Source organism: Prionailurus viverrinus, unplaced genomic scaffold, assembly GCF_022837055.1.
Source record: "Prionailurus viverrinus isolate Anna unplaced genomic scaffold, UM_Priviv_1.0 scaffold_73, whole genome shotgun sequence".
Classification (NCBI taxonomy): domain Eukaryota; kingdom Metazoa; phylum Chordata; class Mammalia; order Carnivora; family Felidae; genus Prionailurus; species Prionailurus viverrinus.
Genome location: NW_025927635.1, coordinates 104,606 through 175,798, shown reverse-complemented (window position 1 = coordinate 175,798; position 71,193 = coordinate 104,606). Strand labels below are relative to the sequence as shown.

The window sequence follows — 71,193 nt, the reverse complement described above, 5'->3', positions numbered from 1 at the left end:
AAGGAACAGTCCCTGAGGTATACTTGAGCAGCACCAACATGGTACTGACAGGTGTTGTGGTCTTTCTAGGTGTCCCCGAGGAGGAAAGACGGCGGCCCCGTCCTGTGCCCAGTCACCAGGCTGTTGCTGAGGTGAGCTTCCTGTCTTTCCTTGAGGAACACAAGTGCTTCCGTAGAGTCTTTGCAATCAACATCTGTTGTAAATGTGACAATGTACCGTTGAGGTGATAATGTTATTTTCCCTGTGGGGAGAAACATGTTGTCAATTTCCATGGTTGTTTCTTGCCAACTGTCCCCTTGGTCAGGGGGACATTTTCCACTGGCAGTGCCAAACCTGCTAGTAAACAGCGTCCTAGGATCTTTTTCGGCAGCCGCACTTTTTCCTTCTGGGGGAACCAGTTTGTAGTCTGCATCCTCGGTGTTCTTTAGAGACACATCTCCAGGCAAAACGACTTCTGACAGGCATATTATCTTTGCTTTTGTGGCCTTTGACTCAAACACTGTGTCCCATCCTGAATCCCAAAGTCACCAAGCGAACCGAAGGATGGTACACATACTGTACATCATGATCTCACCCTGATGGTGTTTTCTTTTCTAACATTCAGGTGGCCGTAGGAGCACGAGAAGAAGGTATGTGTCCTGGAAACTGTTTCTTGCTGAGGAAAATGTTTCGGGTGAGGTGTAGGTGGGGCATTCTTGCTGTCTTCAGTCTGGAGAGTACCCGGATATCAGGGTCCTGGGGGGACAGGTGCTTGAGTGTGGGGGGGGAAAGACCGACATCCCCGGTGAAATCTATGTCCATGTTTCTGTAGTATGAGAAAGACAAGGGATTCCATCTGTGCGGTGTGATTGTGTGTGCATGAGTCTTGGGGTTGTTCTGTATCTCTGTATGTCGCATGATGGTGAGTGTGTATGCGTGCGTGCGTGCGTGCGTGCGTGCGCTTTCTTGAGAGGCTCAGAGACAGAGAGACAGAGCCACACACAGGAAGAGACAGACACAGTGAAAGAGAGGGAGAGAGAGAGGAGAGAGAGAGATGTGGGTTTGCCCAGAGATATGGGCCACTGACATTCGACAATGACCGATATCTACAATGCAGAGTCCTGGGAGGACTGGTGCTCGAGGGTGGGGGCGAAAGACCGACGTCCCAGGTGACAAACTAGGTGATGTTTCTACAGTATAAGAAAGATGCTGTATATCTTTTGTGCGGAGTAATTTTGTGTGTTGAGTCTGGGGGTTGTTCTGTATGTGGGTGTATGTCGCGGGATCGTGACAGTGTATGTCTGCGTGTGTGTGTGTTTTCTTGAGAGACACAGAGAAAAAGCCACACAGAGAAAGAGACAGACACATTTCAAGAGAGGGAGAGCGAGAGCGAGCGACAGAGAGAGAGACAGACGTGGGCTTGCCCACGAGATATGTGCCACTGACACTGAAAACTGACCAAAGTCTACATTCTCAAAAATCTCTGCGTACTGCACACTTCCAGGAATACTGCTGAGCGTGGCTCAGCAGTAACATTCCGTCCATGCAGTTGGCAAAAGCCTCCGTACGCTCTCGCCCATGTTCCTATAAGGAACAGTCCCGGAGGTATTCTTGAGCAGCACCAAGAAGATAGTGACATGTATTCTGTGTCCTCCTAGGTGTCGCTAAGGTGAAAAAGCGGCGGCCCCTTCCTGAAAGGAGGCAGCAGGCTGGTGCTGAGGTGAGCTTTCCTGTCTTTCCCTGAAGGAGCACAATTGCTTTCTTAGAGGCTTTCCAATCCACCTCTGTTGTACCTATGACAGTCTACATTTTCGAGGATACTGTTGCTTTCCCGGATGGGGACAGTGGTGAGTGGTTGCCTCTTGCCAACGGTCACCTTGGCCAGGGGGACATTGACCACTGGCAGTGCCAAACCTGGTAACAAACAGTGTCCTAGGATCTTTTCCGTCAGCAGCCATCTGTCCTGCTTGGGTGAAGAATTTTGTAGTAGGCATCCTCAGTGGTCCTGAGAGACACATCCCCAGGAGAAACAACTTCTGACAGGCATCCTATTCATTGGCTTTTGTGGCCTTCGACTCAACCGCTGAGTCCCATCTTGTATCGTAAAGACGCAAAGGGAACTGAAGAGTGGTGCCAATAGTGTATGTCATGATCTCACCCTGATGGTGTTTTCTTTCCTAACATTCAGGTGGCCGAAGGAGCACAGGACACGGGTATGTATCCCGGAAACTGTCTCTTGCTGAGAAAAATGTTTAGCTGGTGATGCAGGTGGGGCATTGTTGTTGACTTCAGTCTGGAGAGCTACCCTAATTCCAGAGGCCAGGGAGGACTGGTGCTTGTGAGTGGGGGGGAAGGACCTACGTCCCAGGTGACAAAACTATGGGATGCTTCTACACTAGGAGAAAGATAATGAATTCCTCGAGTGGGGTGTGTTTTTGTGGGCATGAGTCCCGGGGTGGTTCTGTGTGTGTGTGTGTGTGTGTGTGTGTGTGTCTGTGTGTCTGTGTGTCACGTGATTGTGACTGTGAATGTGTGTTGAGTGTGTTTTCTTGGGAGACACACAGACTAAGCCACACAAAATGAGACAGACACACTGCAAGAGAGACAGAGACAGAAAGATACATGTGGGTTTGCCCAGAGAACAGGTGTCACTGACACTGCACAATGATTAATGTCTACATTCTCACACACTCCTCCTACTGCACACCTCAAGGAATACTGCTGTGCACGGCTCAGCAGTAACATTTAGTCCATGCAGGTCACCGAAGCCTCAATATGCTCTGGCCCATGTTCATCTCAAGGAACAGTCCCTGAGGTATACTTGAGCAGCACCAACATGGTACTGACAGGTGTTGTGGTCTTTCTAGGTGTCCCCGAGGAGGAAAGACGGCGGCCCCGTCCTGTGCCCAGTCACCAGGCTGTTGCTGAGGTGAGCTTCCTGTCTTTCCTTGAGGAACACAAGTGCTTCCGTAGAGTCTTTGCAATCAACATCTGTTGTAAATGTGACAATGTACCGTTGAGGTGATAATGTTATTTTCCCTGTGGGGAGAAACATGTTGTCAATTTCCATGGTTGTTTCTTGCCAACTGTCCCCTTGGTCAGGGGGACATTTTCCACTGGCAGTGCCAAACCTGCTAGTAAACAGCGTCCTAGGATCTTTTTCGGCAGCCGCACTTTTTCCTTCTGGGGGAACCATTTTGTAGTCTGCATCCTCGGTGTTCTTTAGAGACACATCTCCAGGCAAAACGACTTCTGACAGGCATATTATCTTTGCTTTTGTGGCCTTTGACTCAAACACTGTGTCCCATCCTGAATCCCAAAGTCACCAAGCGAACCGAAGGATGGTACACATACTGTACATCATGATCTCACCCTGATGGTGTTTTCTTTTCTAACATTCAGGTGGCCGTAGGAGCACGAGAAGAAGGTATGTGTCCTGGAAACTGTTTCTTGCTGAGGAAAATGTTTCGGGTGAGGTGTAGGTGGGGCATTCTTGCTGTCTTCAGTCTGGAGAGTACCCGCATATCAGGGTCCTGGGGGGACAGGTGCTTGAGTGTGGGGGGGGAAAGACCGACATCCCCGGTGAAATCTATGTCCATGTTTCTGTAGTATGAGAAAGACAAGGGATTCCATCTGTGCGGTGTGATTGTGTGTGCATGAGTCTTGGGGTTGTTCTGTATCTCTGTATGTCGCATGATGGTGAGTGTGTATGCGTGCGTGCGTGCGTGCGTGCGTGCGCTTTCTTCAGAGACTCAGAGACAGAGAGACAGAGCCACACACAGGAAGAGACAGACACAGTGAAAGAGAGGGAGAGGGAGAGTAGAGAGAGAGATGTGGGTTTGCCCAGAGATATGGGCCACTGACATTCGACAATGACCGATATCTACAATGCAGAGTCCTGGGAGGACTGGTGCTCGAGGGTGGGGGCGAAAGACCGACGTCCCAGGTGACAAACTAGGTGATGTTTCTACAGTATAAGAAAGATGCTGTATATCTTTTGTGCGGAGTAATTTTGTGTGTTGAGTCTGGGGGTTGTTCTGTATGTGGGTGTATGTCGCGGGATCGTGACAGTGTATGTCTGCGTGTGTGTGTGTTTTCTTGAGAGACACAGAGAAAAAGCCACACAGAGAAAGAGACAGACACATTTCAAGAGAGGGAGAGCGAGAGCGAGCGACAGAGAGAGAGACAGACGTGGGCTTGCCCACGAGATATGTGCCACTGACACTGAAAACTGACCAAAGTCTACATTCTCAAAAATCTCTGCGTACTGCACACTTCCAGGAATACTGCTGAGCGTGGCTCAGCAGTAACATTCCGTCCATGCAGTTGGCAAAAGCCTCCGTACGCTCTCGCCCATGTTCCTATAAGGAACAGTCCCGGAGGTATTCTTGAGCAGCACCAAGAAGATAGTGACATGTATTCTGTGTCCTCCTAGGTGTCGCTAAGGTGAAAAAGCGGCGGCCCCTTCCTGAAAGGAGGCAGCAGGCTGGTGCTGAGGTGAGCTTTCCTGTCTTTCCCTGAAGGAGCACAATTGCTTTCTTAGAGGCTTTCCAATCCACCTCTGTTGTACCTATGACAGTCTACATTTTCGAGGATACTGTTGCTTTCCCGGATGGGGACAGTGGTGAGTGGTTGCCTCTTGCCAACGGTCACCTTGGCCAGGGGGACATTGACCACTGGCAGTGCCAAACCTGGTAACAAACAGTGTCCTAGGATCTTTTCCGTCAGCAGCCATCTGTCCTGCTTGGGTGAAGAATTTTGTAGTAGGCATCCTCAGTGGTCCTGAGAGACACATCCCCAGGAGAAACAACTTCTGACAGGCATCCTATTCATTGGCTTTTGTGGCCTTCGACTCAACCGCTGAGTCCCATCTTGTATCGTAAAGACGCAAAGGGAACTGAAGAGTGGTGCCAATAGTGCATGTCATGATCTCACCCTGATGGTGTTTTCTTTCCTAACATTCAGGTGGCCGAAGGAGCACAGGACACGGGTATGTATCCCGGAAACTGTCTCTTGCTGAGAAAAATGTTTAGCTGGTGATGCAGGTGGGGCATTGTTGTTGACTTCAGTCTGGAGAGCTACCCTAATTCCAGAGGCCAGGGAGGACTGGTGCTTGTGAGTGGGGGGGAAGGACCTACGTCCCAGGTGACAAAACTATGGGATGCTTCTACACTAGGAGAAAGATAATGAATTCCTCGAGTGGGGTGTGTTTTTGTGGGCATGAGTCCCGGGGTGGTTCTCTGTGTGTGTGTGTGTGTGTGTGTCTGTGTGTGTGTGTGTGTGTGTGTGTGTCTGTGTGTCACGTGATTGTGACTGTGAATGTGTGTTGAGTGTGTTTTCTTGGGAGACACACAGACTAAGCCACACAAAATGAGACAGACACACTGCAAGAGAGACAGAGACAGAAAGATACATGTGGGTTTGCCCAGAGAACAGGTGTCACTGACACTGCACAATGATTAATGTCTACATTCTCACACACTCCTCCTACTGCACACCTCAAGGAATACTGCTGTGCACGGCTCAGCAGTAACATTTAGTCCATGCAGGTCACCGAAGCCTCAATATGCTCTGGCCCATGTTCATCTCAAGGAACAGTCCCTGAGGTATACTTGAGCAGCACCAACATGGTACTGACAGGTGTTGTGGTCTTTCTAGGTGTCCCCGAGGAGGAAAGACGGCGGCCCCGTCCTGTGCCCAGTCACCAGGCTGTTGCTGAGGTGAGCTTCCTGTCTTTCCTTGAGGAACACAAGTGCTTCCGTAGAGTCTTTGCAATCAACATCTGTTGTAAATGTGACAATGTACCGTTGAGGTGATAATGTTATTTTCCCTGTGGGGAGAAACATGTTGTCAATTTCCATGGTTGTTTCTTGCCAACTGTCCCCTTGGTCAGGGGGACATTTTCCACTGGCAGTGCCAAACCTGCTAGTAAACAGCGTCCTAGGATCTTTTTCGGCAGCCGCACTTTTTCCTTCTGGGGGAACCATTTTGTAGTCTGCATCCTCGGTGTTCTTTAGAGACACATCTCCAGGCAAAACGACTTCTGACAGGCATATTATCTTTGCTTTTGTGGCCTTTGACTCAAACACTGTGTCCCATCCTGAATCCCAAAGTCACCAAGCGAACCGAAGGATGGTACACATACTGTACATCATGATCTCACCCTGATGGTGTTTTCTTTTCTAACATTCAGGTGGCCGTAGGAGCACGAGAAGAAGGTATGTGTCCTGGAAACTGTTTCTTGCTGAGGAAAATGTTTCGGGTGAGGTGTAGGTGGGGCATTCTTGCTGTCTTCAGTCTGGAGAGTACCCGGATATCAGGGTCCTGGGGGGACAGGTGCTTGAGTGTGGGGGGGGAAAGACCGACATCCCCGGTGAAATCTATGTCCATGTTTCTGTAGTATGAGAAAGACAAGGGATTCCATCTGTGCGGTGTGATTGTGTGTGCATGAGTCTTGGGGTTGTTCTGTATCTCTGTATGTCGCATGATGGTGAGTGTGTATGCGTGCGTGCGTGCGTGCGTGCGTGCGCTTTCTTGAGAGGCTCAGAGACAGAGAGACAGAGCCACACACAGGAAGAGACAGACACAGTGAAAGAGAGGGAGAGAGAGAGGAGAGAGAGAGATGTGGGTTTGCCCAGAGATATGGGCCACTGACATTCGACAATGACCGATATCTACAATGCAGAGTCCTGGGAGGACTGGTGCTCGAGGGTGGGGGCGAAAGACCGACGTCCCAGGTGACAAACTAGGTGATGTTTCTACAGTATAAGAAAGATGCTGTATATCTTTTGTGCGGAGTAATTTTGTGTGTTGAGTCTGGGGGTTGTTCTGTATGTGGGTGTATGTCGCGGGATCGTGACAGTGTATGTCTGCGTGTGTGTGTGTTTTCTTGAGAGACACAGAGAAAAAGCCACACAGAGAAAGAGACAGACACATTTCAAGAGAGGGAGAGCGAGAGCGAGCGACAGAGAGAGAGACAGACGTGGGCTTGCCCACGAGATATGTGCCACTGACACTGAAAACTGACCAAAGTCTACATTCTCAAAAATCTCTGCGTACTGCACACTTCCAGGAATACTGCTGAGCGTGGCTCAGCAGTAACATTCCGTCCATGCAGTTGGCAAAAGCCTCCGTACGCTCTCGCCCATGTTCCTATAAGGAACAGTCCCGGAGGTATTCTTGAGCAGCACCAAGAAGATAGTGACATGTATTCTGTGTCCTCCTAGGTGTCGCTAAGGTGAAAAAGCGGCGGCCCCTTCCTGAAAGGAGGCAGCAGGCTGGTGCTGAGGTGAGCTTTCCTGTCTTTCCCTGAAGGAGCACAATTGCTTTCTTAGAGGCTTTCCAATCCACCTCTGTTGTACCTATGACAGTCTACATTTTCGAGGATACTGTTGCTTTCCCGGATGGGGACAGTGGTGAGTGGTTGCCTCTTGCCAACGGTCACCTTGGCCAGGGGGACATTGACCACTGGCAGTGCCAAACCTGGTAACAAACAGTGTCCTAGGATCTTTTCCGTCAGCAGCCATCTGTCCTGCTTGGGTGAAGAATTTTGTAGTAGGCATCCTCAGTGGTCCTGAGAGACACATCCCCAGGAGAAACAACTTCTGACAGGCATCCTATTCATTGGCTTTTGTGGCCTTCGACTCAACCGCTGAGTCCCATCTTGTATCGTAAAGACGCAAAGGGAACTGAAGAGTGGTGCCAATAGTGCATGTCATGATCTCACCCTGATGGTGTTTTCTTTCCTAACATTCAGGTGGCCGAAGGAGCACAGGACACGGGTATGTATCCCGGAAACTGTCTCTTGCTGAGAAAAATGTTTAGCTGGTGATGCAGGTGGGGCATTGTTGTTGACTTCAGTCTGGAGAGCTACCCTAATTCCAGAGGCCAGGGAGGACTGGTGCTTGTGAGTGGGGGGGAAGGACCTACGTCCCAGGTGACAAAACTATGGGATGCTTCTACACTAGGAGAAAGATAATGAATTCCTCGAGTGGGGTGTGTTTTTGTGGGCATGAGTCCCGGGGTGGTTCTCTGTGTGTGTGTGTGTGTGTGTGTCTGTGTGTGTGTGTGTGTGTGTGTGTGTCTGTGTGTCACGTGATTGTGACTGTGAATGTGTGTTGAGTGTGTTTTCTTGGGAGACACACAGACTAAGCCACACAAAATGAGACAGACACACTGCAAGAGAGACAGAGACAGAAAGATACATGTGGGTTTGCCCAGAGAACAGGTGTCACTGACACTGCACAATGATTAATGTCTACATTCTCACACACTCCTCCTACTGCACACCTCAAGGAATACTGCTGTGCACGGCTCAGCAGTAACATTTAGTCCATGCAGGTCACCGAAGCCTCAATATGCTCTGGCCCATGTTCATCTCAAGGAACAGTCCCTGAGGTATACTTGAGCAGCACCAACATGGTACTGACAGGTGTTGTGGTCTTTCTAGGTGTCCCCGAGGAGGAAAGACGGCGGCCCCGTCCTGTGCCCAGTCACCAGGCTGTTGCTGAGGTGAGCTTCCTGTCTTTCCTTGAGGAACACAAGTGCTTCCGTAGAGTCTTTGCAATCAACATCTGTTGTAAATGTGACAATGTACCGTTGAGGTGATAATGTTATTTTCCCTGTGGGGAGAAACATGTTGTCAATTTCCATGGTTGTTTCTTGCCAACTGTCCCCTTGGTCAGGGGGACATTTTCCACTGGCAGTGCCAAACCTGCTAGTAAACAGCGTCCTAGGATCTTTTTCGGCAGCCGCACTTTTTCCTTCTGGGGGAACCAGTTTGTAGTCTGCATCCTCGGTGTTCTTTAGAGACACATCTCCAGGCAAAACGACTTCTGACAGGCATATTATCTTTGCTTTTGTGGCCTTTGACTCAAACACTGTGTCCCATCCTGAATCCCAAAGTCACCAAGCGAACCGAAGGATGGTACACATACTGTACATCATGATCTCACCCTGATGGTGTTTTCTTTTCTAACATTCAGGTGGCCGTAGGAGCACGAGAAGAAGGTATGTGTCCTGGAAACTGTTTCTTGCTGAGGAAAATGTTTCGGGTGAGGTGTAGGTGGGGCATTCTTGCTGTCTTCAGTCTGGAGAGTACCCGGATATCAGGGTCCTGGGGGGACAGGTGCTTGAGTGTGGGGGGGGAAAGACCGACATCCCCGGTGAAATCTATGTCCATGTTTCTGTAGTATGAGAAAGACAAGGGATTCCATCTGTGCGGTGTGATTGTGTGTGCATGAGTCTTGGGGTTGTTCTGTATCTCTGTATGTCGCATGATGGTGAGTGTGTATGCGTGCGTGCGTGCGTGCGTGCGTGCGCTTTCTTGAGAGGCTCAGAGACAGAGAGACAGAGCCACACACAGGAAGAGACAGACACAGTGAAAGAGAGGGAGAGAGAGAGGAGAGAGAGAGATGTGGGTTTGCCCAGAGATATGGGCCACTGACATTCGACAATGACCGATATCTACAATGCAGAGTCCTGGGAGGACTGGTGCTCGAGGGTGGGGGCGAAAGACCGACGTCCCAGGTGACAAACTAGGTGATGTTTCTACAGTATAAGAAAGATGCTGTATATCTTTTGTGCGGAGTAATTTTGTGTGTTGAGTCTGGGGGTTGTTCTGTATGTGGGTGTATGTCGCGGGATCGTGACAGTGTATGTCTGCGTGTGTGTGTGTTTTCTTGAGAGACACAGAGAAAAAGCCACACAGAGAAAGAGACAGACACATTTCAAGAGAGGGAGAGCGAGAGCGAGCGACAGAGAGAGAGACAGACGTGGGCTTGCCCACGAGATATGTGCCACTGACACTGAAAACTGACCAAAGTCTACATTCTCAAAAATCTCTGCGTACTGCACACTTCCAGGAATACTGCTGAGCGTGGCTCAGCAGTAACATTCCGTCCATGCAGTTGGCAAAAGCCTCCGTACGCTCTCGCCCATGTTCCTATAAGGAACAGTCCCGGAGGTATTCTTGAGCAGCACCAAGAAGATAGTGACATGTATTCTGTGTCCTCCTAGGTGTCGCTAAGGTGAAAAAGCGGCGGCCCCTTCCTGAAAGGAGGCAGCAGGCTGGTGCTGAGGTGAGCTTTCCTGTCTTTCCCTGAAGGAGCACAATTGCTTTCTTAGAGGCTTTCCAATCCACCTCTGTTGTACCTATGACAGTCTACATTTTCGAGGATACTGTTGCTTTCCCGGATGGGGACAGTGGTGAGTGGTTGCCTCTTGCCAACGGTCACCTTGGCCAGGGGGACATTGACCACTGGCAGTGCCAAACCTGGTAACAAACAGTGTCCTAGGATCTTTTCCGTCAGCAGCCATCTGTCCTGCTTGGGTGAAGAATTTTGTAGTAGGCATCCTCAGTGGTCCTGAGAGACACATCCCCAGGAGAAACAACTTCTGACAGGCATCCTATTCATTGGCTTTTGTGGCCTTCGACTCAACCGCTGAGTCCCATCTTGTATCGTAAAGACGCAAAGGGAACTGAAGAGTGGTGCCAATAGTGTATGTCATGATCTCACCCTGATGGTGTTTTCTTTCCTAACATTCAGGTGGCCGAAGGAGCACAGGACACGGGTATGTATCCCGGAAACTGTCTCTTGCTGAGAAAAATGTTTAGCTGGTGATGCAGGTGGGGCATTGTTGTTGACTTCAGTCTGGAGAGCTACCCTAATTCCAGAGGCCAGGGAGGACTGGTGCTTGTGAGTGGGGGGGAAGGACCTACGTCCCAGGTGACAAAACTATGGGATGCTTCTACACTAGGAGAAAGATAATGAATTCCTCGAGTGGGGTGTGTTTTTGTGGGCATGAGTCCCGGGGTGGTTCTGTGTGTGTGTGTGTGTGTGTGTGTGTGTGTCTGTGTGTCTGTGTGTCACGTGATTGTGACTGTGAATGTGTGTTGAGTGTGTTTTCTTGGGAGACACACAGACTAAGCCACACAAAATGAGACAGACACACTGCAAGAGAGACAGAGACAGAAAGATACATGTGGGTTTGCCCAGAGAACAGGTGTCACTGACACTGCACAATGATTAATGTCTACATTCTCACACACTCCTCCTACTGCACACCTCAAGGAATACTGCTGTGCACGGCTCAGCAGTAACATTTAGTCCATGCAGGTCACCGAAGCCTCAATATGCTCTGGCCCATGTTCATCTCAAGGAACAGTCCCTGAGGTATACTTGAGCAGCACCAACATGGTACTGACAGGTGTTGTGGTCTTTCTAGGTGTCCCCGAGGAGGAAAGACGGCGGCCCCGTCCTGTGCCCAGTCACCAGGCTGTTGCTGAGGTGAGCTTCCTGTCTTTCCTTGAGGAACACAAGTGCTTCCGTAGAGTCTTTGCAATCAACATCTGTTGTAAATGTGACAATGTACCGTTGAGGTGATAATGTTATTTTCCCTGTGGGGAGAAACATGTTGTCAATTTCCATGGTTGTTTCTTGCCAACTGTCCCCTTGGTCAGGGGGACATTTTCCACTGGCAGTGCCAAACCTGCTAGTAAACAGCGTCCTAGGATCTTTTTCGGCAGCCGCACTTTTTCCTTCTGGGGGAACCATTTTGTAGTCTGCATCCTCGGTGTTCTTTAGAGACACATCTCCAGGCAAAACGACTTCTGACAGGCATATTATCTTTGCTTTTGTGGCCTTTGACTCAAACACTGTGTCCCATCCTGAATCCCAAAGTCACCAAGCGAACCGAAGGATGGTACACATACTGTACATCATGATCTCACCCTGATGGTGTTTTCTTTTCTAACATTCAGGTGGCCGTAGGAGCACGAGAAGAAGGTATGTGTCCTGGAAACTGTTTCTTGCTGAGGAAAATGTTTCGGGTGAGGTGTAGGTGGGGCATTCTTGCTGTCTTCAGTCTGGAGAGTACCCGCATATCAGGGTCCTGGGGGGACAGGTGCTTGAGTGTGGGGGGGGAAAGACCGACATCCCCGGTGAAATCTATGTCCATGTTTCTGTAGTATGAGAAAGACAAGGGATTCCATCTGTGCGGTGTGATTGTGTGTGCATGAGTCTTGGGGTTGTTCTGTATCTCTGTATGTCGCATGATGGTGAGTGTGTATGCGTGCGTGCGTGCGTGCGTGCGTGCGCTTTCTTCAGAGACTCAGAGACAGAGAGACAGAGCCACACACAGGAAGAGACAGACACAGTGAAAGAGAGGGAGAGGGAGAGTAGAGAGAGAGATGTGGGTTTGCCCAGAGATATGGGCCACTGACATTCGACAATGACCGATATCTACAATGCAGAGTCCTGGGAGGACTGGTGCTCGAGGGTGGGGGCGAAAGACCGACGTCCCAGGTGACAAACTAGGTGATGTTTCTACAGTATAAGAAAGATGCTGTATATCTTTTGTGCGGAGTAATTTTGTGTGTTGAGTCTGGGGGTTGTTCTGTATGTGGGTGTATGTCGCGGGATCGTGACAGTGTATGTCTGCGTGTGTGTGTGTTTTCTTGAGAGACACAGAGAAAAAGCCACACAGAGAAAGAGACAGACACATTTCAAGAGAGGGAGAGCGAGAGCGAGCGACAGAGAGAGAGACAGACGTGGGCTTGCCCACGAGATATGTGCCACTGACACTGAAAACTGACCAAAGTCTACATTCTCAAAAATCTCTGCGTACTGCACACTTCCAGGAATACTGCTGAGCGTGGCTCAGCAGTAACATTCCGTCCATGCAGTTGGCAAAAGCCTCCGTACGCTCTCGCCCATGTTCCTATAAGGAACAGTCCCGGAGGTATTCTTGAGCAGCACCAAGAAGATAGTGACATGTATTCTGTGTCCTCCTAGGTGTCGCTAAGGTGAAAAAGCGGCGGCCCCTTCCTGAAAGGAGGCAGCAGGCTGGTGCTGAGGTGAGCTTTCCTGTCTTTCCCTGAAGGAGCACAATTGCTTTCTTAGAGGCTTTCCAATCCACCTCTGTTGTACCTATGACAGTCTACATTTTCGAGGATACTGTTGCTTTCCCGGATGGGGACAGTGGTGAGTGGTTGCCTCTTGCCAACGGTCACCTTGGCCAGGGGGACATTGACCACTGGCAGTGCCAAACCTGGTAACAAACAGTGTCCTAGGATCTTTTCCGTCAGCAGCCATCTGTCCTGCTTGGGTGAAGAATTTTGTAGTAGGCATCCTCAGTGGTCCTGAGAGACACATCCCCAGGAGAAACAACTTCTGACAGGCATCCTATTCATTGGCTTTTGTGGCCTTCGACTCAACCGCTGAGTCCCATCTTGTATCGTAAAGACGCAAAGGGAACTGAAGAGTGGTGCCAATAGTGCATGTCATGATCTCACCCTGATGGTGTTTTCTTTCCTAACATTCAGGTGGCCGAAGGAGCACAGGACACGGGTATGTATCCCGGAAACTGTCTCTTGCTGAGAAAAATGTTTAGCTGGTGATGCAGGTGGGGCATTGTTGTTGACTTCAGTCTGGAGAGCTACCCTAATTCCAGAGGCCAGGGAGGACTGGTGCTTGTGAGTGGGGGGGAAGGACCTACGTCCCAGGTGACAAAACTATGGGATGCTTCTACACTAGGAGAAAGATAATGAATTCCTCGAGTGGGGTGTGTTTTTGTGGGCATGAGTCCCGGGGTGGTTCTCTGTGTGTGTGTGTGTGTGTGTGTCTGTGTGTGTGTGTGTGTGTGTGTCTGTGTGTCACGTGATTGTGACTGTGAATGTGTGTTGAGTGTGTTTTCTTGGGAGACACACAGACTAAGCCACACAAAATGAGACAGACACACTGCAAGAGAGACAGAGACAGAAAGATACATGTGGGTTTGCCCAGAGAACAGGTGTCACTGACACTGCACAATGATTAATGTCTACATTCTCACACACTCCTCCTACTGCACACCTCAAGGAATACTGCTGTGCACGGCTCAGCAGTAACATTTAGTCCATGCAGGTCACCGAAGCCTCAATATGCTCTGGCCCATGTTCATATCAAGGAACAGTCCCTGAGGTATACTTGAGCAGCACCAACATGGTACTGACAGGTGTTGTGGTCTTTCTAGGTGTCCCCGAGGAGGAAAGACGGCGGCCCCGTCCTGTGCCCAGTCACCAGGCTGTTGCTGAGGTGAGCTTCCTGTCTTTCCTTGAGGAACACAAGTGCTTCCGTAGAGTCTTTGCAATCAACATCTGTTGTAAATGTGACAATGTACCGTTGAGGTGATAATGTTATTTTCCCTGTGGGGAGAAACATGTTGTCAATTTCCATGGTTGTTTCTTGCCAACTGTCCCCTTGGTCAGGGGGACATTTTCCACTGGCAGTGCCAAACCTGCTAGTAAACAGCGTCCTAGGATCTTTTTCGGCAGCCGCACTTTTTCCTTCTGGGGGAACCATTTTGTAGTCTGCATCCTCGGTGTTCTTTAGAGACACATCTCCAGGCAAAACGACTTCTGACAGGCATATTATCTTTGCTTTTGTGGCCTTTGACTCAAACACTGTGTCCCATCCTGAATCCCAAAGTCACCAAGCGAACCGAAGGATGGTACACATACTGTACATCATGATCTCACCCTGATGGTGTTTTCTTTTCTAACATTCAGGTGGCCGTAGGAGCACGAGAAGAAGGTATGTGTCCTGGAAACTGTTTCTTGCTGAGGAAAATGTTTCGGGTGAGGTGTAGGTGGGGCATTCTTGCTGTCTTCAGTCTGGAGAGTACCCGGATATCAGGGTCCTGGGGGGACAGGTGCTTGAGTGTGGGGGGGGAAAGACCGACATCCCCGGTGAAATCTATGTCCATGTTTCTGTAGTATGAGAAAGACAAGGGATTCCATCTGTGCGGTGTGATTGTGTGTGCATGAGTCTTGGGGTTGTTCTGTATCTCTGTATGTCGCATGATGGTGAGTGTGTATGCGTGCGTGCGTGCGTGCGTGCGTGCGCTTTCTTGAGAGGCTCAGAGACAGAGAGACAGAGCCACACACAGGAAGAGACAGACACAGTGAAAGAGAGGGAGAGGGAGAGGAGAGAGAGAGATGTGGGTTTGCCCAGAGATATGGGCCACTGACATTCGACAATGACCGATATCTACAATGCAGAGTCCTGGGAGGACTGGTGCTCGAGGGTGGGGGCGAAAGACCGACGTCCCAGGTGACAAACTAGGTGATGTTTCTACAGTATAAGAAAGATGCTGTATATCTTTTGTGCGGAGTAATTTTGTGTGTTGAGTCTGGGGGTTGTTCTGTATGTGGGTGTATGTCGCGGGATCGTGACAGTGTATGTCTGCGTGTGTGTGTGTTTTCTTGAGAGACACAGAGAAAAAGCCACACAGAGAAAGAGACAGACACATTTCAAGAGAGGGAGAGCGAGAGCGAGCGACAGAGAGAGAGACAGACGTGGGCTTGCCCACGAGATATGTGCCACTGACACTGAAAACTGACCAAAGTCTACATTCTCAAAAATCTCTGCGTACTGCACACTTCCAGGAATACTGCTGAGCGTGGCTCAGCAGTAACATTCCGTCCATGCAGTTGGCAAAAGCCTCCGTACGCTCTCGCCCATGTTCCTATAAGGAACAGTCCCGGAGGTATTCTTGAGCAGCACCAAGAAGATAGTGACATGTATTCTGTGTCCTCCTAGGTGTCGCTAAGGTGAAAAAGCGGCGGCCCCTTCCTGAAAGGAGGCAGCAGGCTGGTGCTGAGGTGAGCTTTCCTGTCTTTCCCTGAAGGAGCACAATTGCTTTCTTAGAGGCTTTCCAATCCACCTCTGTTGTACCTATGACAGTCTACATTTTCGAGGATACTGTTGCTTTCCCGGATGGGGACAGTGGTGAGTGGTTGCCTCTTGCCAACGGTCACCTTGGCCAGGGGGACATTGACCACTGGCAGTGCCAAACCTGGTAACAAACAGTGTCCTAGGATCTTTTCCGTCAGCAGCCATCTGTCCTGCTTGGGTGAAGAATTTTGTAGTAGGCATCCTCAGTGGTCCTGAGAGACACATCCCCAGGAGAAACAACTTCTGACAGGCATCCTATTCATTGGCTTTTGTGGCCTTCGACTCAACCGCTGAGTCCCATCTTGTATCGTAAAGACGCAAAGGGAACTGAAGAGTGGTGCCAATAGTGCATGTCATGATCTCACCCTGATGGTGTTTTCTTTCCTAACATTCAGGTGGCCGAAGGAGCACAGGACACGGGTATGTATCCCGGAAACTGTCTCTTGCTGAGAAAAATGTTTAGCTGGTGATGCAGGTGGGGCATTGTTGTTGACTTCAGTCTGGAGAGCTACCCTAATTCCAGAGGCCAGGGAGGACTGGTGCTTGTGAGTGGGGGGGAAGGACCTACGTCCCAGGTGACAAAACTATGGGATGCTTCTACACTAGGAGAAAGATAATGAATTCCTCGAGTGGGGTGTGTTTTTGTGGGCATGAGTCCCGGGGTGGTTCTCTGTGTGTGTGTGTGTGTGTGTGTCTGTGTGTGTGTGTGTGTGTGTGTGTCTGTGTGTCACGTGATTGTGACTGTGAATGTGTGTTGAGTGTGTTTTCTTGGGAGACACACAGACTAAGCCACACAAAATGAGACAGACACACTGCAAGAGAGACAGAGACAGAAAGATACATGTGGGTTTGCCCAGAGAACAGGTGTCACTGACACTGCACAATGATTAATGTCTACATTCTCACACACTCCTCCTACTGCACACCTCAAGGAATACTGCTGTGCACGGCTCAGCAGTAACATTTAGTCCATGCAGGTCACCGAAGCCTCAATATGCTCTGGCCCATGTTCATATCAAGGAACAGTCCCTGAGGTATACTTGAGCAGCACCAACATGGTACTGACAGGTGTTGTGGTCTTTCTAGGTGTCCCCGAGGAGGAAAGACGGCGGCCCCGTCCTGTGCCCAGTCACCAGGCTGTTGCTGAGGTGAGCTTCCTGTCTTTCCTTGAGGAACACAAGTGCTTCCGTAGAGTCTTTGCAATCAACATCTGTTGTAAATGTGACAATGTACCGTTGAGGTGATAATGTTATTTTCCCTGTGGGGAGAAACATGTTGTCAATTTCCATGGTTGTTTCTTGCCAACTGTCCCCTTGGTCAGGGGGACATTTTCCACTGGCAGTGCCAAACCTGCTAGTAAACAGCGTCCTAGGATCTTTTTCGGCAGCCGCACTTTTTCCTTCTGGGGGAACCATTTTGTAGTCTGCATCCTCGGTGTTCTTTAGAGACACATCTCCAGGCAAAACGACTTCTGACAGGCATATTATCTTTGCTTTTGTGGCCTTTGACTCAAACACTGTGTCCCATCCTGAATCCCAAAGTCACCAAGCGAACCGAAGGATGGTACACATACTGTACATCATGATCTCACCCTGATGGTGTTTTCTTTTCTAACATTCAGGTGGCCGTAGGAGCACGAGAAGAAGGTATGTGTCCTGGAAACTGTTTCTTGCTGAGGAAAATGTTTCGGGTGAGGTGTAGGTGGGGCATTCTTGCTGTCTTCAGTCTGGAGAGTACCCGGATATCAGGGTCCTGGGGGGACAGGTGCTTGAGTGTGGGGGGGGAAAGACCGACATCCCCGGTGAAATCTATGTCCATGTTTCTGTAGTATGAGAAAGACAAGGGATTCCATCTGTGCGGTGTGATTGTGTGTGCATGAGTCTTGGGGTTGTTCTGTATCTCTGTATGTCGCATGATGGTGAGTGTGTATGCGTGCGTGCGTGCGTGCGTGCGTGCGCTTTCTTGAGAGGCTCAGAGACAGAGAGACAGAGCCACACACAGGAAGAGACAGACACAGTGAAAGAGAGGGAGAGGGAGAGGAGAGAGAGAGATGTGGGTTTGCCCAGAGATATGGGCCACTGACATTCGACAATGACCGATATCTACAATGCAGAGTCCTGGGAGGACTGGTGCTCGAGGGTGGGGGCGAAAGACCGACGTCCCAGGTGACAAACTAGGTGATGTTTCTACAGTATAAGAAAGATGCTGTATATCTTTTGTGCGGAGTAATTTTGTGTGTTGAGTCTGGGGGTTGTTCTGTATGTGGGTGTATGTCGCGGGATCGTGACAGTGTATGTCTGCGTGTGTGTGTGTTTTCTTGAGAGACACAGAGAAAAAGCCACACAGAGAAAGAGACAGACACATTTCAAGAGAGGGAGAGCGAGAGCGAGCGACAGAGAGAGAGACAGACGTGGGCTTGCCCACGAGATATGTGCCACTGACACTGAAAACTGACCAAAGTCTACATTCTCAAAAATCTCTGCGTACTGCACACTTCCAGGAATACTGCTGAGCGTGGCTCAGCAGTAACATTCCGTCCATGCAGTTGGCAAAAGCCTCCGTACGCTCTCGCCCATGTTCCTATAAGGAACAGTCCCGGAGGTATTCTTGAGCAGCACCAAGAAGATAGTGACATGTATTCTGTGTCCTCCTAGGTGTCGCTAAGGTGAAAAAGCGGCGGCCCCTTCCTGAAAGGAGGCAGCAGGCTGGTGCTGAGGTGAGCTTTCCTGTCTTTCCCTGAAGGAGCACAATTGCTTTCTTAGAGGCTTTCCAATCCACCTCTGTTGTACCTATGACAGTCTACATTTTCGAGGATACTGTTGCTTTCCCGGATGGGGACAGTGGTGAGTGGTTGCCTCTTGCCAACGGTCACCTTGGCCAGGGGGACATTGACCACTGGCAGTGCCAAACCTGGTAACAAACAGTGTCCTAGGATCTTTTCCGTCAGCAGCCATCTGTCCTGCTTGGGTGAAGAATTTTGTAGTAGGCATCCTCAGTGGTCCTGAGAGACACATCCCCAGGAGAAACAACTTCTGACAGGCATCCTATTCATTGGCTTTTGTGGCCTTCGACTCAACCGCTGAGTCCCATCTTGTATCGTAAAGACGCAAAGGGAACTGAAGAGTGGTGCCAATAGTGCATGTCATGATCTCACCCTGATGGTGTTTTCTTTCCTAACATTCAGGTGGCCGAAGGAGCACAGGACACGGGTATGTATCCCGGAAACTGTCTCTTGCTGAGAAAAATGTTTAGCTGGTGATGCAGGTGGGGCATTGTTGTTGACTTCAGTCTGGAGAGCTACCCTAATTCCAGAGGCCAGGGAGGACTGGTGCTTGTGAGTGGGGGGGAAGGACCTACGTCCCAGGTGACAAAACTATGGGATGCTTCTACACTAGGAGAAAGATAATGAATTCCTCGAGTGGGGTGTGTTTTTGTGGGCATGAGTCCCGGGGTGGTTCTCTGTGTGTGTGTGTGTGTGTGTGTCTGTGTGTGTGTGTGTGTGTGTGTCTGTGTGTCACGTGATTGTGACTGTGAATGTGTGTTGAGTGTGTTTTCTTGGGAGACACACAGACTAAGCCACACAAAATGAGACAGACACACTGCAAGAGAGACAGAGACAGAAAGATACATGTGGGTTTGCCCAGAGAACAGGTGTCACTGACACTGCACAATGATTAATGTCTACATTCTCACACACTCCTCCTACTGCACACCTCAAGGAATACTGCTGTGCACGGCTCAGCAGTAACATTTAGTCCATGCAGGTCACCGAAGCCTCAATATGCTCTGGCCCATGTTCATATCAAGGAACAGTCCCTGAGGTATACTTGAGCAGCACCAACATGGTACTGACAGGTGTTGTGGTCTTTCTAGGTGTCCCCGAGGAGGAAAGACGGCGGCCCCGTCCTGTGCCCAGTCACCAGGCTGTTGCTGAGGTGAGCTTCCTGTCTTTCCTTGAGGAACACAAGTGCTTCCGTAGAGTCTTTGCAATCAACATCTGTTGTAAATGTGACAATGTACCGTTGAGGTGATAATGTTATTTTCCCTGTGGGGAGAAACATGTTGTCAATTTCCATGGTTGTTTCTTGCCAACTGTCCCCTTGGTCAGGGGGACATTTTCCACTGGCAGTGCCAAACCTGCTAGTAAACAGCGTCCTAGGATCTTTTTCGGCAGCCGCACTTTTTCCTTCTGGGGGAACCATTTTGTAGTCTGCATCCTCGGTGTTCTTTAGAGACACATCTCCAGGCAAAACGACTTCTGACAGGCATATTATCTTTGCTTTTGTGGCCTTTGACTCAAACACTGTGTCCCATCCTGAATCCCAAAGTCACCAAGCGAACCGAAGGATGGTACACATACTGTACATCATGATCTCACCCTGATGGTGTTTTCTTTTCTAACATTCAGGTGGCCGTAGGAGCACGAGAAGAAGGTATGTGTCCTGGAAACTGTTTCTTGCTGAGGAAAATGTTTCGGGTGAGGTGTAGGTGGGGCATTCTTGCTGTCTTCAGTCTGGAGAGTACCCGGATATCAGGGTCCTGGGGGGACAGGTGCTTGAGTGTGGGGGGGGAAAGACCGACATCCCCGGTGAAATCTATGTCCATGTTTCTGTAGTATGAGAAAGACAAGGGATTCCATCTGTGCGGTGTGATTGTGTGTGCATGAGTCTTGGGGTTGTTCTGTATCTCTGTATGTCGCATGATGGTGAGTGTGTATGCGTGCGTGCGTGCGTGCGTGCGTGCGCTTTCTTGAGAGGCTCAGAGACAGAGAGACAGAGCCACACACAGGAAGAGACAGACACAGTGAAAGAGAGGGAGAGGGAGAGGAGAGAGAGAGATGTGGGTTTGCCCAGAGATATGGGCCACTGACATTCGACAATGACCGATATCTACAATGCAGAGTCCTGGGAGGACTGGTGCTCGAGGGTGGGGGCGAAAGACCGACGTCCCAGGTGACAAACTAGGTGATGTTTCTACAGTATAAGAAAGATGCTGTATATCTTTTGTGCGGAGTAATTTTGTGTGTTGAGTCTGGGGGTTGTTCTGTATGTGGGTGTATGTCGCGGGATCGTGACAGTGTATGTCTGCGTGTGTGTGTGTTTTCTTGAGAGACACAGAGAAAAAGCCACACAGAGAAAGAGACAGACACATTTCAAGAGAGGGAGAGCGAGAGCGAGCGACAGAGAGAGAGACAGACGTGGGCTTGCCCACGAGATATGTGCCACTGACACTGAAAACTGACCAAAGTCTACATTCTCAAAAATCTCTGCGTACTGCACACTTCCAGGAATACTGCTGAGCGTGGCTCAGCAGTAACATTCCGTCCATGCAGTTGGCAAAAGCCTCCGTACGCTCTCGCCCATGTTCCTATAAGGAACAGTCCCGGAGGTATTCTTGAGCAGCACCAAGAAGATAGTGACATGTATTCTGTGTCCTCCTAGGTGTCGCTAAGGTGAAAAAGCGGCGGCCCCTTCCTGAAAGGAGGCAGCAGGCTGGTGCTGAGGTGAGCTTTCCTGTCTTTCCCTGAAGGAGCACAATTGCTTTCTTAGAGGCTTTCCAATCCACCTCTGTTGTACCTATGACAGTCTACATTTTCGAGGATACTGTTGCTTTCCCGGATGGGGACAGTGGTGAGTGGTTGCCTCTTGCCAACGGTCACCTTGGCCAGGGGGACATTGACCACTGGCAGTGCCAAACCTGGTAACAAACAGTGTCCTAGGATCTTTTCCGTCAGCAGCCATCTGTCCTGCTTGGGTGAAGAATTTTGTAGTAGGCATCCTCAGTGGTCCTGAGAGACACATCCCCAGGAGAAACAACTTCTGACAGGCATCCTATTCATTGGCTTTTGTGGCCTTCGACTCAACCGCTGAGTCCCATCTTGTATCGTAAAGACGCAAAGGGAACTGAAGAGTGGTGCCAATAGTGCATGTCATGATCTCACCCTGATGGTGTTTTCTTTCCTAACATTCAGGTGGCCGAAGGAGCACAGGACACGGGTATGTATCCCGGAAACTGTCTCTTGCTGAGAAAAATGTTTAGCTGGTGATGCAGGTGGGGCATTGTTGTTGACTTCAGTCTGGAGAGCTACCCTAATTCCAGAGGCCAGGGAGGACTGGTGCTTGTGAGTGGGGGGGAAGGACCTACGTCCCAGGTGACAAAACTATGGGATGCTTCTACACTAGGAGAAAGATAATGAATTCCTCGAGTGGGGTGTGTTTTTGTGGGCATGAGTCCCGGGGTGGTTCTGTGTGTGTGTGTGTGTGTGTGTGTGTGTTTGTGTGTGTGTCTGTGTGTCAGTGTGTCACGTGATTGTGACTGTGAATGTGTGTTGAGTGTGTTTTCTTGGGAGACACACAGACTAAGCCACACAAAATGAGACAGACACACTGCAAGAGAGACAGAGACAGAAAGATACATGTGGGTTTGCCCAGAGAACAGGTGTCACTGACACTGCACAATGATTAATGTCTACATTCTCACACACTCCTCCTACTGCACACCTCAAGGAATACTGCTGTGCACGGCTCAGCAGTAACATTTAGTCCATGCAGGTCACCGAAGCCTCAATATGCTCTGGCCCATGTTCATCTCAAGGAACAGTCCCTGAGGTATACTTGAGCAGCACCAACATGGTACTGACAGGTGTTGTGGTCTTTCTAGGTGTCCCCGAGGAGGAAAGACGGCGGCCCCGTCCTGTGCCCAGTCACCAGGCTGTTGCTGAGGTGAGCTTCCTGTCTTTCCTTGAGGAACACAAGTGCTTCCGTAGAGTCTTTGCAATCAACATCTGTTGTAAATGTGACAATGTACCGTTGAGGTGATAATGTTATTTTCCCTGTGGGGAGAAACATGTTGTCAATTTCCATGGTTGTTTCTTGCCAACTGTCCCCTTGGTCAGGGGGACATTTTCCACTGGCAGTGCCAAACCTGCTAGTAAACAGCGTCCTAGGATCTTTTTCGGCAGCCGCACTTTTTCCTTCTGGGGGAACCATTTTGTAGTCTGCATCCTCGGTGTTCTTTAGAGACACATCTCCAGGCAAAACGACTTCTGACAGGCATATTATCTTTGCTTTTGTGGCCTTTGACTCAAACACTGTGTCCCATCCTGAATCCCAAAGTCACCAAGCGAACCGAAGGATGGTACACATACTGTACATCATGATCTCACCCTGATGGTGTTTTCTTTTCTAACATTCAGGTGGCCGTAGGAGCACGAGAAGAAGGTATGTGTCCTGGAAACTGTTTCTTGCTGAGGAAAATGTTTCGGGTGAGGTGTAGGTGGGGCATTCTTGCTGTCTTCAGTCTGGAGAGTACCCGGATATCAGGGTCCTGGGGGGACAGGTGCTTGAGTGTGGGGGGGGAAAGACCGACATCCCCGGTGAAATCTATGTCCATGTTTCTGTACTATGAGAAAGACAAGGGATTCCATCTGTGCGGTGTGATTGTGTGTGCATGAGTCTTGGGGTTGTTCTGTATCTCTGTATGTCGCATGATGGTGAGTGTGTATGCGTGCGTGCGTGCGTGCGTGCGTGCGCTTTCTTGAGAGGCTCAGAGACAGAGAGACAGAGCCACACACAGGAAGAGACAGACACAGTGAAAGAGAGGGAGAGAGAGAGGAGAGAGAGAGATGTGGGTTTGCCCAGAGATATGGGCCACTGACATTCGACAATGACCGATATCTACAATGCAGAGTCCTGGGAGGACTGGTGCTCGAGGGTGGGGGCGAAAGACCGACGTCCCAGGTGACAAACTAGGTGATGTTTCTACAGTATAAGAAAGATGCTGTATATCTTTTGTGCGGAGTAATTTTGTGTGTTGAGTCTGGGGGTTGTTCTGTATGTGGGTGTATGTCGCGGGATCGTGACAGTGTATGTCTGCGTGTGTGTGTGTTTTCTTGAGAGACACAGAGAAAAAGCCACACAGAGAAAGAGACAGACACATTTCAAGAGAGGGAGAGCGAGAGCGAGCGACAGAGAGAGAGACAGACGTGGGCTTGCCCACGAGATATGTGCCACTGACACTGAAAACTGACCAAAGTCTACATTCTCAAAAATCTCTGCGTACTGCACACTTCCAGGAATACTGCTGAGCGTGGCTCAGCAGTAACATTCCGTCCATGCAGTTGGCAAAAGCCTCCGTACGCTCTCGCCCATGTTCCTATAAGGAACAGTCCCGGAGGTATTCTTGAGCAGCACCAAGAAGATAGTGACATGTATTCTGTGTCCTCCTAGGTGTCGCTAAGGTGAAAAAGCGGCGGCCCCTTCCTGAAAGGAGGCAGCAGGCTGGTGCTGAGGTGAGCTTTCCTGTCTTTCCCTGAAGGAGCACAATTGCTTTCTTAGAGGCTTTCCAATCCACCTCTGTTGTACCTATGACAGTCTACATTTTCGAGGATACTGTTGCTTTCCCGGATGGGGACAGTGGTGAGTGGTTGCCTCTTGCCAACGGTCACCTTGGCCAGGGGGACATTGACCACTGGCAGTGCCAAACCTGGTAACAAACAGTGTCCTAGGATCTTTTCCGTCAGCAGCCATCTGTCCTGCTTGGGTGAAGAATTTTGTAGTAGGCATCCTCAGTGGTCCTGAGAGACACATCCCCAGGAGAAACAACTTCTGACAGGCATCCTATTCATTGGCTTTTGTGGCCTTCGACTCAACCGCTGAGTCCCATCTTGTATCGTAAAGACGCAAAGGGAACTGAAGAGTGGTGCCAATAGTGTATGTCATGATCTCACCCTGATGGTGTTTTCTTTCCTAACATTCAGGTGGCCGAAGGAGCACAGGACACGGGTATGTATCCCGGAAACTGTCTCTTGCTGAGAAAAATGTTTAGCTGGTGATGCAGGTGGGGCATTGTTGTTGACTTCAGTCTGGAGAGCTACCCTAATTCCAGAGGCCAGGGAGGACTGGTGCTTGTGAGTGGGGGGGAAGGACCTACGTCCCAGGTGACAAAACTATGGGATGCTTCTACACTAGGAGAAAGATAATGAATTCCTCGAGTGGGGTGTGTTTTTGTGGGCATGAGTCCCGGGGTGGTTCTCTGTGTGTGTGTGTGTGTGTGTGTCTGTGTGTGTGTGTGTGTGTGTGTCTGTATGTCACGTGATTGTGACTGTGAATGTGTGTTGAGTGTGTTTTCTTGGGAGACACACAGACTAAGCCACACAAAATGAGACAGACACACTGCAAGAGAGACAGAGACAGAAAGATACATGTGGGTTTGCCCAGAGAACAGGTGTCACTGACACTGCACAATGATTAATGTCTACATTCTCACACACTCCTCCTACTGCACACCTCAAGGAATACTGCTGTGCACGGCTCAGCAGTAACATTTAGTCCATGCAGGTCACCGAAGCCTCAATATGCTCTGGCCCATGTTCATATCAAGGAACAGTCCCTGAGGTATACTTGAGCAGCACCAACATGGTACTGACAGGTGTTGTGGTCTTTCTAGGTGTCCCCGAGGAGGAAAGACGGCGGCCCCGTCCTGTGCCCAGTCACCAGGCTGTTGCTGAGGTGAGCTTCCTGTCTTTCCTTGAGGAACACAAGTGCTTCCGTAGAGTCTTTGCAATCAACATCTGTTGTAAATGTGACAATGTACCGTTGAGGTGATAATGTTATTTTCCCTGTGGGGAGAAACATGTTGTCAATTTCCATGGTTGTTTCTTGCCAACTGTCCCCTTGGTCAGGGGGACATTTTCCACTGGCAGTGCCAAACCTGCTAGTAAACAGCGTCCTAGGATCTTTTTCGGCAGCCGCACTTTTTCCTTCTGGGGGAACCATTTTGTAGTCTGCATCCTCGGTGTTCTTTAGAGACACATCTCCAGGCAAAACGACTTCTGACAGGCACATTATCTTTCCTTTTGTGGCCTTTGACTCAAACACTGTGTCCCATCCTGAATCCCAAAGTCACCAAGCGAACCGAAGGATGGTACACATACTGTACATCATGATCTCACCCTGATGGTGTTTTCTTTTCTAACATTCAGGTGGCCGTAGGAGCACGAGAAGAAGGTATGTGTCCTGGAAACTGTTTCTTGCTGAGGAAAATGTTTCGGGTGAGGTGTAGGTGGGGCATTCTTGCTGTCTTCAGTCTGGAGAGTACCCGGATATCAGGGTCCTGGGGGGACAGGTGCTTGAGTGTGGGGGGGGAAAGACCGACATCCCCGGTGAAATCTATGTCCATGTTTCTGTAGTATGAGAAAGACAAGGGATTCCATCTGTGCGGTGTGATTGTGTGTGCATGAGTCTTGGGGTTGTTCTGTATCTCTGTATGTCGCATGATGGTGAGTGTGTATGCGTGCGTGCGTGCGTGCGTGCGTGCGCTTTCTTGAGAGGCTCAGAGACAGAGAGACAGAGCCACACACAGGAAGAGACAGACACAGTGAAAGAGAGGGAGAGGGAGAGGAGAGAGAGAGATGTGGGTTTGCCCAGAGATATGGGCCACTGACACTCGACAATGACCGATATCTACAATGCAGAGTCCTGGGAGGACTGGTGCTCGAGGGTGGGGGCGAAAGACCGACGTCCCAGGTGACAAACTAGGTGATGTTTCTACAGTATAAGAAAGATGCTGTATATCTTTTGTGCGGAGTAATTTTGTGTGTTGAGTCTGGGGGTTGTTCTGTATGTGGGTGTATGTCGCGGGATCGTGACAGTGTATGTCTGCGTGTGTGTGTGTTTTCTTGAGAGACACAGAGAAAAAGCCACACAGAGAAAGAGACAGACACATTTCAAGAGAGGGAGAGCGAGAGCGAGCGACAGAGAGAGAGACAGACGTGGGCTTGCCCACGAGATATGTGCCACTGACACTGAAAACTGACCAAAGTCTACATTCTCAAAAATCTCTGCGTACTGCACACTTCCAGGAATACTGCTGAGCGTGGCTCAGCAGTAACATTCCGTCCATGCAGTTGGCAAAAGCCTCCGTACGCTCTCGCCCATGTTCCTATAAGGAACAGTCCCGGAGGTATTCTTGAGCAGCACCAAGAAGATAGTGACATGTATTCTGTGTCCTCCTAGGTGTCGCTAAGGTGAAAAAGCGGCGGCCCCTTCCTGAAAGGAGGCAGCAGGCTGGTGCTGAGGTGAGCTTTCCTGTCTTTCCCTGAAGGAGCACAATTGCTTTCTTAGAGGCTTTCCAATCCACCTCTGTTGTACCTATGACAGTCTACATTTTCGAGGATACTGTTGCTTTCCCGGATGGGGACAGTGGTGAGTGGTTGCCTCTTGCCAACGGTCACCTTGGCCAGGGGGACATTGACCACTGGCAGTGCCAAACCTGGTAACAAACAGTGTCCTAGGATCTTTTCCGTCAGCAGCCATCTGTCCTGCTTGGGTGAAGAATTTTGTAGTAGGCATCCTCAGTGGTCCTGAGAGACACATCCCCAGGAGAAACAACTTCTGACAGGCATCCTATTCATTGGCTTTTGTGGCCTTCGACTCAACCGCTGAGTCCCATCTTGTATCGTAAAGACGCAAAGGGAACTGAAGAGTGGTGCCAATAGTGCATGTCATGATCTCACCCTGATGGTGTTTTCTTTCCTAACATTCAGGTGGCCGAAGGAGCACAGGACACGGGTATGTATCCCGGAAACTGTCTCTTGCTGAGAAAAATGTTTAGCTGGTGATGCAGGTGGGGCATTGTTGTTGACTTCAGTCTGGAGAGCTACCCTAATTCCAGAGGCCAGGGAGGACTGGTGCTTGTGAGTGGGGGGGAAGGACCTACGTCCCAGGTGACAAAACTATGGGATGCTTCTACACTAGGAGAAAGATAATGAATTCCTCGAGTGGGGTGTGTTTTTGTGGGCATGAGTCCCGGGGTGGTTCTGTGTGTGTGTGTGTGTGTGTGTGTGTGTGTGTGTGTCTGTGTGTCTGTGTGTCACGTGATTGTGACTGTGAATGTGTGTTGAGTGTGTTTTCTTGGGAGACACACAGACTAAGCCACACAAAATGAGACAGACACACTGCAAGAGAGACAGAGACAGAAAGATACATGTGGGTTTGCCCAGAGAACAGGTGTCACTGACACTGCACAATGATTAATGTCTACATTCTCACACACTCCTCCTACTGCACACCTCAAGGAATACTGCTGTGCACGGCTCAGCAGTAACATTTAGTCCATGCAGGTCACCGAAGCCTCAATATGCTCTGGCCCATGTTCATATCAAGGAACAGTCCCTGAGGTATACTTGAGCAGCACCAACATGGTACTGACAGGTGTTGTGGTCTTTCTAGGTGTCCCCGAGGAGGAAAGACGGCGGCCCCGTCCTGTGCCCAGTCACCAGGCTGTTGCTGAGGTGAGCTTCCTGTCTTTCCTTGAGGAACACAAGTGCTTCCGTAGAGTCTTTGCAATCAACATCTGTTGTAAATGTGACAATGTACCGTTGAGGTGATAATGTTATTTTCCCTGTGGGGAGAAACATGTTGTCAATTTCCATGGTTGTTTCTTGCCAACTGTCCCCTTGGTCAGGGGGACATTTTCCACTGGCAGTGCCAAACCTGCTAGTAAACAGCGTCCTAGGATCTTTTTCGGCAGCCGCACTTTTTCCTTCTGGGGGAACCATTTTGTAGTCTGCATCCTCGGTGTTCTTTAGAGACACATCTCCAGGCAAAACGACTTCTGACAGGCATATTATCTTTGCTTTTGTGGCCTTTGACTCAAACACTGTGTCCCATCCTGAATCCCAAAGTCACCTAGCGAACCGAAGGATGGTACACATACTGTACATCATGATCTCACCCTGATGGTGTTTTCTTTTCTAACATTCAGGTGGCCGTAGGAGCACGAGAAGAAGGTATGTGTCCTGGAAACTGTTTCTTGCTGAGGAAAATGTTTCGGGTGAGGTGTAGGTGGGGCATTCTTGCTGTCTTCAGTCTGGAGAGTACCCGGATATCAGGGTCCTGGGGGGACAGGTGCTTGAGTGTGGGGGGGGAAAGACCGACATCCCCGGTGAAATCTATGTCCATGTTTCTGTAGTATGAGAAAGACAAGGGATTCCATCTGTGCGGTGTGATTGTGTGTGCATGAGTCTTGGGGTTGTTCTGTATCTCTGTATGTCGCATGATGGTGAGTGTGTATGCGTGCGTGTGTGCGTGCGTGCGTGCGCTTTCTTGAGAGGCTCAGAGACAGAGAGACAGAGCCACACACAGGAAGAGACAGACACAGTGAAAGAGAGGGAGAGAGAGAGGAGAGAGAGAGATGTGGGTTTGCCCAGAGATATGGGCCACTGACATTCGACAATGACCGATATCTACAATGCAGAGTCCTGGGAGGACTGGTGCTCGAGGGTGGGGGCGAAAGACCGACGTCCCAGGTGACAAACTAGGTGATGTTTCTACAGTATAAGAAAGATGCTGTATATCTTTTGTGCGGAGTAATTTTGTGTGTTGAGTCTGGGGGTTGTTCTGTATGTGGGTGTGTGTCGCGGGATCGTGACAGTGTATGTCTGCGTGTGTGTGTGTGTTTTCTTGAGAGACACAGAGAAAAAGCCACACAGAGAAAGAGACAGACACATTTCAAGAGAGGGAGAGCGAGAGCGAGCGACAGAGAGAGAGACAGACGTGGGCTTGCCAACGAGATATGTGCCACTGACACTGAAAACTGACCAAAGTCTACATTCTCAAAAATCTCTGCGTACTGCACACTTCCAGGAATACTGCTGAGCGTGGCTCAGCAGTAACATTCCGTCCATGCAGTTGGCAAAAGCCTCCGTACGCTCTCGCCCATGTTCCTATAAGGAACAGTCCCGGAGGTATTCTTGAGCAGCACCAAGAAGATAGTGACATGTATTCTGTGTCCTCCTAGGTGTCGCTAAGGTGAAAAAGCGGCGGCCCCTTCCTGAAAGGAGGCAGCAGGCTGGTGCTGAGGTGAGCTTTCCTGTCTTTCCCTGAAGGAGCACAATTGCTTTCTTAGAGGCTTTCCAATCCACCTCTGTTGTACCTATGACAGTCTACATTTTCGAGGATACTGTTGCTTTCCCGGATGGGGACAGTGGTGAGTGGTTGCCTCTTGCCAACGGTCACCTTGGCCAGGGGGACATTGACCACTGGCAGTGCCAAACCTGGTAACAAACAGTGTCCTAGGATCTTTTCCGTCAGCAGCCATCTGTCCTGCTTGGGTGAAGAATTTTGTAGTAGGCATCCTCAGTGGTCCTGAGAGACACATCCCCAGGAGAAACAACTTCTGACAGGCATCCTATTCATTGGCTTTTGTGGCCTTCGACTCAACCGCTGAGTCCCATCTTGTATCGTAAAGACGCAAAGGGAACTGAAGAGTGGTGCCAATAGTGTATGTCATGATCTCACCCTGATGGTGTTTTCTTTCCTAACATTCAGGTGGCCGAAGGAGCACAGGACACGGGTATGTATCCCGGAAACTGTCTCTTGCTGAGAAAAATGTTTAGCTGGTGATGCAGGTGGGGCATTGTTGTTGACTTCAGTCTGGAAAGCTATCCTAATTCCAGAGGCCTGGGAGGACTGGTGCTTGTGAGTGGGGGGGAAGGACCTACGTCCCAGGTGACAAAACTATGGGATGCTTCTACACTAGGAGAAAGATAATGAATTCCTCGAGTGGGGTGTGTTTTTGTGGGCATGAGTCCCGGGGTGGTTCTGTGTGTGTGTGTGTGTGTGTGTGTGTGTGTGTGTGTCTGTGTGTCACGTGATTGTGACTGTGAATGTGTGTTGAGTGTGTTTTCTTGGGAGACACACAGACTAAGCCACACAAAATGAGACAGACACACTGCAAGAGAGACAGAGACAGAAAGATACATGTGGGTTTGCCCAGAGAATAGGTGTCACTGACACTGCACAATGATTAATGTCTACATTCTCACACACTCCTCCTACTGCACACCTCAAGGAATACTGCTGTGCACGGCCCAGCAGTAACATTTAGTCCATGCAGGTCACCAAAGCCTCAATATGCTCTGGCCCATGTTCATATCAAGGAACAGTCCCTGAGGTATACTTGAGCAGCACCAACATGGTACTGACAGGTGTTGTGGTCTTTCTAGGTGTCCCCGAGGAGGAAAGACGGCGGCCCCGTCCTGTGCCCAGTCACCAGGCTGTTGCTGAGGTGAGCTTCCTGTCTTTCCTTGAGGAACACAAGTGCTTCCGTAGAGTCTTTGCAATCAACATCTGTTGTAAATGTGACAATGTACCGTTGAGGTGATAATGTTATTTTCCCTGTGGGGAGAAACATGTTGTCAATTTCCATGGTTGTTTCTTGCCAACTGTCCCCTTGGTCAGGGGGACATTTTCCACTGGCAGTGCCAAACCTGCTAGTAAACAGCGTCCTAGGATCTTTTTCGGCAGCCGCACTTTTTCCTTCTGGGGGAACCATTTTGTAGTCTGCATCCTCGGTGTTCTTTAGAGACACATCTCCAGGAAAAACGACTTCTGACAGGCATATTATCTTTGCTTTTGTGGCCTTTGACTCAAACACTGTGTCCCATCCTGAATCCCAAAGTCCCCAAGCGAACCGAAGAATGGTACACATACTTTACCTCATGATCTCACCGTTATGGTGTTTTCTTTTCTATCATCCAGGTGGCTGGAGGAACACGAAAAAAAGATATGTGGCTTGCAAAGTCTTTCTTGCTGAGAAAAATGTTTCGGAGGCGGTGTAAGTGGGATATTCTTGTTGTCTCCAGTCCGGAGAGTCCCTGGATATCTGGGTCCTGGGGGAATGTTGCTTGAGTGTGGGGTAGAAAGTATGACATCCCAGGTGAAATCTATGTCCATGTTTCTACAGAGGAGAGAGATAATGTATTCTTTCTGTGCAGTGTGATTCTGTGTGCACGAATCTTGGGGTTGTTTTGTATGTGTCTGTATGTGTCATGATTGTGAGTGTGTATGCGTATGTGTGTGTGTGTATGTTTCTTTGTGTTTGTGTGTTTTCCTAGGAGACTCAGAGCCAGAGAGACAGAGCCACACACAGAAAGAGACAGACACATTGGAAGAGAGGGAGAGAGAGTGAGAGATGTGGGTGTGCCCAGAGATATAGGCCACTGACACAGGACAATGACCAACATCTACAATGCAGAGTCCTGGGAGGACTAGTGGAAAGACCGAAGTCCTAGGTGACAATCTAGGTTATGTTTCTACAGTATAAGAAAGCAACTGTATTCCTTGTGTGTGATGTAATTTTGTGTATTGACTCTGGGGGTTGTTCTGTATGTGTGTGTATGTCGCAGGATCGTGATTGTGTATGTTGTGTCTGTTTGTGTCTTTTCTTGAGAGACTCAGAGACAAAGCCACATACAGAAAGAGGCAGATACATTGAGAGAGAGAGAGAGAGAGAGAGAGAGAGAGAGAGAGATGTGGGTTTGCCCATGAGATATGTGCCAATGACACTGAAAAATGACCAACGTCTACATTCTCAAAACTCTCTGCATACCGCACACTTCAAGGAATACTGCTGAGTGTGGCTCAGCAGTAATACTCAGTCCCTACAGGGAACAAAAGCCTCCATATGCTCTGGCCCATGTTCATGTAAGAAGAGTCCCGGAGGTAATCTTGAGCAGCACCAAGAAGATACTGACATGTGACCTGTTTCCTTCTAGATGTCCCTAAGGTGGAAGAGCTGAGGGCCCTTCGTCAAATGAGGCAGCAGGCTTTTGCTGAGGTGACTTTACCTGTCTTTCCCTGAGGAACACAAGTGCTTTCTCAGAGTCTTTCCAATCATCTTCTGTTGTAAATATGACAATGTACATTTTAGTTGGTATTGCTACTTTCCCTGCTGGGTAGAATGGTGAGTGGGTGGCTCTTGCCATTTTTAACATTGGTCAGGGGGCATTTACCACTGGCCATGCCAAAGCTTGTAAGAAAGAGTGTTATCAGCACTTTTTCATCAGCAGCAATTTTTCCTACTTGGGTGAAGAATTTTGTACTCGGCATCCAAAGTGTTCACGAGAGACACATCCACAGGAAAAACAACTTCTGACAGGCATCCTATTCATTTGCTTTTGGGGCCCTTGACTCAAGCACTGTGTGCCATCTGGTTTCCTAAAGTCAAGAGGAGAACCAAAGAGCAGTGCTATGAGTGTACATCATGGTCTCACCCTGATGGTGTTCCTTTTCTCTACATTCAGGTCCTGGCAAGAGCAATGGAATGTGGTATGTATTTTGGAATCAGTCTCTTGCTGATGAAATAATCTATATGGTCAGGACGCTGGGGCATTCCTGGTGGCCTCGTTCTGGAGAGCTACCCTGACTCTAGGTTCCTTGTAGGACCAAGGCTTTAGGAGGTAGAGAAAAGACAGATTTCCCAGGGGAAAAGCTATGCCCATGTTTACAGTGTGAGAAGACAATGTATTCACTATGTGTTGTGTGTGTGCGTGTGTGTGCGTGTGTTTGTGTATGCCCGTGTGTGTGTTTGAGAGAGACAGAAATGAGAGTCAGGGAAACACACAGAGAACAAGACACACTCATAATAGAGAGAGAGAGTGAGGTGAGAGGGAGAGAGATGTGTTTTCCCCAAGAGACATGTGCCACTGACACTGCACAAGACGAATGTTTACATTCTCAAAAAACTCCTCTTATTGCACATTTCAAGGAATAATGCTGACGGTAGCTCAGCAGTAACATTCAGTCCATGCAGGTGACCAAAGACTCAATATGCTCTGGCCCATGTTCATATCAAGCAACAGTCCATGAATTATTCTTGAGCAGCACCAACAAGGTACTGAGGTGCATTCTGTGTCCTTCTAGAAGTCCCTAAGGAGGAAACGCTGCAGGAACTTCCTGAAAGGAGACAGCAGGCTGTTGCTGAGGTGAGCTTGCCTGTTTTCCCCTGAGGAACACATGTGCTTTCTTAGATATTTCCAATCACTTCTATTGTAAATGTGACAATGTATGTTTCAGATGATATGGTTATTTCCCTGGTGGGGAGACTGGTGAGTGGTTGCCTCTTGCCAACTGTCACCTTGGTCAGGGGGACGTTTACCACTGGCAGTGCCAAACCTGGTAAGAAGCAGTGTCAAAGGATCTTTTTCCTCAGCAGCAATTTTTCCTGCTTGGTGAAGAAATTTGTAGTCGCCACCCTAGTGGTCTTGGAAGACACATCTCCAGGAAAAACAACTTCTGACAGGCATCCTATTCATTTGCTTTGGGGGACCTTTGACTCAACCACTGTGTCCCATCTTCTATCCTTGAGTCACCAAGAGAACTGAAGAGTGGTGCAAATAGCGTATATCATGATCTTACCCTGATGGTGTTTTCTTTCCTAACATTCAGGTTGCCGCAGGAGTACAGGAGAAAGGTATGTATTCTGGAAAAAAATTTCCTGCTGAGGAAAATGTTTAGATGGTGATGTAGGTGAGGAATTCTTGTTGTCTTCAGTCTGGAGAGTTACACTGATTCCAGAGTCCTGAGAGGACTTAGTCTAAGGTTGGGGGGGGGGGGAGGAAGACCGATGTCCCAGGTGAAAAACTATGTCCACGTTTCTACACTATGAGAAAGATAATGTATTCTTTGAGTGTGGATTGATTTTGTGTGCATGAGTCTTGGGGTTGTTCTCTATGTGTCTGTGTAGCATGACTGTTAGCGTGTGTGTGTGTGTGTGTGTGTGTGTGTGTGTGTGTGTGTTTCAGAGAGTCAGAAACAAGACAGTCACATTGAGAGAGAGAGAGAGAGAGAGAGAGAGAGAGAGAGGAGAGATAGCAAGAGATGTGTCCTTCCCCAGGAGATATGTGCCACTGACACTGCACAATGGCCAATGTCTACATTCTCCAAACACTCCTCATACTTCACACTTCAAGGAATACAGCTGAGCGTGGCTCAGCAGTAACACTCAGTCCATGCAGGTAACAAAAGCCTCCATCAACTCTGGCCCATGTTCATATCAAGGAACAGTCCCTGAGTTATTCTTGAGCAGCATCAACAAGGTACTGACGTGTATTCTGTGTCCTTTTAGATGTCCCTAAGGAAGAAAAGCTGCGTGCCCTTCCTGAAAGGAAGCAGAAGGCTGTGGCTGAGGTGAGCTTGCCTGTCTTTCCCTGAGGAACACAAGTGCGTACTTAGTGTCCTTCCAATCATCTTCTATTGTAAATATGACAATGTACATGGTAGATGATATTGTTACTTTTGCTGGTGGGGAGAGTGGTGAGTGGCTGCCTCTTACAAACTGTAACCCTGGTCAGGGGGATATTTACCACTGGCAGTGCCAAACCTGGTAAGAAACAGTGTTATTGGGTATTTTTCGTCAGCAGCAATTTTTCCTACATAGGTGAAGAATTTGGTAGTTGGCATCCTAATCGGTCTTGAGACACATCCCAGGGAAAAACAACTTCTGACAGGCATCCTATTCATTGGGTTTTGTGGCCTTTGACTCAACCACTGTGTCCCATCTTGTATCCGAAAGTCACCAAGAGAACCGAAGAGTGGTGCAAATACTGTATATCATGATCTCACCCTGATGGTGTTTTCCTTCCTAACATTCAGGTGGCCGTAGGAGCACGGGAGAAAGGTATGTATTCTGGAAACAGTTTCTTTCTTTTCTTTTTTTTTTTTCAACGTTTATTTATTTTTGGGACAGAGAGAGACAGAGCATGAACGGGGGAGGGGCAGAGAGAGAGGGAGACACAGAATCGGAAACGGGCTCCAGGCTCTGAGCCATCATCCCAGAGCCTGACGCGGGGCTCGAACTCCCGGACCGCGAGATCGTGACCTGGCTGAAGTCGGACGCTTAACCGACTGCGCCACCCAGGCGCCCCAATTCTGGAAACAGTTTCTTGCTGAGGAAAATGTTTAGATGGTGATTAGGTGGGCATTCTTGTTGTCTTCAGTCTGGAGACCTACCCTGATTCCAGAGTCCTGGGAGGACTTAGTCTAAGGATGGGGGGGAAAGACCAATGTCCCAGGTGAAAAACTATGTCCATGTTTCTACACTATGAGAAAGATAATGTATTCCTTGAGTGCGGAGTGATTCTGTGTGCATGAGTCTTGGGGTTGTTCTGTTTGTGTATCTATGTCGTGTGATTGTGTGTTTGTGTGTGTGTGTGTGTTTGCTTCAGAGACTCAGAGACAGAGACACAGAAACACACACAGAAAGAGACAGTAACATTAAAAGAGAGAGAGAGAGAGAGAGAGAGAGAGAGAGAGAGAGATGTGGGTTTGCCCAGGAAATATGTGACACTGACACTGCACAATGACCAGTATCTACATTCTCAAAAGACTCCTCATACTGCGCACTTCAAGGAATACAGCTGAGTGTGGCTCAGCAGTCACATTCAGTCTATGCAGGTAACCAAAGCCTCCGTATGCTCTGGCCCATGTTCATATCAAGCAACAGTCCTTGAGTTATTCTTGAGGAGGACCAACAAGGTACTGACGTGTATTCTGTGTCCTTCTAGGTGTCCCTAAGGAGGAAGAGCGGCGGCCCCTTCCTGAAAGGAGGCAGCAGGCTGTGGCTGAGGTGAGCTTGCCTGTCTTTCCCTGAGGAACACAAGTGCTGTCTTAGAGGCTTTCCAATCAACTTCTGTTGTACATATGACAGTCTACATTTTTGAGGATACTGTTACTTTCCCTGATGGGGACAGTGGTGAGTGGTTGCCTCTTGCCAACTGAAACCTTGGTCAGGGGGACATTGACCACTGGCAGTGGCAAACCTGGTAACAAACAGTGTCCTAGGATCTTTTTTGGCAGCAGCAACTTTTCCAGCTTGGGTGAAGAATTTTAGAGTCGCCATCCTAAGTGGTCTTGGCACATACATCCCAGGGGAAAAAAAACTTTTTACAGGCATACTATTCATTTGATTTGGGGACCTTTGACTCAAGCACTGTGTGCTATTTGGTTTCCTAAAATCAAGGGGAGAACCAATGTGCAGTGCTATGAGTTTATATCATGATCTCACCCTGGTGTTGTTTCCTTTCTCTACATTCAGGTCATCAAGAGAGCAATGGAATATGGTATGTATTTTGGAATCTGTCTCCTGCTGATGAAAGAATCTATATGTTCAGGAAGCTGGGGCATTCCTGATGGCATCAGTCTGGAGAGCTACCCTGAAGCCAGGGTTCTGGTAGGACAGAGGCTTGAGGGTGTGGAGAAATGACAGATTTCCCAGGGGAAACCTATGTCCATTTTTAGAGTGTGAGGAAGACAATATAATCAGTGTGTGGGGTGTGTGTGTGTGTGTGTGTACGCACAAGTGTGTTTGAGAGAGGCAGAACCTGAGGGACAGAGAAACTTACAAAGAGAATGAGACACACGAGAGAGAGAGAGAGAGAGAGAGAGAGAGAGAGAGAGAGAGAGATAAGAGAGAGAGAGAGAGAATGCGTGTTTCCCCGGGAGATATGTGCCACTGACACTGCACAATGTCTGATGTTTAGTGTCTCAGCAAACTCCTCCTACTGCAGACTTCAAAGATTATTGCTGAGTGAGGCTCAGCAGTCACATGCAGTCCATGCAGGTTACCAAAACCTCTGTATGGCCTGGCCCATATTCATTTCACAGAACAGTCCCTGAGTTATTCTTGAGCAGCACCAACAATGTACTGACCTGTTTTCTGTGTCCTTTTAGGAGTCACTGTGGAGAAAAAGCTGCAGTCCGTTACAGTAAGGAGGCAAAAGACTGTTGCAGAGGTGAGCTTGCCTGTCGTTCCCTGAGGCATACAAGTGCTTTCTTAGTGTCTTTCCAATCAACTTCTGTTCTAAATATGATGGTGTACATTTTAGATGATATTGTTACTTTCCCTGGTGGGGAGAGTGGGGAGTGCTTGCCTCTTGCCAACTGTAACCTTGGCCAGGGGGACACTGACCACTGGCAGTGCCAAGCATGGTAAGAGACAGTGTCAAAGGATCTTTTTTGTTCGCAGCAATATTCCCTCCTTGGGGGAAGAATTTTGCACTCTGCATCTTAAGTGTTCTTTAGACACATCCCCAGGGAAAACAACATCATACAGGCATCTTATTCATTTGCTTGTGTGGCCTTTGACTCAACCACTGTGTCCCATCTTGTATCCTAAAGTCACGAAGAGAACTCAAGAGTGGTGCAAATACTGTATATCGTGATCTCACCCTGATGGTGTTTTCTTTCCAAACATTCAGGTGGCCATAGGAGCTCGAGAAGAAGGTACGTATTCTGGAAACAGTTTCTTGCTGAGGAAAACATTTAGATGTTGATGTAGGTGGGACATACTTATTGTGTTCAATCTGGAGAGCCACCCTGATTCCAGAGACCTGGGACATCTTAGGCCACGTGTGTGTGGGGGGTGTGACTGAAGTCCTAAGTGAAAACTATGTCCATGTTTCCACAGTATGAGAAAGATAATGTATTCCTTGATTGCAGAGTGATGCTCTGTGCATGAGTCTTGGTGTTGTTCTGTATGTGTCTGTATGCAGTGTAACTGTGAGTGTGTATGTGTGTGTGTGTGTGCGTGTGCGTGCGTGTGTTTACTTGAGAGCCTCACAGACAGAGAGACAGAGGCACATACAGAAAGAGACAGACAGGGGCGCCTGAGTGGCGCAGTCGGTTAAGCGTCCGACTTCAGCCAGGTGACGATCTCGCGGTCCCGGAGTTCGAGCCCCGCGTCGGGCTCTGGGCTGATGGCTCAGAGCCTGGAGCTTGTTTCCGATTCTGTGTCTCCCTCTCTCTCTGCCCCTCCCCTGTTCATGCTCTGATCTCTCTGTCCCAAAATAAACAAACGTTGAAAAAACAAAAAAAAATTAAAAAAAAACAAAGAGACATATTGAAAAAAGTGAGAGAGAGAGAGAGAGAGAGAGATGTGAGTTTCCCCAGGTGATATGTGCCACTGACACTGCACAATGGCCAATGTCGACTTTCTCCAAAAGCTCCTCATAGTGCACACTTCAAGAAATACAGCTGAGTGTGGTCAGCAGTGACATTCAGTCCATGCAGGCACCAAAGCCTCCATATGCTGTGGCGCATTTTCTTATCAAGGATCACTCCCTGCGGTATTCTTGAGCATTACAGACAACGTACTGACATGTATTCTTTATGCTTCTAGGTGTCTGTAAGGAGGAAAATGTGTGGGCCGTTCCTGTCAGGAGACACCAAGGTGTTGCTGAGGTGAACTTGCCTGTCTTTGCCTATGGAAGACACGTTGATTACTTAGTGTACCTCCAGTCATATTCGGTGCCATAGGACTATGTACATTTTACATGATAGCATTCAATTCCGTGGTAGGGAGATTGGTGAGTGGTTGTCTCTTGCCAACTGTAACTTGATCCAGAGGACATTAACCACTGGCAATGCCAATCCTGCTAAGAAACAGTGTCATAGGATCTTTCCTGAGCATCAATTTTTCCTGCTTGGGTGAGGAATTGTGTAGTCAGCACCCTAAACGGACTTGAGAGACACATCCCCAGGAAAAAACAACTTCAGGCAGGCATCCTATTCATTTGTTTTTGGGGACCTTTGACTTAAGCACTGTGTGCATCTGGTTTCCTAAATTCCAGAGGAGAACCAAAGACCAGTGCAATGCGTGTTCATCATGGTCTGACCCTGATGGTGTTTCTTTTCTCTACATGCAGGTTGCCGCGGGACAAACAGGATATGGTATGTACTTTGGAATCAGTCCCCTGCTGATAAAATAATCTAGGTGGTCAGGAAGATGGGGCATTCCTGCTGGCATCAGTCTGGGGAGCTACCCTGACTCCAGGTTCCCTGCAGGACAGAGGCTTGAGGGTGTGGGGAAAAGACAGATTGCCCAGGGGAAAACCTGTGTCCCTGTTTACAGTGTGAGGAAGACAATGTATTCACTGTGTGTGAGTGTGTGTGTGTGTGTGTGTGTGTGTGTGTGTGAGTGCATGTATGTTTGAGTCAGACAGAAACTCAGGGACAGGGAAGGAGACAGGGAAACACACCAAGAGAAAGAGACACACACATTCATTAGAGAGATGGAGAGAGACACAGAGAGAGAGGAGAGACAGCGAGAGGTGTGCCCTTCCCTAGGAGATATGTGCCACTGACACTGCACAATAACCAATGTCTACATTCTCAAAAAACTCCTCAAACTGCACACTTCAAGGAATACTGCTGAGCGTTGCTCAGCAGCAACCTTCAGTCCATGCAGGTAACAAAAGCCTCCGTACGCTCTGGCCCATGTTCTTATTACGGAACAGTCCCTGAGTTTTCTTGAGCAGCACCAACAATGTACTGACGTGTGTTCTGTGTCCTTCTAGGTGTCCCTGAGGAGGAAAGGATGTGGGCCGTTCCTGTCAGGAGGCAGCAGGATGTTGCTGAGGTGAGCTTGCCTGTCTTTCCCTGAGGAACACAAGTCATTTCTTAGTGTCTTTCCAATCAACGTCTGTTGTAAATCGGACAATGTACTTTTTAGATGATATTGTTACTTTCCGGGGTATGGAGTGTGGAGTATGGGTGCCTCTTGCCAAATGTAACCTTGGCAGGGGGACATTCACCACTGGCAGTGCTAAACCTGGTCATAAACAGTGTCAAAGGATCTTTTTCGTCAGCAGCAATTTTTCCTGCTTGGGTGAGGAATTTTGTAGTCAACTTCCTCAGTGGTCTTCAGAGACACGTCCCCAGGAAACAACAACTTCTGACGGGCATGCTATTCATTTGCTACTGGGGACCTCTGACTCAAGCACTGTGTGCCATCTGGTTCCTAAAGTCCAGAGGAGAGTGAAAGCCCAGTGCAATGAGATTTCATCATGATCTGACCCTGATGGTGTTTCTTTTCTCTACAATCAGGTGGCCGCGGGAGCAACGAAATATGGTATGTATTTTGGAATCAGTCCCCTGCTGATGAAATGATCTATGTGGTCAGGAAGTTGGGATATCCCTGCTGGCATCAGTCTGGAGAGCTACCCTGACTCTAGGTTCCCTGTAGTACAGAGGCGTGAGGGTGTGGAGAAAAGATAGATTTCCCAGAGAACAACCTATATCCATGTTTACAGTGTGAGGAAGACAATGTATTCACTATGTGTTGTGTTTCTGTGTGTGTGCATGGGGGTCTGAGGGTGACAGAAACTGAAGGACAGAGAAAGAGACAGGGAAACACATAAAGAGAAAGAGACACATGCTTTCATGAGACAGAGAGAGAGGAGAGAGTGAGAGGGAGAGAGAAAGGGGGGAGACAGAGAGAGAGACAGAGAGAGAGAGACAGACAGAGAGAGATTGGGGGGGGGGTGTATCCCCAGGGGATATGTGTCACTGACCCTGCACAATGCTCAATGTCTAGTTTCTCAACAAAACTCCTCATACTGCATACTATACGGATTATTGCTGAGCGTGGCTCAGCAGTAACATTCATTCCGTGCAGAGAGCAATGGAATATGGTATGTATTTTGGAATCTGTCTCCTGCTGATGAAAGAATCTATATGTTCAGGAAGCTGGGGCATTCCTGATGGCATCAGTCTGGAGAGCTACCCTGAAGCCAGGGTTCTGGTAGGACAGGGGCTTGAGGGTGTGGAGAAATGACAGATTTCCCAGGGGAAACTTATGTCCATTTTTAGAGTGTGAGGAAGACAATATAATCAGTGTGTGGGGTGTGTGTGTGTGTGTGTGTGTGTGTACGCACAAGTGTGTTTGAGAGAGGCAGAACCTGAGGGACAGAGAAACTTACAAAGAGAATGAGACACACGAGAGAGAGATAGAGAGAGAGAGAGAGAGAGAGAGAGAGAGAGAGATAAGAGAGAGAGAGAGAGAATGCGTGTTTCCCCGGGAGATATGTGCCACTGACACTGCACAATGTCTGATGTTTAGTGTCTCAGCAAACTCCTCCTACTGCAGACTTCAAAGATTATTGCTGAGTGAGGCTCAGCAGTCACATGCAGTCCATGCAGGTTACCAAAACCTCTGTATGGCCTGGCCCATATTCATTTCACAGAACAGTCCCTGAGTTATTCTTGAGCAGCACCAACAATGTACTGACCTGTTTTCTGTGTCCTTTTAGGAGTCACTGTGGAGAAAAAGCTGCAGTCCGTTACAGTAAGGAGGCAAAAGACTGTTGCAGAGGTGAGCTTGCCTGTCGTTCCCTGAGGCATACAAGTGCTTTCTTAGTGTCTTTCCAATCAACTTCTGTTCTAAATATGATGGTGTACATTTTAGATGATATTGTTACTTTCCCTGGTGGGGAGAGTGGGGAGTGCTTGCCTCTTGCCAACTGTAACCTTGGCCAGGGGGACACTGACCACTGGCAGTGCCAAGCATGGTAAGAGACAGTGTCAAAGGATCTTTTTTGTTCGCAGCAATATTCCCTCCTTGGGGGAAGAATTTTGCACTCTGCATCTTAAGTGTTCTTTAGACACATCCCCAGGGAAAACAACATCATACAGGCATCTTATTCATTTGCTTGTGTGGCCTTTGACTCAACCACTGTGTCCCATCTTGTATCCTAAAGTCACGAAGAGAACTCAAGAGTGGTGCAAATACTGTATATCGTGATCTCACCCTGATGGTGTTTTCTTTCCAAACATTCAGGTGGCCATAGGAGCTCGAGAAGAAGGTACGTATTCTGGAAACAGTTTCTTGCTGAGGAAAACATTTAGATGTTGATGTAGGTGGGACATACTTATTGTGTTCAATCTGGAGAGCCACCCTGATTCCAGAGACCTGGGACGTCTTAGGCCAAGTGTGTGTGTGGGGGGGTGTGATGTATTCCTTGATTGCAGAGTGATGCTGTGTGCATGAGTCTTGGTGTTGTTCTGTATGTGTCTGTATGCAGTGCAACTGTGAGTGTGTACGTGTGTGTGTGTGTGTGCGTGTGCGTGTTTACTTGAGAGCCTCACAGACAGAGACACAGAGGCACATACAGAAAGAGATAGACATATTGAAAAAAGTGAGAGAGAGACAGAGAGAGAGATGTGAGTTTCCCCAGGTGATCTGCGCCACTGACACTGCACAATGGCCAATGTCGACTTTCTCCAAAAGCTCCTCATAGTGCACACTTCAAGAAATACAGCTGAGTGTGGTCAGCAGTGACATTCAGTCCATGCAGGCACCAAAGCCTCCATATGCTGTGGTGCATTTTCTTATCAAGGATCACTCCCTGCGGTATTCTTGAGCATTACAGACAACGTACTGACATGTATTCTTTATGCCTCTAGGTGCTTGTAAGGAGGAAAATGTGTGGGCCGTTCCTGTCAGGAGACACCAAGGTGTTGCTGAGGTGAACTTGCCTGTCTTTGCCTATGGAAGACACGTTGATTACTTAGTGTACCTCCAGTCATATTCAGTGCCATAGGACTATGTACATTTTACATGATAGCATTCAATTCCGTGGTAGACAGATTGGTGAGTGGTTGTCCCTTGCCAACTGTAACTTGATCCAGAGGACATTAACCACTGGCAATGCCAATCCTGCTAAGAAACAGTGTCATAGGATCTTTCCTGAGCATCAATTTTTCCTGCTTGGGTGAGGAAGTTTGTAGTCGGCACCCTAAATGGTCTTCAGAGACACATCCCCAGGAAAAAACAACTTCAGACAGGCATCCTATTCATTTGTTTTTGGGGACCTTTGACTCAAGCACTGTGTGCATCTGGTTTCCTAAATTCCAGAGGAGAACCAAAGACCAGTGCAATGCGTGTTCATCATGGTCTGACCCTGATGGTGTTTCTTTTCTCTACATGCAGGTTGCCGCGGGACAAACAGGATATGGTATGTACTTTGGAATCAGTCCCCTGCTGATGAAATAATCTAGGTGGTCAGGAAGATGGGGCATTCCTGCTGGCATCAGTCTGGGGAGCTACCCTGACTCCAGGTTCCCTGTAGGACAGAGGCTTGAGGGTGTGGGGAAAAGACAGATTGCCCAGGGGAAAACCTGCGTCCATGTTTACAGTGTGAGGAAGACAATGTATTCACTGTGTGTGTGTGTGTGTGTGTGTGTGTGTGTGTGTGAGTGCATGTATGTTTGAGTCAGACAGAAACTCAGGGACAGGGAAGGAGACAGGGAAACACACCAAGAGAAAGAGACACACACATTCATTAGAGAGATGGAGAGAGACACAGAGAGAGAGGAGAGACAGCGAGAGGTGTGCCCTTCCCTAGGAGATATGTGCCACTGACACTGCACAATAATCAATGTCTACATTCTCAAACAACTCCTCAAACTGCACACTTCAAGGAATACTGCTGAGCGTGGCTCAGCAGCAACCTTCAGTCCATGCAGGTAACAAAAGCCTCCATACGCTCTGGCCCATGTTCATATCACGGAACAGTCCCTGAGTTTTCTTGAGCAGCACCAACAATGTACTGACGTGTGTTCTGTGTCCTTCTAGGTGTCCCTGAGGAGGAAAAGATGTGGGTCGTTCCTGTCAGGAGGCAGCAGGATGTTGCTGAGGTGAGCTTGCCTGTCTTTCCCTGAGGAACACAAGTCACTTCTTAGTGTCTTTCCAATCAACGTCTGTTGTAAATCGGACAATGTACTTTTTAGATGATATTGTTACTTTCCGGGGTGTGGAGTGTGGAGTATGGGTGCCTCTTGCCAAGTGTAACCTTGGCAGGGGGACATTCACCACTGGCAGTGCTAAACCTGGTCATAAACAGTGTCAAAGGATCTTTTTCGTCAGCAGCAATTTTTCCTGCTTGGGTGAGGAATTTTTTAGTCAGCATCCTCAGTGATCTTCAGAGACACATCCCCAGGAAACAACAACTTCTGACGGGCATGCTATTCATTTGCTACTGGGGACCTCTGACTCAAGCACTGTGTGCCATCTGGTTCCTAAAGTCCATAGGAGAGTGAAAGCCCAGTGCAATGAGAGTTCATCATGATCTGACCCTGATGGTGTTTCTTTTCTCTACAATCAGGTGGCCGCGGGAGCAACAAAATATGGTATGTATTTTGGAAGCAGTCCCCTGCTGATGAAATGATCTATGTGGTCAGGAAGTTGGGATATTCCTGCTGGCATCAGTCTGGAGAGCTACCCTGACTCTAGGTTCCCTGTAGGACAGAGGCGTGAGGGTGTGGAGAAAAGATAGATTTCCCAGGGGACAACCTATATCCATGTTTGCAGTGTGAGGAAGACAATGTATTCACTATGTGTTGTGTTTCTGTGTGTGTGCGTGGGGGTCTGAGGGTGACAGAAACTGAAAGACAGAGAAAGAGACAGGGAAACACATAAAGAGAAAGAGACACATGCTTTCATGAGACAGAGAGAGAGGAGAGAGTGAGAGGGAGAGAGAGAGGGGGGAGACAGAGAGAGAGACAGAGAGAGAGAGACAGAGAGAGATTGGGGGGGGGTGTATCCCCAGGGGATATGTGTCACTGACCCTGCACAATGCTCAATGTCTAGTTTCTCAACAAAACTCCTCATACTGCACACTATACGGATTATTGCTGAGTGTGGCTCAGCAGTAACATTCAGTCCATGCAGGCAACCAAAGCCTCCATAGGCTGTGGTGCATTTTCTTACCAAGGATCACTCCCTGTTGTATTCTTGAGCATTACCGACAGCGTACTGACATATATTCTGTATGCTTCTAGGTGTCCCTAAGGAGGAAACTATGTGGGCTGTTCCTGTCAGGAGACACCAAGGTGTTGCTGAGGTGAACTTGCCTGTCTTTGCCTATGGAAGACAAGTTGATTACTTAGTGTATCTCCAGTCATATTCGGTGCCATAGGACTATGTACATTTTACATGATTGCATTCAATTCCGTGGTAGGGAGATTGGTAAGTGGTTGTCTCTTGCCAACTGTAACTTGATCCAGAGGACATTAACCAGTGGCAATGCCAATCCTGCTAAGAAACAGTGTCATAGGATCTTTCCTGAGCATCAATTTTTCCTGCTTGGGTGAGGAGTTTGTAGTTGGCACCCTGAATGGTCTTCAGAGACACATCCCCAGGAAAAACAACTTCAGATAGGCATCCTATTCATTTGTTTTTGGGGACCTTTGACTCAAGCACTGTGTGCATCTGGTTTCCTAAAGTCCAGAGGAGAACCAAAGACCAGTGCAATGCATGTTCATCATGGTCTGACCCTGATGGTGTTTCTTTTCTCTACATTCAGGTTGCCGCGGGACAAACAGAATATGGTATGTACTTTGGAATCAGTCCCCTGCTGATGAAATAATCTATGTGGTCAGGAAGTTGGGATATTCCTGCTGGCATCAGTCTGGAGAGCTACCCTGACTCCAGGTTCCCTGTAGGACAGAGGCTTGAGGGTGTGGGGAAAAGACAGATTGCCCAGGGGAAAACCTGTGTCCATGTATACAGTGTGACAAAGACAATGTATTCACTGTGTGTGTGTGTGTATTGCTGAGTCAGACAGAAACTGAGAGACAGGGAAGGAGACAGGGAAACATACTAAGAGAATGAGACACACACATTCATTAGAGAGACAGAGAGAGAGACACAGAGGGAGGAGAGACAGCGAGAGATGTGTCTTGCCCCAGGAGATATGTGCCACTGACACTGCACAATAACCAATGTCTACATTCTGAAAAAACCCCTCCTACTGCACATTTCAATGATTATTGCTGAGTGTGGCTCAGCAGTAACCTTCTGTCCATGCAGGTAAGGAAATCCGCCGTATGCTCTGCCCATGTTCCTATCAAGGATAAGTCCCTGAGCTTTCTTGAGCAGTACTAACAATGTCCTGATGTGTGTACTGTGTCCTTCTAGGTGTCCCTGTGGAGGAAAAGATGTGGGCTTTTCCTGTAAGGACGCACCAGGCTGTTGGTGAGGTGAGCTGGCCTGTCTTCCCTTGAGGAACACAATTACTTTCTTAGTGTCTTTCCAATCAACTTCTGTTGTAAATTTGACATTATACATGGTAGATGATATTGTTACTTTCCTTGGCGGGGAGAGTGGTGAGTGCTTGTCTCTTGCCAACTGTTATTGGTGAGGGGGACATTTACCAGTGGCAGTGCCAAACCTGGTGATAAATAGTGTGTTAGGATTAATTTTATCAGAAGCAATTTTCCCTGCTTGGGTGAAGAATTTTAGAGTCTCTATACTAAGTGAACTTGAGAGACACATCCCCCAGAATATATAACTTCTGACAGGCATCCTATTCGTTTGCTTTTGTGGCCTTTGACTCAACCACTGTGTTCCCTATTGGATCCTAATATCACCAATATCTAAAGAGTGGTGCAATCAGTGTGCCTCACCTTCTTACCCTTGTGCTGTTTTCTTTTCTATAGTTTCCTGGGGTCTCTGGAACCATGGAGAATGGTAGGTATTCAGGAATCAATCATTTGCTGTCTTTAGTCAGGGGAGTGCTTCTGATTTTGGGTTTCCATTGAAAGGAGGATCACAGACGTAGTCACAAAGCGATTTGTCGAAGGGTAAACCATGTTCATGTGTTTACAGGCACTCGTGTGGCATTCAGGTAGTGAGTTTCTGTGCGTGGAGACTGGGTGAGTCTCTTTGTGAACTGACAAGTGTGTGAAGTGAGCATGTATGTGCTTGTATGTGGTCTCTGTGTGAGAAGTTTATGTTCCTCTAGATTAACATGTCCCTAAAGAGCACAGTTGCTGGTGTGAACTTTGCCATTCATAAGAAAAATCCCATCACCGAGCTTCATGATGTGTGTCTGTATGTCAAAGGATATAAATACGGACAATTTAAATATAGTTAGTATATTATACACCAAATATAGCTTGTTTAGGCTGAAAAAAGTCCTATTAATAGCCAGGAAAACATTCACAGGATTCTGAACGGGAAATATGTTTTCAGAATCCATAGGATTCTGTGAATCAAGACTTCAGTTCAAGGTAGACCTCAACTCTGAGGAGGCTGTTTCATTGCCTTCAGGGCACTTGGATCGATCCTGATTAAGGAGAAGGAGCCCTAATGGTATCTAATTGGACTCTGAGGAAAGGAAGCTTATGGAAGTGATGAATTATGGAGGGGTTGGCACGGGCTGTGGGGATGGGGGCTGGACGGGGAGACGAGGCCCTTTAACCCCCAATTCCTAGCACTTTCTCTCACGCCTCTACTTTCTGAGGCAGACCCTGAATTTCTAGGCTGAGGTTGTCATCAGTAATAATTTCAGTCCTTGCTCCTGATCCTCCTTGTGTGGGGCACCCGCCAGTGCTGAGACTAGAGTGATCACAGAGTCCGTGCTCCATCATACTTCAGCAGTAAAGGGATAACTGCCCCAGGGTTACTGCCTTCCTGCCCCTCCTATCCTTTCTAAAAAGGAGATTCAAGGAGCCTGAGAAGGAATCCTCCCCCTCTTAGCTGGACGGCTGGGGCAGGTGGCCCCTGGTGCAGGCATATGCCACACCCAGTTCTGGAGGGCATCTGAGAAGAGGATCCTCCAGCTTCTAGAAATCCTTTCTCTCAAGCTCTTAGTGTCCCAGGGGTGTGGAAGATAATGCCTGCTGTGTGTGGTCAAATGCAGGAATGAAACCAGCAGCCAGGCTCTAAGGATCCTTGCTCCTTCAAATACTTCAGCCTGAAAGGGTGAGAGCACGGTCCAGGGTCGTGGACTAGATGTTAAGCGGGAAATATTGAGGGGTTGCAGAGGGAAGACACGAAGGACATCCAGGCTATGTGAGGGTGGGAGGGGACACCACGGTGGCAGGATTATTTGAATCAGTGTAGCATCAGCACCTGGGCCCAGCCTTGTCCTCACCGAGGATGACATTTGGGCTCCTTCTGGGTGGGATGAGGCAGGATGAGCCGGCATGCCGGGTGAGGGTACCGTATGGACATCTTCCTAAAAGCCTGGGGAGAGGGGCGTCCTTCCTGTGCCAGCCTCTTCTCCACCTACCAGACACTTTCATTGGTGGACACTGGGGAGGAGCAGACAATGGAGTCAGGTCTCCTGTTCTCCCACCTGGGACACGCCAGCAGGGATGGAACCAGGGTCAGGCCAGACACAAGTACGTTTCCAGGCCTGATCCACCTGGCCAGGAGGGACCAGTTTTCACTTTTCACCTGCTTCTGGCCATCACCTGACAGCCAGTCCTTGTCTACACACTATTGGCCAAGGGTTGTCTGGCTGGAAACACATTCATACAAAAGGGATCTCATCCCATGTGACCAGGGCAGCTGTAGAACATTCTAGTTGCAGAGGAGGTGAGAGGGGCACAGGCTCCAGTGCACAGGGAGCTCAGCAAAGTGGTGGGGGCTGATCCCAGAGTGGAGGTGGTCCTTGCTGTGCTCTTTCCTGGCCCGAGGACATCGGTGTGAGAGTTTGTCTGAAAGGTATGGGAACTGACAGGTCCAAATACTGTCTCTGACCTTCCTTCCACTCACGGGCACAGGAGCCATAGCTCTGGATGGTCACTGCAAGGGCACCGACAGCCTCTCTGTCATTGCTCGTCCCCCAGGGGCTCAGCCCTAGGCAGCCCATGTTTGGCCCCAATAAGCGCCTGCTGTTCACAGCCTTGGGCTGGGAACTAGTTTAGGGGCAGAAAGGTCCCTCCTCAGCTCACCCAGGCCTGTTGGGCCCCACACTATGCTAGCTGTCTGCCCAGGCACTGGTCCAGATCAGAATGAGAAGGGTGGGCTCCTGAAGACAGTGAGGTACTCCCCCTCTGCCCCGCCGCTCTGATTACACCCAGCATGAGTGTGGGGGTGTCATGCTCTTCACTCTGTTTATAATGTGCCCCTGCTGGGATTCCCCTAAGACCTGGGTGTTGACCTTCCATTCTAAGTGTCCCCAGGGCCTCACGCAGTGGCTGCCACATACGCATGAGCCCAGGGAGAACCTACCAAGGAATGGTCAGCTCAGGCCAGCAAGCTCCTCTGCAGAAACCTCCAGGACTGGGAGGTCACGTCTTCCTCATGTGTACATCCTAAAGCTGTGCTATCCAGGGCAGCAGCCACTTGCCACATAGCCATTAGCCGCCCTAGCCACGTTTCTGGTGCCCGGGAGACGCATGTTTACAACGCAGAACATTTCCACCCTCACAGAGGGTTCTTCTGGGCAGCTGCTCTGAGCCGGGCACAGGGTCTGCTCGTGGAACCCGCCAAACCCTATGTCTGTCTGTAACAGTTGGAATGTCAGGTTGCGCAGGTGGCACCTTCTTGCGAGGGTGAGAGCTATCGTGATCCACTGCAGCTGGGGAAGTACCAGATGAAGGGGGATCCTTTCTCTTGCTTGAAGGTTTGCAACTGTGGTCAATGCCTTGTGGAAGGGCTCTGCCTTTGCCAAGCCCAGGGAAGGTCTGAGGACCCAGAGGAAGGGCAAGTGATGCCGGCTGAGCCAGCATGGCCTCACAGGGAGTTGCAGGAATGGTGGAGCCCCTGTCTCTAATAACCTGCTTGCTCATGCTTGTGTCTCTAAAGATTGGGTGTTGGAGAGCCTGTCTGACTCTGGAACCGATGATGAATAGTCGTCAGATAGGGAACTGCACTCAGGTAGGAATCAATGGGAGAGGGTTTCTGGGAACAGCTGGCTTATACCTGCTGCTTTGTAGACTTAGAATGGGAGGTATGAAATCAGAAAGACAAAGCAAGGATGTGCGAAGCCTTGTTTTGTTCTTTTAATATAATAGTAGCGTCTTTTAATAGAATAGATGTGTTCTCCCTCTGGGCTTTGAATGTACTCTGTCTGTAACCATCTTTTTAAAGTTTTTTTTTTTAAATCAAGTTGGTTAACATATAGTGTAATAATGGTTTCAGTAATAGAATTTAGTGACTTATCACTTCCATAGAACACCCAGTGGTCATCCGCACCAAGTGCCCTCCCTAATGCTCATCACCTATTTAGTACATCCCTCTACCCAACACCCTTCTAACAACCCTCAGTGTGTGAAGAGTTAATCAGTCACTTATGGACTGTCTTCATCTCTGTTTTTACCTTATTTTTCCTTCCATTCTCCTATGTTCATCTGTTTTGTTAGATTCCACACATGAGTGAAATCATATGATATTTGTCTTTCTCTGACTGACTTAATTTGCTTACCATAACACATTCTAGTTGCATCCACGTTGTTGCAAAAGGCAAGATTTCATTCTTTTGGATCATGGAATAATATTCTATTCTATGCAGAGAGATAGATAGATAGATAGATAGATATAGATATAGATATAAAAATAGGTATCTATATATAGACAGATATATATATATATCTATATATTCCTTATCCATTCATCAGTCACTGGACACCTTGGCTCCTTCCATAATTTGGCTATTATTGACAGTGCCATTATAAACACTGGGGTGCATGTGCCCCTTTGAGTCAGCACTCCCGTATCCTTTGGATAAATATCTAATCATGCAATTGCTAGGACGTAGGGTAGCTCTCTTTGTAATTTTTTTGCAGACCTCCATACTATTTTCCGGAGTGGCTGCACTAGTTTGCATTCCCACCAACAGGCAAAAGTGTTCCCCCTTCTCCGCATCCTCGCCAACATCTATTGTTACCTGCGTTGTTAATTTGAGCCATGCTGACGGTGTGAGGTGGTATCTCATTCTGCTTTTGATTTGTATTGCCCTGATGATGACTGCTGTTGAGCCTCTTTTCATGTGTCTGTTAGCCATCTGGTTGTCTTCTTGGGAGAAACGTCTGTTCATGTCTTTTGACCATTTCTTCCCTGAATTCCTTGTTTTTTGGGTGTTGAGTCTGCTAGTTCTTTACAGATGTTGGAAACTAACCCTTTAATCTGATATGTCCTTTGCAAATACCTTCTCTGATTCCACCAGTTTTGTTGGTTGTTTCCGTTGCCGTGCAGAAGCTTTTTTTCATCTTGATGAGGTCCCAAGAGTTTTGTTTTTGTTTGTTTGTTTTGTTTTTGTTGTTGGCTTTTGTTTCCTTTCTCTCCTGAAACATGTCTATCAAGATGTTGCTGTGGCTGAGGTCAAGAGGTTGTTGCCTGTTTTCTCCTCTAGGATTGTGATGGTTTTCTGTCTCACATGTAGCTCTTTCATCCATTTTGAGTTCATTTTTGTGTATAGTAGGTAAGCGGTCCCATTGCATTCTTCTGCATGTCACTATCCTGTTTTCCCAATACCATTTGCTGAAGAGACTGTCTTTTTCCATTGGATATTCTTTCCTCTTTTGTCAAAGATGACTTGGCTATACACTTGTGAGTCCATTTCTGGGTTCTCTATTCTGTTCCATTCATGTATGTCTCTGTGTTCGTGCCAGTACCATACTCTCTTAGTGATTATAGCATTGTAACATAGCTTGAGGTCTGGAATTGTGATGCTTCCATGTTTGGTTTTCTTTTTCAACATCACTTGAACTATTCGGGGTCTTCTCTGGTTCCATACATATTTTAGAATTGTTTGTTCTAGCTCTGTGGAGAATGCTAATGTTACTTGATAGGGACTGCATTGAGGCTGTAGATTGCTTTGGGGAGTATCAACGTTTGAACAGTATTTTTTCTTCCAATCCATGAGCGTGGAATGCCATTCCAATTCTTTGTGTCTTCTTCAATTTCTTCATCAGCTCTCAATACTTTTTAGCGTACAGATCTTTTACCTCCTTGGATACATTTCTTCCTATGTATCTTATGGTTTGGGATGCAATTGTTAATGGGACAGATTCCTTAATTTCTCTTCCTTCTGCTTCATTATTGGTGTATAGAATGCAATTGATTTCTGTACATTGGTTTCATATCCTGTGACTTTGCTGAATTCATGTAACGGTTCTAGCAGTTGTTTGGTGGAGTCTTTTCTTTTTTAAAGATGAAATTCATTGTCAAATTGGTTTCCATACAACACCCAGTGCTCATCCCGAAAGGTGCCCTCCTCAAAGCCCATCACCCACTTTCCCCTCCCTCCCACCCTCCATCAACTCTCAGTTTATCCTCAGTTTTAAAGGGTCTCTTATGGTTTGACTCCCTCCCTCTCTAACTTTTTTTTCCTTCCCCTCCCCCATAGTCTTCTGTTAAGTTTCTCAGGATCCACATAAGAGTAAAACATATGGTATCTGTCTTTCTCTGGATAACTTATTTCACTTAGCGTAACACTCTCCAGTTCCATCCACGTTGCTACAAAAGGTCATATTTCATTCTTTCTCATTGCCAAGTAGTATTCCACTGTGTATATAAACCACAGTTTCTTTATCCATTCACCAGTTGATGGACATTTAGGCTCTTTCCATAATTTGGCTATTGTTGAAAGTGCTGCTAGAAACATCGGGGTACAAGTGCCCCTATGCATCAGCACTCCTGTATCCCTTGGGTAATTCCTAGCAGTGTTCTTCCTGGGTCATAGGGTAGATCTATCTTTACGTTTTTGAGGAACCTCCACACTGTTTTCCAGAGTGGCTGCACCAGTGTGCATTCCCACCAACAGTGCAAGAGGATTCCCATTTCCCCGCATCCTGTCCAGCATTCTATAGAGGTCTCTGGATGTGTTCACTTTAGCCACTCTGACTGTCGTGAGGTGGTATCTCAGTGTGGTTTTGATTTGTATTTCCCTGATGAGGAGTGGTGGCATTGAGTATCTTTTCATGTGCCTGTTGGCCATCTGGATGTCTTCTTTGGAAAAGTGTCTATTCACGTCTTCTGCCCACTTCTTCGCTGGAGAATGTGTTTGTTGGGTGTGGAGTTTGGGGAGTTCTGTATGGATTTTGGAAACTAGCCCTTTGTCTGATATGTCATTTGCAAATATCTTTTCCTATTCCATCGGTTGCCTTTTAGTTTTGTTGACTGTTTCCTTTGCAGTGTAGAAGCTTTTCATCTTGATGAGGCCCCAATAGTTCATTTGTGCTTTTAATTCCCTTGCCTTTGGAGATGTGTCAAGGAAGAAATTGCTGCAGCTGACTTCAGAGCGGTTTTTTCCTGCTTACTCCTCTAGGGTGTTGACGGTTTCCTGTCTCACATTCAGGTCCTTTATCCATTCTGAGTTTATTTTTGTGAATGGTGTAAGACAGTTCTCTAGTTTCATTCTTCTGCATGTCGCTGTCCAGTTCTCCCAGCACCATTTGTTAAAGAGACTGTCTTTTTTCCATTGGATATTCTTTCCTGCTTTGTCAAAGATGAGTTGGCCATACATTTGTGGGTCCAATTCTGGAGTCTCTATCCTATTCCATCGGTCTATGTGTCTGTTTTCGTGCCAATACCATACTGTCTTGATGATTACAGTTTTGTAGTAGAGGCTAAAGTCTGGGATTGTGATGCCTCCCGCTTCGGTGTTCTTCTTCAATATTACTTTGGCTATTCGGGGTCTTTTGTGGTTCCATACAAATTTTAGGATTGCTTGTTCTAGCTTGGAGAAGAATGCTGGTGCAATTTTGATTGGAATTGCTTTGAATATGTAGATTGCTTTGGGTAGTATTGACATTTTAACAACTTTATTCTTCCAATCCATCAGCATGGAATGTTTTTCCATTTCTTTGTATCGTCTTCAATTTCCTTCATAAGCATTCTATAGTTTTCAGCATACAGATCTTTGACATCTTTGGTTAGGTTAATTCCTAGGAATTTTATGATTCTTGGTGCCATTGTGAAAGAAATCAGTCACTTTATTTGTCTTTCTGTTGCTTCATTATTAGTGTATAACAATGCAACTGATTTCTGTACATTAATTTTCTATCCTGCGACTTGGCTGAATTCATGTGTCAGTTCTAGCAGGCTTTTGGTGGAGTCTGTTGGGTTTTCCATGTAGAATATCATGTCATCTGCAAAAAGTGAAAGCTTGACTTCATCTTTGCCAATTTGGATGCCATTGATTTCCTTTTGTTGTCTGATTGCTGATGCTAGCACTTCCAACACTATGTTAAACGACAGTGGTGAGAGTGGACATCCCTGTGGTGTTCCCGATCTCAGGGGGAAAGCTCTCAGTTTTTCCCCATCGAGGATGATATTAGCTGTCAGCTTTTCATAAATAGCTTTTAGGATGTTTAAGTATGTTCCTTCTGTCCCAACTTTCTCAAGGTTTTTCTTTATTAAGAAAGCATGCTGGTCTTGTCAAATGCTTTTTCTGCGTCGATTGACAGGACCATATGGTTCGTATCTTTTCTTTTATTAATGTGATGTATCCCATTGATTCATTTGCAAATGTTGAACCAGCCCTGCAGCCCAGGAACGAATCCCACTTGATCATGGTGAATAATTCTTTTTGTACGCTGTTGAATTCGATTTGCTAGTATCCTGTTGAGAATTCTTGCATCCATATGCATCAGGGATATTGGCCTGTAGTTCTCTTTGTTTGCTGCGTCTCTGTCTGGTTTGGGAATCAAAGTGATGCTGGCTTCATAGAATGAGTCTGGAAGCTTTCCTTCCCCTTTCTATATTTTGGGACAGCTTGAGAAGGATAGATATTATCTCTGCTTTAAATGGCTGATAGAATTCCCCAAGGGAAGCCATCTGGTCCTGGACTCTTATTTGTTGGGAGATTTTTGATAACTGATCCAATTTCTTCGCTGGTTATGGGTCTGTTCAAGTTTTCTATTTCTTCCTGTTTGAGTTTTGGAAGTGTGTGGGTGCTGAGGAATTTGTCCATTTCTTCCGGGTTGTCCCGTTTGTTGGCCTATAATTTTTCATAGTATTCCCTGATAATTGCTTGTATTTCAGAAGGATTGGTTGCTGATCGCTTAGATTCCACCCACATCTGCCTAATTTACCCCAATAACCACCAGAAGCCTAGCAGAACAGACTCTCCGGAGCCAAGCATAGACGAGAGGCCCACGGAAGAGGGTAGGAAGGGTGGAGAGGCGGTGCGCGCTACACGTATTGGCGGGAGGGAGCCAGAGCGGTGGAGGGGCAGCCAGCACACCCGGCAAGGAGGGGCCCCTGAGTCTGGCTTGCAAAAGCGGAGGGGCCGGATGGAGTGTGTTCTGACAGCCAGTGGGACTTAACATCTGGAATGTTATAAGTCAATTGCTATGCTCGGAGAGCGGGAGGGAGAGTTGTTGAGCCCCGGACAACAGAGCTCAGCTTGGCGGGGAACAAAGGCGCCCGAAGCGCCATCTCCCTCGCCCACCCCCCAGCCAAAATCCCAAAGGGAGCCAGTTCCCGTCACGGAACTTGCTTGCACCCGCAAACACCCAATGCTGTGCTTATGCGGATCCATCCCTCCGACAGGTCTGCCTCCCTCCCGTTGCCACTAGGCCCCTCCAAAGCGGACCACCGAAGGCAAAGCGAGCTGAGCCTGCACCTCCCGCCCCTGTGCACCTTGCAGACCCACCCCGGCTAATACGCCAGATCCCATCGAAGCAGCACCACAAGCCTGGCAGTGTGCAAGTAGCCCAGACAGAGGCCACACCACTCCACAGTGAGTCCTGCTCCTGGGAGAGGGGGAGATAAGGTACAGGCCAGTCTGACTGTGGCCTCAGCGGTGGGCTGGGGGCAGACATCAGGTCTGACTGCGGCCCCGCCCACCAACTCAAGTTACTCCAGACAGCACAGAGGAAGAGCCCTGCAGTTCCGCGCCACTCCAGGGACTATCCAAAATGACGAAACGGAGGAATTCTCCTCAAAAGAAACTCCAGGAAGTAGCGACAGCTTACGAACTGATCAAACACGATGTAAGCAATAGAGCAGAAAATGAATGCAAAATAATAGCCATAAAATTAATTGCTGGGCTTGACAAAAGTATAGAGGCCAGCAGAGAATCTATTACTACAGAGATCAAGGGACTAAGAAACAGTCAGGAGGAGCTAAAAAATGCTATAAGTGAGCTGCAAAATAAAATGGAGGTGACTACAGCTCGGACTGAAGAGGCAGAGGAGAGAATAGGTGAATTAGAAGATAAAATTATGGAAAAAGAAGAAGCTGAGAAAAAGAGAGATAAAGAAACATGGCCACTTTGAAATGGTCTTACCGCTCTGCTTCTTTGAAGAATTCTTACTTCTTTCATAATTCTTCCTGAGAAGGACACGAAGTTGGGGTCAAATTTCAAATCCCAAAGTTGGAGTTCCTTTTGTGCACTCTTATTTCTGAAAGTTAAAATTTCCACAAATCAATCCAAATGAAATAAGCAGAGGCAATGATCCACTTATAAAATTCTCCTCTAGGGGCGCCTGGGTGGCGCAGCCAGTTAAGCGTCCGACTTCAGCCAGGTCACGATCTCGCGGTCCGGGAGTTCGAGCCCCACGTCGGGCTCTGGGCTGATGGCTCGGAGCCTGGAGCCTGTTTCTGATTCTGTGTCTCCCTCTCTCTCTGCCCCTCCCCCGTTCATGCTCTGTCTCTCTCTGTCCCAAAAATAAATAAAAAACGTTGAAAACAAAATTTAAAAAAATAATAATAAAATAAAATAAAATAAAATTCTCCTCTAATCTAACGATGTCTTCTATCGTCCTCTGTGCTGACATGGTACCCTGAAATCATGATGTCTTCGCTCTGACATTTGCCTAGGGTCTTAGGATCTTTCTCTATCATTCTCCCCCTCCAGACTTCCCCTAACTTTGCACTGACAGAAAAAAACAGAGTTGTTTCCTCCAAGATATCGTTTTCGTCCCAACTGTCACATTTTAGTTGGAGCATCTGAGATGCCAGGGGTTCTACGCAGTCTCCGCTTCAGGACACACACACACACACACACACACACAGAAAAATAACACTTACTTTTGTACAATAGTCATGAATCTTCGTAACTCATGCTGCCTTTTTTTCTGGATCCAACCTTGTATGCATAGCCATGTCTCTCTTCACTCTGTAGTCTTTATGCATTTCATCTGTTAGACCTTTACAAAAAAAAAGTTTAGAAAAGATATAGCTAAAGAAGCAAGAATAGTGTAAACTCTCTCGTGTAAACGAGAGAAGCCTTGACCACTGCACCTGCAAGAGGAAGAACCAGCAGAGAGAAGGCAGCTCTGGGCCATATGGAGTATTATGAAAAGCCGGTACTTCTACATCCTAACACCTGGGGCTCACAAGGGGTGGACTTCTCTGAAGACTGCATAAATCTGTAGTACCTGTCAGGTAGCATAGCTCAGGAACCAGCATTATAGGCTCATGGGGCGTGTCCTGTTGGCTCTTTTTCCATTTGCCTTTGCTGACCAAAAGTGGCTGAGTTAGGTCAGTGACCACTAGACCCTGTTGCTGCTCAACAGAAACAAGAAAGAACACTGATGTACTATCAGTGAAGCCTCAGCAAAGTCACATAAATATGTACAGAAGTGCATTTTGGGGTCACCAACAGAGGCCTGGGGGTGTGCTGGTGATACGGTTTCCTCAAGTTTAAGAACGCATTAAAGATACTCTTAATATTCTCTTAGATAGACGTCCCACAGATGGCCTCTTTTTTTTGGTCAACACACGTAGCCAAGGAGAGCGGGATTCTCACAGACATTATATTGGGGGTCATTGTACGATCCTTTCACTACCTATAAGTAAACGTATGACAGACTCTTAGGATCTGTATTTCTCACTACAGCACTGTCTTAAAGATTCCTCAAACATACTTGAGAACTTTAAAGAGGATTCCCAGACGAAGGGGTGGGCAACAAACCCAGTCAACTTTTTAGAGTTGCAATTCCACATCTATTCCCAACATGCCTCCCGCATCATTTCTCCTAAACTCTCAGTCCCTGCTTCCAGGAGGAAGAGATATTTGCCAAGACTTCCTACTCCTGGGCTGCAATTTCCGTGCCACAAACTGCCTTTACTCTCCAACACACAGCAATGGTTCTTCATAGATCCTTCCATGCCGATCAGCAAGGTCCTCATCAGTAGGAATTTAGCCACATGAGTTCTGGTATTATTTGCCTGCTAAACATCCCGAGAACTTCAAAGGAGTTCCTACCCGCGACAAAACTTCACATCCAGTGTTCATGGCTCTTTTTCTCTTAAGCTGAACTATTAGTTTTAATTCGTATGATCTCATTGCAGACTATACGTGGGGTTTTTTTCACACATAGAGTAGTCTTTACTTATTTGAAAGACAGCTGGGATTCACCCCCATTTTCCTGGTTCTAGAGTCTTCAGGCCCAAGCTTGTGCAGGTGTCTACATGTGTGTAGAATCATGGCATCCTTTTAGGGCCTCATCTATCAAAACCTTTGGACGAGCTATTCTTCCTGTCAAAAACTTTGGGAAACACGCTTCTTATTTCCCATAGCTGCCATGCAACATCCTAGAAGGATCTCCTCCTCCAACATCAACTTCTGCATCTAAACAGGAGTTCTGTGGTCCTTCTTTGCAGCATTATGAAATCTTTTTTAAAGGCCAGGATGGTACTTTCCTTCTAAGGGCTCATCGATCGATTCCAGGATTTTTCTAGAGATCATGACAACAGGGCAACTAAATTGCCATCTGTCATTAGACTGAGTTCCCACCAGGGCATCCCAAGACGACCCAAATCGTTTCAAATATTTCAGCCCATCTGTTTTTTTTCCTCAATTAAACCTGCTGAAACCACAGTCTTAGGTTTCTTTTACATCCAAGGCTCCTGCCTATCAACTCGTGCCAAGAAGGTAGTTTGTCTTCATGTGATAAATCGTCTAATTATCCCCAAACCCACTGCTCTGTGATGCCAGCATGTGTGAATTTACTACAACCTATATATATTTGAACTTCTATGTGCTAGTCATGGTATCAGACAGAAGAGGTATTTACAAGGAGCAAAACCAACATTGTCATGCCCTGGTAGAACTCTGTCTACAGAGAGGGGAGAGATTCATAAAATAACCACTCAAATACAGAATTCCGAATTGGGATAGACGCTATGAAATGCAAGAGCACAACAGAACAGGGGGACCCCACAGAGGCCTGAGGTTGCAGGTTGGTGTGGGGGTGGGGCGGATGTACTCTGGATACCCAGCACGGTTCTTCTCAGTCAAGGACATTTGAGGTCAATTTGGAGAATGAACAAGCAAATATCAGCCTGGTATCTCCATCTACCACCTCCATCAGAGCCTAAGTCAACCCCAAAGTCCCTAATCTTCTCACACCGACTCCCCCATTGTAGTAAATAACTCTGGGCATCCACTCACTTCCTACCTCTCCCACCCTAATCCTGGTCACCATTATCATTGACCTAAAGTGACTTAGCCACCTCCTCACTGATGTCTCTGCCTCCCTTTTTACCCACATACAGCCCGTTCCTTGTAATTAGACACATATCTGTAAAATAAAACGTATCACTTCATCCATCTGTATAACATCTGACAATATCTCATTTGTCTCAGTGGACAGAACTTTATACAACGTGGCCCCCACTTCATCCTCTGATTTCATACCCTACAACCCAAGGATGTCCTCCCCGCAACCATGTGCACTTCTTCACAGAATAATCTAGCCTTGTTTGGGATCTGGATACATCTCGCCCATCTGGAAAGTGGGGTCTTTTCTCTTCTCCCTCATTTGCACACAGCTTGCTCCTTTCAGACCTTCACATACCAGCTTCTCAGAGCTTTCCATGACCACCTACCCTGAACCACCAGACACCGTCCATAATACCTCTCAGTGTTCATTATCTGGATATATCCCTCATAACCCTTAGAACAGTCTTGTCTGCCGTATCTCTTCCTGCTGTAAGGATGCAAGTTCCTTAAGAACAGACAACTCAGTAGTCTTACCAATGTATACCCAAGATGTGTAATGGGCACTCATTAAGTGCTTTTTTGGACTGAATGAACAAGAACTAAGTATGAAGCACAAGTGAGGATAATGTAATAGCACCATCCCCTTGAAGGGATGCCAGAAGGCTGTGTAGCCTTAGTGGTTCCAAGTAGCCATGGTTTGGATTCCAGTATAAAAATACAAGCTGTTTTTTTAAAAAATATTTATAAGTTCTTTCCATTTGCTACAGATATCTGTAATTCCTTTCTCTCATCTGCCAAAGCTAGAAAACTAATCTCGTCAACTAGCGTATCTTTGTGCACCAAGCTAAGTTTACTTAGGTTTTTCTGAACAGAGATTGAGGAATCCATGAGTTCTGCGATTCCACACACAGCTGGCATGGTTCCAGGTGGTAATTAGTCATTTGTTTCTTCTTTTCAAACCAAATTCTATAGGGCTCAAACTTCTATATAAGGAAAGTGTTCACATATGAAGTCTTGCCATATTTTCTACCCAATGTTCCATCAACATGTTTCAAACTACCATAGCCTCCTCTTAGGCCCACGGGAGAGGCCATATTGGAGCCATTCTAATCATGTGACATTACCCTATATATGAGGCACTCGAATGCATGGATAATAGATCTGTCAAGTTACACTACCACTACGGAGAAATTTTATAATAGATTATATATATGTTATAGGTTAATAGATGACGTTATATTATTAGAATCTAACATACAGGACTCTATATTGCACATGTATTTTTATGAGACGTATATTTGACTACATAATAAGAACAAAATGAGATTTAAATACATTGAAAGACAGGAGATTTCCTACCTCCTTCTGGTAGTCTACAAAGGTGATTTCCTCACCACCTGATTTCTTAAACGTACTTCTGGGAGTCTCCTCCCAATTAATAGTATCCACTCGATAGGTTCTATTGTTATACCTGTGGAATGGTCACAACACCTAGTATTATTCCCAACATATTTATGGCATGGGATCATGTAAGAAGTGAGAAGCTTTAAATCCTACAAGAAATTTCAGGATATATCCACTTTAGTAAATTCATATGACATATAATTCACCTATGTAAGGCTACAATCCAATGGTTTCAATATATTCACAGAGTTGTAAATCCTATACATTTGCCTACCCACCCTATTTCACATGAATTGAATGATACAGTATGTGACCTTTCCTGAAAGCCTTCTTCCACTTCGTGTACTACTTTTCAAGGTTTATCTATGCTGTAGCATGATTGGTATTTCATTCCTTTTTGTTGCCAAATGACACACTATTTTATGCATATACATTTTTATTTCCCTTTGTCAGCTGATGAACATTTGAGTTGTTAACACCTTTGAGCTATTACGAAAAATGAGATCATGGACATTCATGTATCAATTCTGGTAGGCATTGGTGTTCATTTCTCTTGGGTATAAAACTAGGAATAAATTGCTGACTCATATGGTGACACTATATTTAGCATATTGAGAAGGGCCATCCTGTTTTCCAAAGAGACCACACCATTTTTACTTCTACCAGCAGTATTTGACGGGTGGTTCCAACTTTTTCACATCCTTGCTAACACTTAATCTCTGCCTTTTCAAATTTAGCCATCATACTATGAAGGGGTATTTCACTGTGGTTTGACTTTGCATTTCCCTGATGGCCAATAATATTGAGTATCTTTTCATGTGATTATTGGCCATTTGTATATTTTCTTTGGAAGCCTGTCTATTCAGATCCTTTGCCCATTTTTTGAAAGTTGGGTTAAAGAAATAAGTGAAAGTTAGGTTCTCTTTTCATTATTGACTTGTAAACATTTCTTACATATGGAGAAGCAAGTTGTTCCGGAGATATGTGATTTCAAACGTTCTCTCATTCTGTTCCTTTTTTTTGTTCTTTCTTTTTCTTAACTTTAAATTTTTTGTAACGTTTATTTATTGTTGAGACAGAGAGAGACAGAGCATGAACAGGGGAGGGGCAGAGAGAGAGGAAGACACAGAATCTGAAGCAGGCTCCAGGCTCCTAGCCATCAGCCCAGAGCCCGACGCGGACTGCGACATCGTGACCTGAGTTGAGTCGGACGCTTAACCGACTGAGCCACCCAGGCGCCCCCCCCCCTTTTTTTTTTACTTCAAAGAAAGAAAGTTTTCAATTTGGTGAAGTCCAATTTATGTTTTCCTTCTGTCATCCCTTCTCTGTTGGCATTTTATTTTATAAGGTTTTCTCTAAGCCAAAGTCAAGAAAATTTACTCCTAGATTTCCTTCTAGGAATTTTATAGAGTTTTAACGCTTACCTTTAGGTCTATTTTTAGTTAATTTGGGGGATAAATTGGAGTTAATTTTGTATCTTCTGTGAGGAATGGCCAGGTGGATATCCAGTGGTCCCAGCAATATTTGAGGAAACGAGTATTCCTTCCCCAAGAAAGCAGTCTTGAAACTCTTGCTGAAAAAAAAATCAATGGACTATAAATGTGAGGGTTAACTCCAGAATTCCCAATTCTATTCCATTGATTTTTAGGTCTATCGTCATACCAGTATCCCACTGTCCTGATTCCGAGAGCTTTGTCGTAAATTTTGAAATTGGGAAGCAAGAATAAAGTCGAGGACTCCTAAGATGATGCTGGCCAAGCAGCTTTACATCCACGCTCTTCAGCTTAAAATGTCTGGTCTAGAAGAAGATTAAAAGTAAAACACTTCCGTCAAGTGGACATTTGCGAATGGATGATAATTAAGCCCTGATTTTTAAAAATAGTTAGAAACAAAGGAAGAGAAATGAAATTTGGAAGGAGCATATTCTGTTACATGTGAGAGCGGGTTCAGAGCAGGTGAATGGATCAACATCAGGAATCACAAGAGCAGCAAAATCTACAACTGAATCTTATCTCTCTCATGCTGTAGAGCCAGATGAGGAAAGCGTGGATGGATTCTCACCATTCCCATGCTATTTCTGCCTCTGACCTTTATGTTTATTGATTCGAAAACTGTAGGACCATCTCTTATGGGGGGAAAAGGTTCTCAAAGAGATTGGATAGGTTTGTAAAAAGCAGACTCACAGGACACCTGTGTGGCGCAGTTGGTCAAGTGTCCGACTTCAGCTCAGGTCATGATCTCATGGTTCGTGGGTTCGAGCCCCACATCAGACTCTGTGCTGACAGTGCAGAGCCTGGAGCCTGCTTCAGATTCTGTGTCTCCCTCTCTGTCTCTGTCTCTGTCTCTCTCTCTGCCCCTCCCCCACACTCTCTCTGCTTCTCTCAAAAAAATAATAAACATTAAAAAAGTTAATGAACACAGATGTAAAAACAATTGATCCAACTAATTCTTTAAAATTTCCATAGCATCTTTCCTTTGGGATTTGTTATCAACATGCATTATTAGATCAAGCAGTTTGCATTCGGAGCAGTTTGTGGTTCACATCAGCACAGAGGGTAATGCTGGTTTCATACTCAAGAATAGAAGCACTATATCCAGGCCAGATTACCAGCCTGCAAACAGAAGACATTAGATGTAAGGGTCAAAGTCCAAGCTCTGAACAAGGAAGCAAGCGTCCCAGGGTTGGAACTTGGGGTCTAAAATTGGTGCTTAGGAGTCAAGCAGTTTCAATTTCTTATTTCTAGTAAGAACTGATCTTTTGAAGGACCTTTCCAATAGAGATTTACCTGATGGGCTAGTTATAACTCTTACACTCTCTTTGTTAAACCATATTGTTACCACCCACAGGCTCACACACCTATAGCCACACACATGCGTATGTATGTATGTATGTGAGAATATATAGGATATAGGTGTATAAAGTATAAACATATACACAATATATATACATACATACATACATACATACATGTAGCTATAATTACTGTGATTGAAAGTAAGAAAAATTTATTATCCAAATTTGAGAAGATTTAGACTTCTTATGAGGTTTATATAACTACCGAATACCTCAAGGTTTATGCTTATCATTCTAGGACTGTAAGAGTGAATCTTTTCACTTCGTTTCAAATTTACATGAAATTCTAACTGAATCGTTCATGGCCAGTGGGTACCACTGAAAAGACCATCACTTATAAATCCTACTGCTTCAAATGAGAGTCACTTTCTCAAATGCTTCTATGGTCAGGTCTGTAGAATGTGAGGCTTTCCACTGTGTACTTACGATTGAGGAACTCCGTGGCCTCATTCTCGTTGTAATAGTTGCGACCAACTTGCTTCAAATCCATCATCTTCAAAATTCTAGAAATTGGAAGAATGGATTTCGTGCCAACCGCAGTGAATATTATTAAGATTTACTAACAAACACGGAGATACACTGGGGCAAAGAAATCGATCAGTGACTTTGTTTTACAAACGATTAACAGGAAGTGCCTGATACAACAAGGAAATGACATTGTAAGGTAGATATTAAGGCCCCTTGAACCTCCATTTTTCCCTCCTTTACATAATCTACAACAAAGGGTCATGGGAAGGTCATCAGAAGGTCCTTCATCCCCAGAAATGAACTGAAACCTCTTTTGCAGACTACGTGCCTCTAATTTTCGTTTTCACTATTTGTGCATCACCGTAAGTGTAGACCACCAAACAAATGTAGGGGTGCCTGTGCCAGACTTTGGCTCAGGGCATGATCTTGCACTGAGGGCTCAAGCCCCGCACTGGGCTCTGTGCTGACAGCTCGGAGCCTGGATCCTGCTTCAGATTTTGTGTCTCCCTGTCTCTGCCCCTCCCCTGCTTGTGCTCTTTCTCTCTCTCTTACAAAAATAAAAACAACATTAAGAAAAGAAAACAAATGCACATTTACTCCAGGAGAAAGAGGCATCGCTGTGCACAGTTGACATCTGCCCCTCCCTCGACAGGGAGCAGGCATGGGATGTGGGGGTAGGCAGGAAGAACAATGTCAACAATAAGCCACAGAACTCAAGCACATCTAGGTGAGGTTCAAGTGCCGATGCATCTCAAAGATCGCTTGCCCTCCCAGAACATGAGGAGACCTCGAGAACACAAATTCTAGGACCAAACAGCTATGTACAGTGCCACTGACACACTAACATACAACCAAATCTCAAGCAAATGAAATCTCACAAACACACTTGCTAGAGAGAGTGTTGTAATAACGTAAGCAGTCCAGTGAGGTGGGTTTGAGTCACTGAAGAATTCAGTGATGACCTTCACAATCTTGTTGCCCCACCGGCTGACCAGTTCTGTTTTCTGAGGTAAAGAAACAACAAAAAGGTCTAGTGCTCCTTCCAAGGAGAGGACGCTCATTACTGGACCACAAATCAACAGGTCACTTGGGTGTCTGGCAGGAGCAATCTTAACCCCCAGAGACACAGGCAGGTAGAATATACGATTTAGGAGACCCAAATGAGGGTCCGAGTTGAATATTTACAATGATTTTTTTTTAACTTAAGCTCCTGTAAATTATGCACTTGCTAACTAAATACAGGAGTTTATTGAAGTGGGGTGTCTGGGTGGCTCAGTCGGTGAAATGTCTGACTTCAGCTCCGATCATGATCTCACATTTTATGGGCTCTAGCCCTATATCGGGCTTTGTGCTGACAGCTCAGAGCCTGGCGCCAGCTTCAGATTCTGTGTCTTCCTCTCTCTCTGCCCCTCCCCTGCTCACACTCTGCCTCTCTCTCTCTCTCTCTCTCTCTCTCTCTCTCTCTCTCAAAAATAAACGTTTAAAAAAATAGTTTTTAAAGTTTATTGAAGAGGGTCGGCTGGGTGGCTCAGTCAGTTAAGCCTCTGACTCTTGATTTCAGCTCAGGTTATGATCTCACGGTTCAGGGGTTTGAGCCCCACTTCAGGCTCTGTGCTGTGTCAAACCTGCTTAAGATTCTTTCTCTCTGCCCCTCCCCCAATTGCTCACTCTCAAAAATATTAAATTAAGGAAAAGAAATGGAATATTAAGTCCTTCCAGTTCTGTGTGTGTATGCGTGTGTGTGTGTGTGAAGATTTGGAACAAGAAATAAAAACTTTTTCAATACTTCGTTAGCATTTGAGCCCTATTTGCCATTGGAAAGGTAAAAAATATATATTTTGTTCTTAAATTCATTTTAACCACAAAAATGAGGCATGAGGGAACATCAGTGATAGCCAAACACGGCATGTGGGTTTTGTTACAAATCCTATGGGCAAGAGATCGAGAGGTGTCCATGAACCATTGTATGAAAAAGGTATATTTGCTATAATACAGGGAGAATGTGAGAGAAAGAAAGAACAAAGGTCAAGAAAATGTCCACTAACAGGAGTGCCTGCATGGCTCAGTTGGTTAAGTGCCCAACTCTTGACTTCAGCACAGGTCATGATCTTGTGGTTTGTGGGTTCAAGCCCTGTGGCCCTGCACAATCAGTGCAGAGCCTGCTTGGGATTCTCTCGCCCTTGCTCTCTGCTCCTCCCCTACATGTGCTTTCTCTCTCTCAAAATAAGTCAATAAACTTAAAGAAAATGTCCAATCACATTACTTACCCTGCTTTTGTAGTTTATGAGGCAGTAATAAAGAGTTCCCATCTAATGTGGGACACTCTCCAATTACATGTTTATGCTGGCAGAGCAAATCTGTACGAACTTTTCCATCTTCAACCTCTGGCATGTAATCAATGTTGTACTTATACGTGAGGAGTTGAGGGCGAGAGGTCACTCGGAAATGGTTGGTGAATAGCTTCACCACTCTACCTTGCATTCCTGCAAAAACCGAGGCACATGTCAATAATGAAACAAGTTGACCAGTCGCTCCCAAAACAATGGAGACACCACAATCTTGAGAGCTTAAGGTAGGTCAAACCAAGACATGAACAAGTAACGTACACTTATACACACCTGATGCCCAGACTATGTACCGGCCTTTTAGAGGAATCCTCACACAAACATACATTTAGAGTTAAAACAGGAGATTAAAATATTAAATTAACAGCAACAAGAGATCAAAAGAAAACCTCTTGTAACACAAAGCTTCCAAAAGGGGAGGGTGAGTGGGGAGCCACTGTTTGTAATAGTGTTTAGCATTCAAAAAAAAAAAAAAGGCTCAGCATAACCAAAGAACTGGGTCATTTGATTTTAGTTGCTATAAAAGGAAAAGAAAACTGGCAAGTACATCCAGGTCCCTAAAATAGGTCTCTATTTCTGCAAAGGTGGAGGTTATTACAACATGAGAGGGTGGGAAGGTACCTCTACTCACAGTGATGGGGTGAAGCTCTAAGATTCTCAAACACAAAGGAACCTCAGAACAAGATCAACACGAACAATTCCCTAACGCTAGGTTGTTAAAGGCCACCACACCTGTTGTGGAGTCTTTCACATGTTCCAAGTACTGTCGGGTATTCACCACCTGGTCTTGAAAAATGGCTCCAAGAACCCTTTTCCCCTTCAGCGACAGTGGCTGCAATCCAGCCCCCCGCTGAAGTTCCTCTGCACAGAAACAAATGCAAAAACCATGAATTTTATAGGATAAAAAACAAATGGAAACGTAAACAAAGGACAATGTTAAGTACAACTTAAGTTGAGGTGGTTGGAGGTAGAAAAGAGGGTTGTCAAAGGATCCAAACAACAGTAGTTCGGTAATGGATCACCAGAGAAGGTGAATGTTACCCAGAAGCCTTTCTCAACAAGACCCCATTCCGTGTCAGCGGCTACCCGAGCACCACATTCATTGCTGCTATGGCGTTTGCCTCCTTTCATCCGGTATTTGTTCAGAGGGCAAGCTTCTTCTAATCAGAAACTTTGTCCTTTCTCTACCTTCTTTATAGGCTAATCACCTGGTACCAGAGTGCCCTCTAGTGGGCATCAGAAAATGCTGACTAAATAAACAGTCCTTTCAAAAAAAATGCATGAGAGGTGTTTGAGTGGCCTCAGTGGATGAAGCTGAGGACTCTTGGTTGCAGCTCAGGTCATTATTTCACAGTTCCTGAATTCGAGCCCTGCATCAGAGCTCTGTGCTGACAGCATGGAGTCTGCTTGGGATTCTCTCTCTGCCCCTCCCCTGCTCTTGCTCTCTCGGTCTCTCTACATCAACAAACTGAAAAAAAAATTATCAAAAGCCAGTTTCATGATTTTTTTTTAAAACAACTGATCGATTTTTTTTAACAGCAACTGGGAAAGGCTCTCATGTTATTTTTATCACACTGTAATATTCATCTAATTGAACTATTTTACAAGGTGACTATTTGAGCACAGTGCAAGGCAACCTTTCACAGATTATGAAAGAAACCTCCGTAAATGGGTAATACAGTCCATGCCTTGGGTTGCACAAACTGGTTTTCTTCAAAATGTTACTTCTGGAAGCTATTATCCCTAGCTTATGATGCTCTTAAACAAACACAGTCTGAATTTCCATAATAGAAAATCATTTCATTTTACGCATAAGTTTTTAAATGATTTTTATCAAACTCTCAACTAATTCCTGACACACCCAGCAATCAAATTTATCATATTCAAACTTCAGTGAAAGAAAACACCAAGCATCATTCACTAGTACTTGTTACATACGGTGTACTTACATAAAATAGTAAAAACCCCTGAGATGTAAAAATAGGTGTCTTAATATTGTATATTCATGTTTATCACGTCGTCTTATGGGGTCTGGATTTTGTCTCAGTTTATTATAAAAGTATCTACAACAGAGGATACCAAAAGCAGAGGAAACAGGAGCAAAATAGACAAGTGGGAATTCAACCTAAAAACTTTCTGTACAGCAAATGAATCAATCGACAGAATGATCACAGAGAGGGAAAGGATGAGAAGAGGAATAATTAGCAGGCCTCTGCAAAGTGATGGAGAAACCTGGGTAAAAGGGATGGCCGTCTACACCACCTTCCATAAAATCACATCAAGTGCTCCCTCTCTGCTTCCTTCATGTTTCCCTCCCACACCTTGTTCCCACGCCTCTGCTTCTAGGAGAGAGATCACATGCTACACGTTCCTACCCAAAGAAACAAATAGCCACGAAAGAACACACACCCATTTCTGGAGGTGATGAATATGTTTAGTACCTTCGTTATAGTGATGGTATCACAGGGGAGTGCATAGGAGAAAATTCATCAAGATGTATACAATCAATGTGTGCAATTTGTTGTAAAAAGAGGGAGGCAGAGAACATCAAGTTAAGGCAGCAAATGTTAACAGTTGATGAATCGCAGTTAACAACTGATGAATTCAGTTGATCAATATATCAAGATGCTTTGTGCTGTGCTTGAATTCCTCCGCCCACCACCCCCACAGGTTTCAAATTGTATCAAAATTCAGAGGCCTAGAAGCTGTGAAGAAAGCATTTGTGCATTCCTACTTAGCAAATGCAGGATGTAAGCTGTCAACTGAGAGAAGAGGCAGAGCTGAAATAAAAGCAAGGTTATTTATTTGGGGTCTCAGAATTGCAGTTTGGGAAAGACACCTGTGGGCAGCAACCAAAAGAGTGCCTCTACCCTCCCCACCCCCATCCAGGGAATAAAAGTAAGAGGTTTTTGAAGACAAGAGGGAATGCTTGTATAAGTCATTTACTACGAATTCTGATGACCAAGACTGGTGTTGGTTTCAGGAAAGTAAACTTGGTGACCGTACCTGGTTTCTAAGGCTATCACTAAGCGGGGTCTCTCACTGTAGCAAGCTGCAGGTGTTTGGCCCGGTTCCAACATTTGTGCTTCTCCTACCGGTGAGGATGTGCATAAGGCCCATCTCCTTCCTGGCCTCTGGCTCCATTGGAAAACCTGTTGACATAAGTGACTATTTCATGTCACCTTTCACAATGTAATATATTGAAGGAGATAATATTAAGAGGCCAAAAGTGAAGCTTGGGCTCATGTCCGTGTTGTGGTGAAAGCAGGCAACCCAAACCCTAAAGCCCTTGATGCAGTGGCTGGCACACAGTAGGTCCTCCATATAGGGTTCTAGTATATGGGGGGGGGTGTTGGTTACCAAGCAACCATTTCGCATTCTCTGGGCCCCCTGGGGACTCTCGGTGGAGATAGTGGGGTGGTGGGATTGTGGCTGAGGCTCCCCTTGCCCAGCAAGAAGCAGGCGTAGGTCTCAGGCCAGGCCAGTAGGATGCTCCGTCCTTGGAACGGGAACCTCCAACAGCTGGAGCTCCTTCCCCCTGAGTGGTGGCACCCTAACCACTCTGTCCTTGCCAGGCGACTATTCCCAAGGGTCTCTCTTTCTGGGGCTACCTTGCTTTCAGCCCAGTCCTCCAGGCCCCCCTTGGACTCGGGGAATGCCCATTATCCTTCCAGCTTCTTTTCTTTTCCCTCGGCTAGTCAAAATCCTCTTCTCTGGCTTAGGACACTGACACATGGAGACAAGGGGCTCTGAATCTCCTCAGCAAGAGGGCTGCTCTGAGCTGTCCCCAGTCCTAGTGACCGGAGGGCTGAAACCCGGGGGGGCTCTCGAGGGCAGGATGCAAGTCCTTTAAGCGGACTTCAAAGCCTTAACAGGACCTTGGAAGACTGCCAATCCTTCTTGTTCATGCCACTCCAGCCCCACTGGCCTCCTAGCTAGTTGTCCCACCCAGTGGCACCCTGCTACCTCAGGGCCTTTGCACTTGCTGTTCCCTTTGCCTGGAATGCTCTTCCTCCAGAAATCCCCCAATCTACGCTTCTCCTCTTTGCTCAATGGCATCTCCTCATGGGGCCTCCCTCAAGCACCCTACTTCAAAAATACACCTGTCTCCTTTGCCTACTTCAGTTTTCTCCAGAAACTTCCAACATCCCACATCATCTGCTTATTTGTTTTTCTGTCTACCTCCTACACCCTGTGAGGGCAGGCTTTTGCCCAACTTGCTCACTCCCGTATCCTCAGTACAGTAACCTGGCCTGTGGTAGGTGTCAATAAACGTTTGTAAACCCGAGGTGCCGTCTGGGTGGACGCGGTCAGGAACCTGGTGGAAGGAGCGTTTGTCGCAAAGGGTCTTGGCTGACTCAGTCCTGGCAGACAAGTGCCCTATTGGGGTCCTGGAAGGATCCCTCTCTGCCACTCTCCCAGTGACCTGCGTGCGGGGGAGGGAGCCACGCAAGGCCCGGCCAATCTGGGTGGAGAGCCACTGTGTCTTGGAGGACTCAGTAATAATAATACTGATGATGATGATGATGATGACGGCAGCTTTTATGGTTGCGGGTGTTTTTTCCTAGGTCTCTGTTAAGTGCTTTATATTCACTATCTCGTTTGCGTCTGGTATCGTTCCGAAGAGGTGGTCCTAGTACATCCATTGGATACATACACATATATTTTAATGTTTGT

At 47.0% G+C, this 71,193-nt stretch overlaps 1 protein-coding gene and 1 long non-coding RNA gene across 2 annotated transcripts; one reads left to right on the top strand and one right to left on the bottom strand.

Moving 5' to 3' along the window:
• The first annotated feature begins 25,195 nt into the window (after positions 1 to 25,195).
• LOC125159866 (uncharacterized) lies at positions 25,196 to 55,667 on the top strand. Its single transcript, XM_047848528.1, has 25 exons — positions 25,196 to 25,204; positions 25,678 to 25,702; positions 32,254 to 32,315; positions 32,782 to 32,806; positions 33,401 to 33,462; positions 33,926 to 33,950; positions 34,605 to 34,666; positions 36,573 to 36,597; positions 37,208 to 37,269; positions 37,735 to 37,759; positions 38,655 to 38,716; positions 39,181 to 39,205; positions 39,832 to 39,893; positions 40,361 to 40,385; positions 41,566 to 41,627; positions 42,093 to 42,117; positions 42,719 to 42,780; positions 43,245 to 43,269; positions 45,146 to 45,156; positions 45,619 to 45,643; positions 46,233 to 46,294; positions 46,754 to 46,784; positions 49,854 to 49,925; positions 55,035 to 55,157; positions 55,545 to 55,667. Exons 3-23 carry the CDS (start codon positions 32,292 to 32,294, stop codon positions 49,898 to 49,900), a joined length of 834 nt encoding a protein of 277 aa, XP_047704484.1. The 5' UTR covers positions 25,196 to 25,204; positions 25,678 to 25,702; positions 32,254 to 32,291; the 3' UTR covers positions 49,901 to 49,925; positions 55,035 to 55,157; positions 55,545 to 55,667.
• A 6,718-nt stretch (positions 55,668 to 62,385) lies between these two features.
• On the bottom strand, positions 62,386 to 67,340 carry LOC125159869 (uncharacterized). Its single transcript, XR_007149953.1, has 5 exons — positions 67,249 to 67,340; positions 66,439 to 66,654; positions 64,130 to 64,206; positions 62,512 to 62,647; positions 62,386 to 62,422 (listed from the first exon to the last, which is right to left on the bottom strand). It is a non-coding gene; the product is annotated as an uncharacterized LOC125159869 (long non-coding RNA).
• Positions 67,341 to 71,193: the final 3,853 nt, after the last annotated feature.

Bases quoted from the DNA above. Each gene is read 5' to 3' on its own strand.
- LOC125159866 (XM_047848528.1), top strand. From the start codon at position 32,292: ATGAGGCAGCAGGCTTTTGCTGAG. The intron at 32,807-33,400 runs GTATGTATTTTG...GTGTCCTTCTAG, and splicing joins GGCAAGAGCAATGGAATGTG to AAGTCCCTAAGGAGGAAACG. The intron at 33,463-33,925 runs GTGAGCTTGCCT...CCTAACATTCAG, and splicing joins GACAGCAGGCTGTTGCTGAG to GTTGCCGCAGGAGTACAGGA.